Source organism: Lolium perenne, chromosome 4 (assembly GCF_019359855.2).
Source record: "Lolium perenne isolate Kyuss_39 chromosome 4, Kyuss_2.0, whole genome shotgun sequence".
Lineage (NCBI taxonomy): Eukaryota > Viridiplantae > Streptophyta > Magnoliopsida > Poales > Poaceae > Lolium > Lolium perenne.
The window spans coordinates 338,786,437-338,858,525 of NC_067247.2; the positions used below are offsets into that span (position 1 = coordinate 338,786,437).

The following is a 72,089-nucleotide window of genomic DNA, read 5'->3' on the forward strand; positions in this document are numbered from 1 at the left end:
TGAAACCCAAAACCACTTCTCTTCATGCTTGACTTCTTAAGACATAGTTTAGGGGTTAGCGGGTAGATACATGATTTGTATGGTTTGAATATGTCTAGACCTTGTTTATCAACTTTAATGCTTACTATATGACATAAGAAGACTATGTGCTTTGGTTTTTCATTTTTCTGTTTTTTTTTTCTGAATTTTCTGCCAATTTTGTTTGACCAAGATTTAGACAAGTTTTACACGTCAAAACGAATAAGTAAGCCTGGATCCTTCTTAGTCACTCCAAAATGTACCAATTGATAGGTGCGTTAACTTTGCTTCATGGAAAAAATAATGTCATGTAAATGAGTTAACTTGGATTTCCTACCCTTGAATCCATAGGAAACTTTGTTCTAATGCACTATAATAATCAACCGAGCTTTTACACCAGCAGGTCTGTCACTTACGTGTGATGCCCATGTGTGAGGTCCCACACTTCAGTGAGCACAAGTCACGTGCAATAGGTACGCAAACTCCCAGCCATCTTCTTTGTCAAGAGAAGACGCATCAGGATGCGTATTGGAAGTCTGTGGGTCCTTCTGGATCCTTCGGTTGTCCCTCTCACAAAAAAAAACAAATCTCTCTCATTCTCGGCCTCGCTCGACTCGCTCGCTCGCTCGCTCGCTCGCACCTCCTGCTCACTGACAAACCCTGCACAAAAGTCAACATCATCACCCGAAAAAGGGGAGACACCATAATTCTCTCCCTTCTTCTCTCCTTCCGAGTGATCCCTCTTCCTCCGAGTTTCACTCGACGGGCAAACACACATGTGCTGCATAGTAGAAAAATCGACCTACGAATCTATAATTAAATAGGTTAAACTAGGGTTTTGCCCAGTACTACAGATCAAGGTTCAAAAAATCCAACTACGGGGTTCGAACAACCCCATTTCTAATCCAAGATTTTTTTCGACCTCATCCAATGGCCTCAAACTATAGGCCGGGTTAGCATCTAGTGCAGTATGTGTGAGAATGTATGCACTATGTGTGCTATAACTTGTGTGTCTTTCAAATTTGAACCAAATTTGAATAAGTTTGAAATATTTGAAATGGGGCTTTTGGCTTAAACGTTTGAAACCCAAAACGACTTCTCCTCATGCTAGACTTCATAAGACCGAGTTTAAGGTTAGTGGGTAGATACATGATTTGTCTGGTTTGAATATGTCTAAACCTTGTTTATCAACTTGAATGCTTACTATATGACATAAGAAGACCATGTGCTTTTGTTTTTCATTTTTCTATTTTTTTTAAGAATTTTATGCACATTTGATTCTGGTCAAATCCTAGGTTCAACCAAGATTTAAACAAGTTTCAAGCATGAAAATGAAAACGTAAGCCAAGATCCTTCTTAATTAGTCACTCTAAAATATATGAAGCTTTTGGGACGTACTTGAAATTTCCATGTTTGAAACCCAAAACCAATTCTCTTCATGATTGACTTCATAAGACAGAGTTTAGGGTTAGGGGTATATATACACATGATTTTTCTGGTTTGAATATGTCTAGACCTTGTTTATCAACTTGAGTGTTTACTATATGACATAATTAATTAAGAAGGCTATGTGCTTTGGTTTTTCATTCTTTAGATTTTTTGTCTGAATTTTTATGCCCATTTGAATCTTGGTCAAATCCTAGGTTTGACCAAGATTTAAATAAGTTTAAAACATGGAAATGAAAAGGTAAGCATCGATCCTTCTTAGTCGCTCTAAAATGAAGCTGAATTTTGGGAGGTTTTTGAAATTTCCATGTTTGAAACCCAAAACCACTTCTCTTCATGCTTGACTTCATAAGACGAAGTTTAGGGTCGATAGGGGGTAGATACATGATTTGTCTTGTTTGAATATGTCTAGACCTTGTTTATCAACTTGAATGCTTACTATATGACATAAGAGGACTATGTGCATTGGTATTTCATTTTTTGATTTTTATGCCCATTTGAGAATCTTGGTAAAATCCTAGGTTTGTTGAGCAAGATTTAAACAAGTATAACATGTGAAAATGATAAGGTAATTAAGTCTGGATCTTTCTCTTAGTAACTCTAAAATGAAGCTTTTGGGAGGTTCTTGAATTTACCATGTTTGAAACCCAAAACCACCGTACTTCTGTTCATGCTTGACTTCATAAGATAGAGTTTAGGGTTAGGGGTAGATACATGATTTTTCTGGTTTGAATATGTCTAGACCATGTTTATCAATTTGAATGCTTACTATATATATGACATAAGAAGGCTATGTGCTTTGGTTTTTCATTCTTTCGATTTTTTTCTGAAATTTTATGCCCATTTGAATCTTGGTTAAATCCTAGGTTCGACCAAGATTTAAACAAGTTTAAAACATGACAATGAAAAGGTAATTAATCATGGATCCTTCTTAATTAACCAGCCAGTCTAATTAAAATGAAGCTTTTTGGGAGGTTTTTGAAATTTCCATGTTTGAAACCCAAAACCACACTTCTCTGCTTCATGCTTGACTTCATATATAATTAAGACAAAGTTTAGGGTTAGGGGGTACATGATTTGTCTGGTTTGAATATGTCTAGACCTTGTTTATGAACTTGAATGCTTACTATATGACATAAGAAGACTACGTGCTTTGGTTTTTTATTTTATTTATTTTTTATTTTATGCCCATTTGAATATTGGTCAAATCCTAGGTTTGACCAAGATTTAAACAAGTTTAAAACATGAAAATGAAAAGGTAAGCCTGGATCCTTCTTAACTAGTCACTCTAAAATGAAGATTTAATTTTGGGAGGTTTTTGAAATTTCCATGTTTGAAACCAAAAACCACTTCTCTTCATGCTTGACTTCATAAGACAGAGTTTATGGTTTTAGAGGGGTAGATACATGATTTGTCTTATTTGAATATGTCTAGCTAGACCTTGTTTATCAACTTTTGAATGCTTACTATATATATGTGACATAAGAAGACTATGTGCTTTTGTTTTTCATTTTTCCGATTTTTTTAATTTTATGCCCATTTAAATCTTGGTCAAATCCTAGGTTTGACAATGATTTAAACAAGTTTCAAATATGAAAATGAAAAGGTAAGCATGGATCCTTCTTAGTCACTCTAAAATGAAGCTTTTGATAGGTTTTTGAAATTTCCATATTTGAAACCCAAAACCACTTCTCTTCATGCTTGACTACATAAGACAAAGTTTAGGGTTAGGCGGTAGATACATGATTTTTCTTGTTTGAATATGTCTAGACCCTTGTTTATCAACTTTAATGCTTACTATATGACATAAGAAAACTATGTGCTTTGGTTTTTCATTTTTCTGATTTTTTGGAATTTTGATGCACATTTGAATCTTGGTCAAATCCTAGGTTTGACCAAGATTTAAACAAGTATAGAACATGAAAATGAAAAGGGAAGCCTGTATCCTTCTTAGTCACCCTAAAATGAAGTTTTTGGGAGGTTTTTGAAATTTCCATGTTTGAAACCCAAAACCACTTAATCTTCATGCTTGACTTCGTCATAAGACAGAGTTTAGGGGTTAGGGGGTAGATACATGATTTGTCTAGTTTGAATATGTCTAGACCTTGTTTACCAACTTTAATGCTTACTATATGACATATAAGAAGACTATGTGCGCTTTGGTTTTTCATTTTTTTATTTTTTTATTTTATGCCCATTTGAATCGTGGTCAAATCCTAGATTTGACCAAGATTTAAACAAGTTTAAAATATGAAAATGGAAAGGTAAGCCTGGATCCTTCTTAGTCGCTCTAAAATGAAGCTTTTGGGATGATTTTGAAATTTCCATGTTTGAAACCCAAAACCAATTCTCTTCATGCATGCTTGACTTCATAAGACAGAGTTTAGGGTTAGGGGGTTAGATACATTATTTGTCTAGTTTGAATATGTCTAGACTTTGTATATCAACTTGAATATATTATTGTACCATGTCTCCACACAGCCCAAAATGCACATATTTTCAAAAGTTTTCATGCATGAGTACTTGTAACTAGTAAAAATAGAAAGTAAAAATAGGAACCCCATGTATGAAGGATACTAAAAAGAACTCTTTCACATTTTTTTGGTATAGATTATGAGTTTGCTTGGCTTCATACACAAGTGAGTACATGTCATGCAAAAATTAACACGAAATTTAGTTATCATGACCCATTTTTGGCAGGCATTGTGCATATCGCCTTGAGAAACATCTTTGCGAGCTAGTGTATTAAACGTTTATTCACATATAATGGATTTTTTTTACTTTATTAGTGCACACAATGACAGAATCGGCCAAATGTGTATGATTTTTGTGAAGGTGCTAGAAAAACAAGATGCACTACGATGAAGCATGAAAGGAGGCAAGGGGAGGGATAGTGAAGAGGTGGGAGAGACCGAGAGATGAACCGCAAGGTAATTAAAAAATTGGGGCCAAAATGATTCCAACTTCCTAGGCATTGACCAACTTTGCCCCTCTTAACCCAACGTGGCAGTGAACCCGTATAAGCAACAACTTCCTCTTACTCCGCTTCTCCGAAATGGTAAGAGAACCTCTCCAGCTTAAGTGACCAATCGACATAGCTATGGCCTTCCGACTTGGCTCTAGTCGCCGCGCGCGTAGTCCTACCACCGACGAGGAAGCGGAGAATCAGCGCCGCCTTCGCTTCGTCCATCGCGCACCAAGGCATAACCCGCCCGCTCTGCACTGGCCGGTTGTTCAGCCCGCGGCGGCGGCGCTGGCCGTGGAGCCCCTCGCCAGCTGCTTCCCGTGCGGGCCGATGGATGCAGAGGCAGGGATCTCCCACGCAACCCCGCATGCGACGCCCGCTCGGCCCTGGCCGGCTTTTCCGCCCGTGCATGCCGCATGGTTTTCTTTGCCAGCAGGTGAGATCCCCTTCCCGGCCGGCGCGAACGATGCGGAGGCAGGGAGCTCCCGTGGCCAGCCGCCTAATCCGACCGCACTTCAGGCGGTGCCGGCCGTGGAGCCAGGCCGTTCTTTCGAAGCGCATCACGGCGACGCCCTTTGCAGGAGCAACACCGCCAAGGAGCTCGTATATAACGTGATGTTCCCGGCACTCTATAGATGCCGGGATGCTCTGCAAGCTTTCGTGCAGGCTAAGAATGCGGCGGCTGCAAATCCCAGGGACGCAGCATTGCAGCGGCGCGCCGATGAGGCTAAGGAGGCGCACACTTTCCACCAGGCGTGCCTCGACAGGCTTAACATCCAGCACGGCTTCGTGCAACCGCCAAACGCCGCTCCAGCTAAGATCCAAAAATACTCCGGTGAGCATATCACTCCGGAGTAGAACAATTCAATTTCTAGTACTGTAGGAGTACTTTATTAGTGCACAAACCTGGCGAAATTAAAGGTGTGTTCTTTGTGTGTGATGTAAATCTAAAAATTTGAAGGTTATAGCAAAAACATTTCTTCACAAATATTCGATGTGTTTGCTTGGCCTTATCTATATATCCGGTGAGCATATATGGATGCCAAATCCTTTACAAACTTAGGGCTCCTTTGATTCATAGGAATATGAAGAGTGTAGGAATAGGAAAGGTGTAGGATTGGAATGTCATGCCAAGTTGAATCCTATAGGAATATGGTGTGTCTTTGATTGTAGCAAAGGAATTTTTCCATGAGGTATGAGCTAATGCTTTTTTCCTACAGGATTTGTACTACAAGATTCCTGTAGGAATAATTCCTATAGGATATGTTCCTATGAATCAAATGACTTGTATAGAAATTTTCCTATAGGATCCAATTCCTACATAATTCCTATATCAATCCTATGAATCAAAGGAGCCCTTATATTTTTTAAGAGATCGATGTGCATGCATCTATCTCGCCATGGTAAATTAATGAAACAAGTTGCATATTTGCCAGAATTCCAAACTTTGTGAGCAGTATAGAGATCGAGACCTTAATTAATTATTATGGGTAGGATGCATGCATGCATGGCCATTTTCTAGGGTTTTAAAGGATACTAGAGCTTTTCTAGGTTAATTTGCAACTATATGTATATTTGTTTTCTAGTTCTGGGCTGATCATTAAACTCAACATTGAGTTGTAGATTATGTGAAATTAGTACATGCCATAAAATATAGTAATTTTTTATGTACCCTACGAGGCGATACGTGTGGTGTACCCTTAATTATTAATTGGTAGACATGTACCGTTGGCATGTTTGAAGAAAATTTGAATTTGGAAGAAGTTTTTTAAGTAAAATTAACGCAAGCACAAAATCATGTGTGATGGTGAAATTTCTAGAACAAATTAATACAAACCTAGTAATATGAGTTTGTTTGGCTTTACGCCCACAAGTGAGTATTGTGCGCATGTACTTTGATGCAAAATCCCGCCATACAAAACTTTTTAGTTATCATATGACCTCAAGTTTGGAAGAGATCGTATTTTAAGCAACTTCACAAACAAGAGATTCTAACAATTATATGCATGCATGAAAGAATGATTTCCCTTTTTTATTACTCTACAAAAATGGCTAGATGTGTGTTATTTGTGAAGGAGGGCTACCAAATTTTAACAGTTGCACATTATTGTCATAATTCCACCTTTTGGAAGCAGTAGGGTAGACATGCTTTCCGCTTGGTAGGATGTGTTAGTGCCATCAATTTTGTAGATATAGGTTCAAGGATTTGTTCATCTTAATCTGCAACTATATATGGATTTTTAAGCTTTTGCCTAGTAATTAAACTCATAATTGAAATAATGTAGGTTATTTAACTACATACATGCCATAAATTCGGACAGGAAATACTTGGACGTGCCTTGCGAGGGTGGTAACAAACAAGAACACAATGACCAAACTTCAAATGCCAATCCACCCACCAAGCTATACGATTGGCATGTACAATCGATCGACTCCTTCTAATCAAATTTGAATACAATAGAAGAAGTTTAAAAAAATTTCAAAATGAGATCAACTTGTGCATTGAGTCATCCTTTGTTATTTATTTGCTTGTAAAAATAGAAACATAGGCATATGAATGTATTCGAAACACTTCACTTTTCAACGGGAAGGGACCCGAAGGTCCCAGAAAAACAAAAAAAGATTACAATAGTAGTACTCCTTTGAGAAGGCAGTAGAAGAAGGATCCTCGAAGAGCCAAATGCTTTTATTATCCACAGTTGTTCGGCTCTTTTCCTTCTCGTGTAAGCTATCGCGCAATGATTATACTAATGGTCGGATGGTAGTACAACCATTTTCACAAACTTCTGCGCCCTTCGTCATGTCAGCATCGTATCCCAGTGTGCAAGCAGTCTGCTCGAATGAAATACTCCTAAGTACGTACGGTATTCCCTCCAAAGACACACCACACGGTATTCCCTCCAAAGACGCACCGTCGCCCCGATCTGCTCGAATGAAATACTCCAAAATACTTCGCGCCCTTCGTCATGTCAGCATCGTATCCCAGTGTGCAAGCAGTCTCCTATGAAATGGAGACGACATTTTGTTGAAAAGTGTCGGTGCATGCTATATACCACACTAGTATGAGAGTTTTTACAGCATTATTCCGATTTCCACAGAATGCATTAAATTTGGACGCGATGCCACACTGACAAGAGTGGTTTAAACAAGGCCATTATTTTTATTATGTTATATTACTACAATACTCCAAGGTAGCACTAGTAGCCTTCGGTTGTACTCTGCAGTCGCTGCCTCATTCGACCAGACTTTATTCTTCTTCTCATATATATATACAAAATATCGTCTCGCCGAGGTTCGATGACCGCACCGTCGCCCCTCTCCGCGCCGCCGTCTTGGGCCGCGCCACCATTCTCCCCGCCGAGTTCTCCCCCGTCCCCGACGCACCACCGTCAAGCACCACCGGACCGATCTTCGCAGGTATGTACATCTCCAACCTCCGGCGAGTACAGAGGTTCATCGGTCATTGTGTTCGATATAACCTTAATTTGGGGATTGCAATGTGAGTAACTTACTGGGTTTTCTAGGAAATGAAAACGGCATCGCTCGATGCCTACACTGCGTCGGCGGATACATGGAAAGCGGAGACGGATGCTCTGCATGCATCGGCGGAGACATGTAAAGCGGATGCGGATGCGGATGCGGAGGCAAAGGCGAAGGCGGTGGCTAGGACGGGCCCGGGCGCTGTGGCGCTGGCAAATGCTCGTATCGAAGCTGCATTTTGTTGGAAAGTCTTGGCGCGTGCTTCGAGAGTTTTGGCGGCGCAGCCGGGAGAACCGTCGGAGGCTTCGAAGCTGGCTGCTTTGAATGCGTCGAGAGCTTGGATGGTGACTTCATCTAAGGCAGCGCTTGTTGCATATGATCGTGACTCGTCAACCCCTTTGTAAGTTCTACCTTCCCCAACTGCAATGAGGTTAGATCTGGTGGATTGGGTTTTTTGCCCAAACCAGACGTGATGATGCATTGAGATGTTTTTGTATTTTTGATGATGCATTCTGCTTCTTTTGTAATTTGGGTGATTCATTATGCTTTTTAGGTAGTAATTTTTCTGATGCACTCACCTCTTCAGGAATTTTTCATGGTTTTTTTTTCTTTTTTTTTCTGTCAACCTAGCTAATACTCTCTGCTGTTTAGCCAGAAGTTGGATGATGCATTGTACTGTTTACATATATTTTACTCTGATGATGCATTTTGCTCTTTTAGCCTTTTAGGTAATTTTTCTGATTCCTTGAACAGTGTGGGAAATTTCGATGAAGAATTTTGCTGTCAACTTAGATGATGTATTGTGCTGTTTACATTTTATTACCTATATCAAAGCTAACCCCATCTGATGTTACCACAGCGTTTTGGGTCCTGTAGAGGTCTCTTTTTCCTCCAATCGTGTTGACACGTTAGCAATTATTACTGTATATGCGAGATTGCCTTCCGTTGGTGCGTCCTATTTTTGTGGTGTTTTTTTTTTTGCAAATTAAGGGCTTCATTGATTATGCAACAGGATTACAATTGCATTGTCCTGTTTACAATATTTTGATTTTGCTGATGCATTGTGCTGTTCACATTATTTTGATTTTGCTGATGCATTGTCCTGTTTACATTATTTTGATTTCTTGATGCATTGTCTTGTTTACACTATTTTGATTTCTTTGATGCACCGTGCAGTTTAGGAAACTTTGATGATGAATTAGATGATGCATTTTGCTGCTTAGTCAAATTAGATGTTGCATTTTGTTTTAAAAAATAGATGATGCAGTGTGCTGTTTACATAATTTTGACGATGCATCGTGCGATTTGCATAATCCTACCAGCTTCAGTCGAAGGACACCCACAACAATCAACGATCTGCCTGGAGATGTAGTCTCTCAGATTCTTGTCAGGCTTCCTCCCCATCCAACCTGCTTACTAGCTGCATCAGGCACCAAGAAAGCATGGAGGCAATGTATGGGAAGCAATTATTTCAGAAAGCTAACTGTGTCACACAACGGAGGAAACCCGTTGCTAGGGTTTTTCACCAACAACTCCGAGGACAATCGATTCATCACAGAGCATGATCTTCACCCGGCCATCTTGAAGATGCTGGCAATCCCGTCTCAGGTGAACGGTCCCAAAATCTATGTCCTGGGATGCCGCGATGGTATGGTGCTACTCCATTCTAATGTATCCAGTGGGTATATATCGATGCAGGATCCAATTAGGCAAGTTCTCACAGCGATACCAGAACCACCATTGTGGCACAATCACACAATTGAAAGCAGCGGCTCAATTCTCTGTTCGAGAAACAACTCTGAACCGTTTACACATTGTGGCAAGTTCTCGGTTGTTTGGATAACAACTAAACGTTACGATGCACAGGCTCATATCTACTCACCAGATTCAAAAGAATGGGAGTTTCTAGCTCGATCAACTCCGATGCTGTTAGAGATTGACCGTAGACCGGCAACTCTCATAGGGGGTATTTTGTACTGGCCAACGAAGTCTAGATATATCATTGAGCTTGACCATGAAAAGAAGGTTCTGAAATATATTCAGTGCCCTCATGAGACGCATGATATATTCATGCTTAACATTCACATCTTCAAGGGACATAATGGAGATGTTGCCCTTGCTGTTATAAGAGACTTCACCCTACAAACATGGGCCAGTACAAGATCATCAACAGGCGATCACGAGTCATGGACATGTCATATAAATTTTGAATTGGATACTTTTTTTGGCCTTGACACATCATTTCCATACAATTGGAAACATGCAGTAAGGTTACTCTGCGTATTTGAGGACAAAAATGAGCTGGTTGTACGGGCAAAGGAGGGAGTATTCCAATTAGATATGAGCAACTGGCAATGGAGAAAGTACAATTCTGCTAGACATTGGTGCACTTTACATCCCTACTCAGTTAGACCGGGTTAGTCATTCATATGTAACCTTTGCATTCATTTACATATGACTTTTGCTGATCAATTTGTTCATTTCCTGACATTAACCGACCTGATCCAGAGTGCAACATCAAGGACACGAAAAAGAACGCGCTGTCAGGAACCCATCTAATTCAAAGTTCAACATCCATAAGAGAAAAGGAAGTCGCATATGAAGGAGCAAGGCTTGTTTGGGCAAGAAGTGATAGCCCAGCTTTTGTTTGGTCTGATGTCTTTTAGTTTTCGTTCTGGTGGAAATGTCGCTGCACCATTTGTTTGTACTGCAGCTCCATAGTGCTAGCTGCTAGTACGTTGGCGCTGTCCTACGTCTGCTTGTTTTGGGGACATAAATATGCCACGAAACCTTTGTTTTATGTGATCAAATGGTCATCTCTGCATGTATATGTTCGGGTTCTGATGAAACCTTTTTTGTGATCTGTACATATATTTGAGTCAGTCTGTGTTTTGTTTTATGATGGGCAGGAGTATTTGTTTTACTACACCATTGTTTATCCGAATTGTATTACTCACTCTATTCAAAAAGTTAGCGGCTCACCTTTTTCCTTCAAGATACGGATGTATCTACACACTAAAAACATATATAGATGAAACCATCTTCAGAAAAAGTTTAGTCACTTATGTATGGACGGGGGTAGTATTATTTATGTTGTGCTCCCAAACAAGCAGACGTCGGACAGCGCCTGTTTAAAGTTCATATGTGTAATCTTATCCCCTTTGGAAGTTAAGCATTAAACTCTACTAGTACAACCGTGGTGGTCTTGTGATGTAGTACTCTTTAGATGCATTTGTGATGTAGTAGTACAGTACTTTTTTTTGAACTGGTATAGTACTATCTAAGAAGAGTACTCCCTCCGATTCACATTCATTTTACACCAAGAAATATGGATCGGAGCGAGGGAGTAAATTAAACATGGCATCTCGTGCATGAAGCTTGACAGATCGATCAGGTTGGCTAGAATGGCAATACAATGCTCCTCATTAGGCAAATGCATGCCATGTACGATAGTATACATCCAGTAAAGAAGCCTATACTGATATAAAAAAGACTACATTGGGGATGAGAGTCAATTGGGGAATCTACAATGCATAAAATCTTGCTCGTATCTGATTTTGGCTAAGAGGGTTTTACTCACATTACACGTGCCACTTTCCTTGTCTGCAAAACAAGTTCCAATAAAGGAAGAGGAAAGAAGAGGACATTGTGGGCGAGATTGAACACCTTTTTATGTGTTAAGCTGAGGCCTTGTTTAGCTAAGGATTTCGACTTAGGCCTAACAGCTCAGCACACCCAGAAATAAATTTCCTTGCGCGCACCACTGTCAGCAAAAATAACAAAATTAGCACGCAAGATTAAGAACGAAGTGAATTTAAGTAACTTGGTTAGCTTTTCAAGCAATATATTCAGAGAAAGAGCACACATGTCCGGCTAGAAATAATCGTAAGAGAAGAACAATAAATCTAAGACATCCCACTTCATATGCAGAAGGGACGCGACAGCGCATGGATTCATACCTTGAGTCGACTCTGGCTCGTAGAAGGGCGGTCGCGCCTCGAGGAAGCCGGCGACGTCTCCACCTCGATCTCACATGTGACTGCTTCTCGGTGGGCGGTGCGCCACGCCATGTAGAAGATCTATCAAAAGAGGAGAGCCCGATGACGCTACCGACGCCTCAACCTTGATAGCACCGGCTTGTTGCTCCGCACCGAGATGCGCCACGTGCAAGATTTAGCGGATGCGCCAATTTTAGAGATATGTCATGATCGTTGTAACAAATTTCAACATGATGATGATTTGATCCTGCACTCGGCCTTGAACATAAGTACTAGTACAGTCTCACAATTTTTTATCATTATACTTTGCGAGATTTAGCGGATGCGCCAAATTCAGAGATAGATCATGATCATGGTAACACAATTTTCAATGTAATGATGATTTGATGTTGCACTAGACCTTGAACATAAGTACTAGTACGGTCTCACAATTTTGTATCATTATACTTTGCAAGTTTTAGCGGATGCGCCCATTTTCAGAGGATCATGGTAACAAATTTTCAACGTGATGATGATTTGATGTTGCACTCGACCTTGAACAGAAGTACTACTACTGTCTTACAATTTCTTTATCATTATACTTTGCAAGATTTAGCAGATGCGCCAAATTCAGAGATAGATCATGATCATGGTAACAAATTTTCAACGCGATGATGATTTGATGTTGCACTCGAACTTGAACAGAAGTACTAGTACAGTCTCACAATTTTTTTATCATTATACTTTGCGAGATTTAGCGGATGCGCCAAATTCAGAGATAGATCGTGATCATGGTAACACACTTTTCAATGTAATGATGATTTGATGTTGCACTCGACCTTGAACATAAGTACTAGTACGGTCTCACAATTTTGTATCATTATACTTTGCAAGTTTTAGCGGATGCGCGCATTTTTGAGAGGTTGATCATGTTCATGGTAACAAATTTTCAACGTGATGATGATTTGATGTTGCACTCGAACTTGAACAGAAGTACTAGTATGGTCTCACAATTTTTATTATCATTATACTTTGAAAGATATAGCAGATGCGCCAATTTCAGAGATAGATCATGATCATGGTAACAAATTTTCAACGTGATGGTGATTTGATGTTGCACTCGGCCTAGAATAGAAGTACTAGTACGGTCTCACAATTTTTTTATCATTATACTTTGCAAGATATAGCGGATACGCTAATTTCAGAGATAGATCATGACCATGGTAGTGACCAATATTCAAGGTGACGATGATTTGATTTTGCACTCGGCCTTGAACAGAGGTACTAGTACGGTCTCACAATTTTTTATCATTATACTTGGACCTTAGCGAAATTCAAAATCTCATAGCGGCAAAACTTCCCGCCTACAAAATACAAAAAATTCACACGCTTCCAAATTCCCATTCTACCCCTGTGGAGATGACAGCAAAGTCGGTTGGTGGGGGGGTCTGCCCGTCATTTTTTGGATCACCACCTCCCTAGCCCGGAAACCCTCCCAAAAAAAATTCATTTCCCTCAGACCACCCACCGGAACTTCCCAAGTCCCTCTCTCCCACCTCCACGACCACCGCACCGGAACATCCCCGCCGGACTTCCCTGGCCTACCCGAGCCCTCGCGATCCTCGTCATCCGGCTGCCTGCCGGAGCCGCTTCATCGACGCCATCATCAACCGGATCGGATCATCCCCGCCGAACCTCGAAACCATATGCTCATCTAGCAGTCTACCGCAGTCGCTTCCGCTGCGGTATCGTCCACCCCACCGGAGCCGCTTCGCCGGATCCGTCGTCCACCGCATCGGATCTTGCTCACCGACACCGCTGTGCACGAACCGGATCTGCTTCACCGGCGCCGTGCATGATCTAAACTCTTCTACTATCGCTTTTCTATTGCTTGCCTGCAAGTTCTTGTTTAATCTTGGGGGAACCTGTTTGTGCTAACGACGCGCCGTTAAATTTTTTGCAGATGAGATGAGTAATCATGAAGTGTAATGGCCGTCTCTCCAACCCCAAGTAGCACATGTAGCGTACTTCATCACCGGATCTATCAACCCCAGGAAGATCTGCTGTGACTCCCACAGAGTGCTTCTCCTAATGTAAGTCCCTTGTTTTAGCGCCATGTTCTGGGTTCAGATGCTTGTTTGTCTGAAGCTCTTTTAGTTCATTCCTAGCTATGACCGTAACACGTTGCTATTTTCTACTTCATTGCTAACTTTAAGCGATTGAACATTTTGGTTTGCATTCCCTGCTCTGTAGATGTAGCCATCATAACTTCTATCTTGCTCAGTCGTTGTTACAAAAATTATAGGTATTATAGTAACATCCTGCTATTATTTAGTTCATGGCCAATTTTAAGTAATTGCACATGTTGGTTCGCATTCCCTGCTCTATAGCTTTTGGCATCGTAACTTCTATATTTGGTTTACATTCCCTGCTCTGTAGATCTAGCCATCATAACTTTATCTTGCTCAGTCGTTGTTACAAAAATTATGGCCTGCTACTATGTTGTTTGTGCCAATTTTTTACTCCATGAACATGTTGGCTTGCATTCCCTGTACTACAGGTGATGCCATTTTTGTATCTAGTTCATTGTAAGCTAACAAAGTAAGGACTTAGTTTGGCATGCTATCACTCTGCTATCTAGCCTGTAGTACAAATAAACTTGTCATACTACTAGATAATAATTTTGCGTGCCATCTTGTTCTTCAAAAGCTGCATTATTGACTTGTTTCTCTGACTTGGCATGACGCTCACATATGGAAAGCTGAACATATTGGTTTGCATTACCTCTTATACAAGTTCACAGGTGATCCCACTATATTATGTATCTGGTCCATCCTAAGCTCCAGCATTAACTATCCTCTATGTGTTGCTCATTACAAGTTTATATCCCGAAACATCTTGATTTGCATCCCATTCACTATAAGTTCAGGAGTATTATTTAGTTCACGGCCAAAATGAAGTAATTGCACTTGGCACATGTTGGTTCACATTCCCTCCTCTTTAGCTTTTGCCATCGTAACTTCTATTTTTGGTTTACATTCCCTGCTCTGTAGATGTAGCCATCATAACTTCATCTTGCTCAGTCGTTGTTACAAAATTTATAGCCTGCTACTATGTTGTTCATGCCAATTTTGTACTCCCTGAACATGTTGGTTTGCATGGGACTCGACAGTAGTAAGTCTACTGTTTCATTCTAACATGCTCTGTTATATTGGCTGTTGGTATGCGGCATGCACTCTTTGTTTGCTTATTGTGCGCATTACAATGATCTTGTTATAACGACGAAATGATGAGTTCCAAATTCTTTGGCAAACAATATTGTAGTGTCTTTGCCTTTCCATTGTTGCTTTGTCTTAACTTGTAATGTCTTTGTTTCGGATATAGGTGCTTTGCATGGACAACTTAAAAGATTGCCGGATCCCTTCATTGTATTGCTAGGTTTAATTACCATTCAATTTCTCTCGGGTTCTGTAATATTTTTTCAATGCCTTGCGGTGATGTAATATTTAGTTAGTTTTTATAGTTCTTTCGCACATTTTTTCTTTGGTGCTTGTGGTAAGTGAGGCTATCAGGCAAAAATCAATGCCGCGTAAATATTCTCGATATCTAAATCACGAATTCCCATCCCTTAAACGGCCCAATTAAGCGAAATCACATATGTGCTTGACCCGCAAAATCCTAAAGCGCCTATTACGCCGGCATATAAACGGCAACTAAACGGGCTGGCCCACTTACTTATTGGGCCAGCCCACTTGATTCTTGTGGACCCCACACTTTTATTGGGCCGGCCCACTTGCTTTAAGGTGGACCCCACCCTCTACCGGGGCCGGCCCACTAACTAGTTGGGCCAGCCCAATTGCTTTTGTGGTGGTCCCCACATACTAAACGGGCCGGCCCTTTAAGACGAAAGTGGGACCCACCTGTGTTTTTGGCCCGGCCCACTATCTTGTTGGGCCGGCCCACTTGCTATATGGTGGACCCCACATACTAAATGGGCTGGCCCTTTAACAGGAAAGTGGGACCCACCTGTGTTTTTGGCCGGCCCACTAGCGTGTTGGGCCGGCCCACTTGCTATACGGTGGACCCCACATATTAAATGGGCCGGCCCTTTAACAGGAAAGTGGGACCCACCAGTGTTTTGGCCCGGCCCACTATCTTGTTGGGCCGGCCCACTTGCTATATGGTGGACCCCACATACTAAATGGGCCAGCCCTTTAAGTGGAAAGTGGGACCCACCTGTGTTTTTGGCCCGGCCCACTATCTTGTTGGGCCGGCCCACTTGCTATATGGTGGACCCCACATACTGAATGGGCTGGCCCTTTAACAGGAAAATGGGACCCACCGGTGCTTTTGGCCCGGCCCACTGGCTTGTTGGGCCAGCCCATTTGATCAAATGTGGACCCCATGTACTAAATGGGCCGGCCCGATAGCAGGAAAGTGGGACCCACATGCTAATTGGGCCGGCCCAATAACTTCTTGGGCCGGCCCAGTTGCTTTAATGTGGACCCCACATTGTAAATGGGCCGGCCCGATACCAGGAAAGTGGGTCCCACATGTCTTGTGGGCCGGCCCTTTTGCCTGTTGACCGGTCAAACGAGTGCATTCGGCCCGGCCCACATACTTAGTGGGCCGGCCCATTAAAGTTTTGACCAGTCAACCTTAGAGGTTAGGCCCGGCCCACGTAACTAATTGACCAGCCCAGCCATATAGTTGACCGGTCAAACTAAGTCAGCTGGCCCGGCCCGCAAACTTAATGGGCCGGCCCGCTTAAGACGTGGCAGGCCTCGTGTGGGCCTACCATCTACCACGGGGTTTCAGCCGGTTAACGCCGTTAATCGCCGGATTAACGGCGTACGCACACGTGTCGGTTGCATGACGTCAGCAGTCAACGGGCTCCCGGAAACACTTGGGCAACGGTCCGATTTTCCGTGGCGGAAGGGCGCCCAAGCGCGACGGACCGAAAAAATCGTCGTAGGACTTTGCCTGACGCAGTTTCCACAACAGAACCCATATCGTCGGGTTAGGCCCATAGGCGACGAAAAATACCCCTTAGCGGACGATTTTGAGACGTTGTCTATCAGAACTTTTCTTGTAGTGATACTTATTCATACCACCTGTATTTCACTATCTCTTCGCCGAACTAGTGCACCTATTAGGTGTGTTGGGGACACAAGAGACTTCTTGCTTTGTGGTTGCAGGGTTGCTTGAGAGGGATATCTTTGACCTCTTCCTCCCTGAGTTCGATAAACCTTGGGTGATCCACTTAAGGGAAAACTTGCTGCTGTTCTACAAACCTCTGCTCTTGGAGGCCCAACACTGTCTACAGGAAAAGAAGCGTGAGTAGACATCAAGGCGTCAAGGATCTGATCTCGATGGCACGTTCAAGATCGTCGACTTCGTCAACAGCAAGCAACGCAATGGATCGAGGTAAACAGATCGCAACTGGTCCTGTCGATTTTGTTCCTCACCCGCCCTCCCGTTTGGATGCATATGCGTATCTGGAGGAGCCTATGGAGATGACGTTCGGAAGATTTCACTTTCGCGTCGAGAAAGAGGGAGCGTATCGTCTCGAAATTCCGATCTCGTCGGGATTGTCGGCGGTCGATTCCGATTTTTCGAGTTCAACATCGTCAATCGAGTCAGGCGAAGAGGAGACTTCATCGCCACGCTTCATCAGCACCAGGGCAAGCGAAAAGCTTGCCAAGATCTTCAACGACATGTCCTTCGAGTCATCCGCGGACTCCTATATAAGCGATGACTCGAGCAGTGTCGACAGCTTCAACTTCATCGACAAATCCACTACAGTGGGCAAGGTCTTCACCAATCTTTATGATGGTGTCACCAAACCCAGCACAGATCTGAATACAAAATACCATCAGATTTATGCCATCGGAGAGCCAAGCCGCGATCAGGAGGAAACATCTGAGGCTTTCGACGATTTGGGAAATCCATACGTCGATCCCTCTGATTTACGACAAGGTCTAGGCAACAAATATGTCGGACCTGCGCCTCGTGATAGAGTTCAACTCCCACAAGCAGCATGGGATAGAGCCGCAAGAGCTATGGATGGCTCAGAACCAATGGCCACAACAGCCACGCCAGAAGAGTTGCAAGCATATCAATATAGGCTCGCACGAGCTGCAAGGGAATTGGAAAAACAGACAGCTGCTCTGAACAGAAGAAAGGAGGCAGCCTCCGCATCAAGCAGGCGAAGAGCGGAGTTAAGTCGACAATCTGGAACTTCAGGAGATAGCCACAGGGAAGCTCGGAACAGAGCAAGATCAAGGATGCAAAACATACCTGAAGGAGAAAGAGAGCACTTGGTTCAAAACCTCGACATGTCTTTTATGTCGATAGACACGAGAGGGAACATCATCCCCAAGACACCAGAAGCTGGGTATATGGCGACACAGGCTTTTATCCTTGCATCCAGGCCACCTCCAGGAGATCCAAGGGAGGCATTGTACAACATGGCAATGGCAGGAGTTGGAGCCATGGGAACGGCGTTTGCATCAACACCTCCCGAAGGAACAGCAAGGCAAAATAGGCCACGACCTGCGGCAGCACCAGCAGCTCCCGAAGGAACAAGTGGAGCAAGAGACACGGCAGCGCAAGCAAGGGTGGACAGAGCACGGCAAAGTAAAAGGGAACATCGGATTCCCCAGAACTAAACGACGAGGATATGTGCGCTTTACCATGCTTCACGAGGAGAGTCCGAAAAACTTGAGTCCCTTCAGGATTTAAATTGCCTGATAATTTCAAGAAATTCGACGGCCTGCAAGATCCAGAGGATTGGCTAGTTGATTACCTCGAGACGGTGAAGCTTACAGGAGGAACCAGAGCAACAGCTATGCAAAGCATCCAAGTGCATTTAAGTGGAGCCGCGCGATCTTGGATAAAAAAGCTTCCTCCAGGATCTATCGACAGTTGGGATAGTTTCGAGGACGTGTTCGTCAAGAATTTCCGGTCCACCTGCAAAAAACCTGCATCGCTAGAGGAATTGAGGGCGTGTCGACAAAAGCCAGACAAATCAATGAGAAAATACATCCAAAGGTGGAATATCATTAAAAACTCGGTAGAGAATATATCTGACGAGAGAGCGATAGATGCATTTGTCGCAGGAATCAGGCGAGGAGATTTTGTCGAGGATTTGGGGAGAACCAATCCAAAGACAGTGTCCGCATTAATGGAGATAGCAAACAGATGGGCAGATGGAGAAGATGCTGTTCACAACAAACGACATAGGTCACCAGAGGAGGACCACGGCCGAAATTATCAAAATAGGCGATGATTTCCTCGGCAGTACTCGGGCTACGATGCTCCTGGGCAAATTTCGGCTGGCTTCCGAGCAAGCGCCGGAGGAAACAATAGAGATGATTACCAGAGGAGCAGCGAGGCGACAATAGAGATGACTCTCCAAACAACAGGCAAAATACCGGGTCAAGGTTTCAGAGGCCTTTCGTGTCTCCCGAGGAGATGATGAACGGGCCATGTCAGATGCATTTTTATCTTGACAATAACGGAAAAAGACAGTCAGGACACCTGCAGAAGGATTGTCGAAATTTCCAAGCAATGTTAAGGTGGGCAGGGCATGCTAATGCCCAGGCAGCACACAGAAATCCTCAAGGACCCAGGAGTGAGATTCACTTGCCACCTCCTCCCGCAATTACGGACGAAAATCGACATCAGCTTAGAATAACGGCAGCACCTGCACCACCGCCTTATGTTGATCCCAACTCTAACGGAGCGGTCTCGATGATTCAGAAAGGCAGACCATCCAATAGAGCTCAGAAAGTAATCTCGCGACAAGTGTTCATGGCAGAAAAGATGCCTCCACCAACAGTCGAGTATCTTAACTGGTCAGGGCAATATATTGGCTTCACAATAGCGGATCATCCACATCAAGTTCCTCGGCCAGGACAATCAGCACTTATCTTACCAGCAGTAATTGCAGGATTTGACGTATCTCGAGTGTTCATAGACGGCGGCAGCAGTTTACACCTTATGTATGCAGACACACTAAGGAAGATGAACATATCCCTAGCAAACCTGAAACCAACCGACACGCGATTCCACGGTATCACACCAGAGAAGCCAAGTTATCCGCTGGGAAATATTAATCTCGACGTTCAGTTTGGGACCCGAGAAAACTACAGAATAGAGAGGCTGGAATTTGAAGTTGTGGATTTCCCGTCACAATACCACGCTTTGTTGGGACGCCCAGCATATGCTGGGTTTATGGCGGTACCACATTATACGTACCTATTGTGGAGGATGCCTGGACCTAAGGGACCAATCACAGACAAAGGAAGCTTTGCGCTAGCCGATAAATGTGATAAGGATTTTCATCGACTGTCAGAAACCTTCGGGATGCAAGCAGAGTACATGGCGTCAAGGCTCACGACTGACTATGATGTGTTGCCAGATGTAGGAAGGCCCAACAAAGAATCAACTTTCAACACTGAGAAAAATTCTAAGGAGGTGCAGATTCACCCGACAGACCCGAAAAAGACGACGTCCATTGCGACAGACATGGACCTCGCATAGGAAAGCGCGCTCGTCGAGTTCCTCCGTGAGCACTGGAAAATCTTCGCATGGTGTCCAGCTGACATGCCAGGAGTACCCAGGGAACTTGCCGAGCACCACCTAAACTTAGATCCATTAGCGAGACCAATAAAACAACCTTTGCGGCGTTTTTCGGAACCAAATCGCAAAGCTATGCTGTCAGAAATCGATCGACTAGGAGAAGCTGGTTTTATCAAGGAGCTGCATACAGAGGCCACATGGGTAGCAAATCCAGTGTTGGTGCCGAAGAAAAACACTAAAGTCCTTCGCATGTGCGTCGATTTTACGTGTCTCAATAAACATTGTCCAAAGGATCACTTTCCCCTCCCGAGCATCGATCAAATTATCGACTCCACGGCAGGATGTGAACGTCTTTCCTTCCTGGATGCATATTCTGGTTATAACCAGATCAGATTGAAAGAAGAAGATGAGGTCAAAACAGCGTTCATCACACCTTATGGCGTGTTTTGCTATAGAACAATGCCTTTTGGTCTGAAAAACGCGGGAGCAACATACCAAAGGATGATGCAGAAGTGCTTAGCAACACAGATTGGGAAAAATGTACAAGTGTACATCGACAACGTCATCATAACATCAAAGAAGGGAACGACGCTACGAGGATCTAAAGGAAACCTTCGACAACCTCGACAAGTTCTGCCTCAAGTTGAACCCGACGAAGTGTTCCTTTGGTGTCCCCGCAGGAGAACTTCTTGGGTTTCTAGTCTCAGCAAGAGGGATTGAAGCAAATCCCGAAAAAATCCAAGCTATCGTAACAATGAGGAAGCCAACAAAGTTGAAGGAAATACAGCAGCTAACTGGGCGAGTCGCAGCTTTAAGCAGATTTGTCGCCAGGCTAGGAGAAAAAGCGCTACCGTTCTACGCTTTAATCAAGCAAGGGGAGAAATTCCAGTGGAATGAAGAGGCCGATAGAGCCTTCAAGGATTTAAAGCGCACAATTTCGACACCACCAATCTTGGTGGCGCCGAAAGAGAAGGAACCTCTCCTGCTATACATCGCAGCCACACCTAAGGTGGTTAGCACGGCGCTAGTTGTCGAAAGAGAAGAAGAAGGAAAACTCCATGGAGTGCAAAGGCCGGTATATTTCATCAGTGAAGTTTTATCGCCTTCCAAACAGCGGTACCCGCAGTATCAGAAGTTAGCATATGGAGTGATCACAACAGCAAGAAAATTGCGCCATCATTTTTCGGCACACCCTATAATAGTGGTCAACGAAGCACCTCTATCAAATATACTGAACAATCCAGACGCTACAGGGCGTGTCTCCCTTTGGGGAATAGAACTTTCCCCTCGGGACATCACGTATGAAAAAAGAAAGGCAATGAAGTCGCAAATTCTGCCAGATTTCATCGCAGAGTGGATGGAGCTGCAAAACACAGGACCCCCAGATTTGTCGAGAACTTGGACCATGAACTTCGATGGATCCAAGAGAGTAGAAGGAGCTGGTGCAGGGGTGATACTCATATCACCTGAAGGCGACAAACTGAAGTATGTCCTACGGATGACGTTCCCAAACGCATCTAACAATGAAGCAGAATATGAAGCTCTTATACACGGGATGAAGATGGCGAAAGCTTGTGGTGCAACTCGACTAAAAATCTTTGGCGACTCACAATTGGTAGCTCAGCAGGTTATGAACCAATGTGATGCAGTCAATGACAGCATGGTGGCATACAAGGAGGTGTACAACGAGCTTGAGAAGCTATTTGACGGATGCGAAGTAAATCACATCAGTAGGCTGAGCAATGACGAAGCCGATGTTCTCGCAAACATCGGGTCGCAGTGCCTTACAATCCCGCCAGGTGTGTTTTGGGAAGAGATATCTGAGAGATCCACAAAGCCAAATAAGGTGCAGAAGAAGACGAAGGAGGAGAAAACTTCGGTGCCTCTCAAAGAAGCTCCAGACGAAGAAGAGGACCAGGAGCTGTTGATGATGGTAGAAGTCCCATGCATGCAAGCGTACATATCATATATCCTAAGGAAAGAAATACCTGAAGATCCAGTTGAAGCAAGCCGAGTTATTCGACGATCCAAAGCTTTCACAGTGGTCAAAGGGGAGTTATACAAGCGAAGTATTTCGGGCGTGCTGCAAAGGTGCGTTACACCCGAAGAAGGAAGGAAAATCTTAAAGGATGTACACGAGGGAATGTGTGGTCACCACGCGAGCAGTCGAGCTATTGCGGCCAAGGTTTTTCGGGCTGGATTTTATTGGTTGACAACAATCGAGGATGCAAAAGAGATAGTACGAACCTGCGACGCGTGCCAGAGATTTGCCGCAAAACCACACTCCCCGGCAGCAGAGCTGATGCCAATACCATTGTCGTGGCCCTTTGCCCAATGGGGTCTAGATATGGTGGGAAAGTTACACAAGGCCTCGCCAGGAGGATACGAGTACATGCTCGTTGCTGTCGACAAATTCACCATGTGGATAGAAGCAAAGCCGATAAATTCACCAGATGCAGCGTCAGCAATAAAATTCGTGAAGGGCATCGTTTTTCGGTTTGGAGTACCTCACAACATCGTCACAGATAATGGTAGTAACTTCACGTCCAAGGAATTCAAGGCATACTGCGCAGAAGTAGGCATCAAATTGCACTTTGCGTCAGTTGGGCACCCGCAAACCAATGGTCAAGTCGAGAAAGCCAATGGTATCATCTGCAATGGTATTAAAAAGCGCTTGCTAGGACCGCTTGAAAAAGCTCGGCATACTTGGCCAGAAGAATTGCCAAGTGTTTTGTGGAGTATTCGAACAACACCAAATACGGCGACACAAGAAACTCCATTCTTCCTTGTCCACGGAGCTGAGGCAGTACTACCGATTGAAATAGAGCATGATTCCCCAAGAGTCACAGAGTATGACGAAGAAACTACCACATTCAACGATTGCGGCCAAGATCTTTCCAGGTCGGAGATTTGGTCCTACGGCTCAATCAACAAAGTACTGAAAAGCTCGAGTCACCATGGCTGGGCCCTTACGTCGTCACAGAAGTAATCGAAGGAGGAGCGTACAGGATCAAGGACAAGAAGACAGGGGTTCCCGAGAAAAACCCCTGGAACGTGGCGCAGCTCAGGCGTTTCTACGCTTAGAGCCGAAATATAGTCCTCCTTTGTAAAAATACAATGTACTGAAACGCCCGCGAGTTTTCAGACGCACTCTTTTCCTTTTCAGGGCACCGAGTGGGGCTGGAAAGGTTTTTAATGGGGCGGGCTCGCGGTGCTGCAATATAATAAAAGATAGTGATGATATACATCCTTTTTCTTCGACAGGCTCGGGGGCTCATAACCCACGACAACAAAATACATATATTCTCGCAAAACAGTAAATTCTTCGAGATGACAAAATAGTATAAACTCCAGCCAAAGGCTCGGGGGCTTCGCAATATAGATTACAGTTTACAATATAGACAACTTCATCAATACAAAGAATTCGACGAAAAATATAGACATAATTTTTCGCAATATAGTACAACTCAGTCAAGGCCTAATATACTATCTATTATTTGCAGCGGTTGTCTTATGCTCAGCATAGCTCCCCTTGATGAAGAATTCAGAATCCATCCGAAGAAGTTCATCCATCATCGCTTCGGCCACAGGAGTCACCATATCATTGATTTCATCGACGTTATTCTTTTGTCGCGATTTTTTGGCCAGGCAGTCAGAGACAATCTTCGTCAGATCTAATTTTGGATGGCAAATATGTATCATGATCATGGCGAATCTTGCTCCAGCAGTCAACTAAGCTCGTACAAAGTTATGAATACGAGGGGCATCTCAAAACTTTTCCATCAATCCAAGAAGAGTATCAGGAGCTTCGTCTCGAGGGAACATGGTTTTGTAAACAAGGGTCAAGGTTCTCGTGCAGAAGTTAAGGAATTCGCGAACCTGACAGGCGTGGTCTTGGAACCTGACAATCTGTTGGGTACGCTCGGGAGTGGCCCAGAACAAACAGCCATGGTTAAGAGAAAGGTTAACGAGGAGGTTCGTTCTTACATTCACCCTTTCATCTTCAGCAGCAGCATCAAGAACAGAACCTATCAGGCGAAAGAACAAGAAATTCACAAAAAAGGGGGGTACAACAAAAGACAGAAGAAGTTTTGGGCTGAAACAGCATACCTAACATATCTGCACTAGCTTCAGTCATTAGCTCGAGCATACTATTTTCTCGAGTAGTTGCTTTTTCAGCTTCCGAAATAGCGACTTCTTTGGCAGTTATGGCTTCTTTAGCTTGTTGAAGGGAAATTTTTTCTCTTTCGGATGCTTTGCGGGATTGCTCCATCATCGCAAGAGTTTGCTTTTTCATGGACTGAAGTTGTTGGCGAAGTTCTTGCAAATCTTGCGAGAAGTGTTTGCTTGAAGAACCTTCGATAAGGTCAGCATCAACAAGTGTCTTCTTCGAGAAGGAGGAAGCAGGAAAAGCATCGGCGGGATGAGGATTTGCGGAGTAGCTATCAAATATCAACTGGAAAAGAAAATTTCGGTATCAATGATCACGCAAAATAGAATTCCATTGATCTTCGGGAAATTTACACAGATTTTACAGAAGGGGTCTTCAAAAGGATTACTACGACAGTTGTCGCCAAAGCTACGGTGACGACAACATCAAAAGAAACAGTAAAAATAAAAACAGGAAAAGATAGGGCATTCAACTAGACCTCCGGACTCGATGAGCTAGGAGTAGAAGTTGGCTTGCATCCAAGATAGGAAAGGATCTTCTTTGAGTTGGGCTTTGAAGCCCTGATCAGCGATTGCCACTTCGTGGTCTCCATCTCCTGCGTGTCGCCAACTTTGGTCCAGTCGATACTTTGCTGGCTGTCAGCAACCAGAGCAATAGTGCTTTCCACGGCGACCTTCATATTTTCTTGGCGAAGCTTTAATCCAAGATCTTCGGCGGGGTTGAAGCACTTGGCAAGAGCAAGAAAGGTTGCGGGTTCCTTTTTCTTCGGGAAGAAGTAAGGGTGGAGCCGCGACAATTCTTCCTTGGCCTGATCAATGCCGTCGCGTGCTTCTTCTCCGTGAAACTCAAGGAAAGCAAGTGCGTCAAGAAGAGGATCATTGTCGGGATCTTCCAGTTCATATTCTTGAGATGTTTTACCTGTCGAGGCAAAAAAATTATTGGTCAACAAACAAGTAAATAAAAGCAAGTCCAAAGGATACAAAATAGCTCGGGCACTTACTAACAAAGCGGCGGCTTTGTGATTCCAAGCGCTTGGTAATCGCTTTTTCACGAGCAGATTGTGCAGTTTTATGCTTGCTCAAAGCAGTCTCGGCGTCATGAAGCCTCTTTTGAAGTTCTTCGACACCAGCAGCGTCGGCCTTGGCCTTGTCAGCCTCTGCCCTAGCCTTACTAGCATCTGATTCGGCCTTCAAACGAGCCTCCTCACTTTGCTCTAATTTCTGAGCAAGTGTGTCAGCACGTTTGTTGGCCTCCGCAAGTTTTTCTGCCAAAATAGTCAAAAATAGTCAAAATCGCGACAGAAAAGGAGCAAGAAGTCATGGGCAAAGAGAAGCAGGGAATCATTACCTTCAGCTTTGCTAGCATACTCGCGGTACCCAACAAATTGGGCACTGAAGCGAATGAATTCCTTAATCAAAGGCTGTCAAAGAAAGATAGAGAAAGAAAGTGTTGGTATGGGAAAAAGTGCGACAGCACAAAATGAAAAGAAGCAAACAGTGAAAACATCGACAGCGTCAGAAAGCATTCAAGTACTTACATCATCCAAAAGGGGAGTCTAGGAGCTACCCAATTGTAAGGTAGGCTCCGTGATTGTTTCAACCCTCGCCCTTTTTGGTGAAGGGATAAGGGGGCTTGCAGGAGGCGTAGGTGCGTCGGTGTTTTGTTGAGGAGGCGAAGATTCTTCTCCTTCAACTTGAAACAACTAGAGTATGCGACGTACTCGTTCGAGCAGTCGCATCAATAGCTGGCATTTCTTCCTCGTCACCACTACGATTAAAATGGCGAAAGTATAAGAAGCAAGATAGACACAAATCTTCAAGAGGCAAAGCAGTAAGAAACAAGGAGTGACTTACGAACTGACGAGGGTGTCAAGGTATGGATCGAAAGCTGCCTTTCAACGTGAAGGAGCAGTTTCTTCGGCTTTGGAGGTGCCGGAATCTTCGACATCCGTCCTCTTCCTTTTGTTCTTTGGAGAAACAGCAGGAGGAGGAGACTGTGCCGATGTGGTAGCTTCAGAGCCAGCCTCCTTTTCAGAGGATCCCGCAGATTTTCGAGAACCTGCGGGTTCACTATCAGGGCAAGGAGCATCTTGGTTGTCATCAGTGACAACGGCTCGTTCTTTGACTTCTCCACCTTCAGGAAGGGGATGAAGAGAGACAAGATCTGGATGGTTCTATAAGAAAACAAAGGGGGATGTCAATAAAAGAGTTATGCAAAGGATGTCAAACAAAAATAAGCAAGTCAACAAAGATTACCTTGGGAAGCGCATTGGTGGCGCTATATGGTTTTACGCGACAAGAAGAGGGGACAGCATCTTTTTTGCTGAGGGAGGAGATTTTCCGGACAAGTTTTTCTAAGTCCTTGACCGGCAAATCCACCGACAGCCGATCCACATCATTGTCGCCAGCATACTTCCAGAGAGGATTTTTGCGAGCCTGCAGAGGCTGCACTCTGATCCTAAGGAAATACGCCGTGATTTGGATACCCGACAGTTCTTTGCCACGGGTGCTCTGGAGCTCGTGGATGCGGGTCATTAGTGCCTCCGTCGCCGTTTTTTCCTCGTCGGTAGCCTCTGCATCCCAGGAGCGGCGGCGATAGATTTTCTCGGCACCATCAAAATGAGGGATGTTGTCTTCAGCACACCCATGATTCTCCTCATGGATGTACAGCCATTTTTTGCGCCACCCTTGAACTGAGTCAGGGAATTTGACATCGAAGTAATCGACATCAGGGCGAACGCAGATAACAACGCCACCTATGTTATAGGCGACATTGGGAGAGCCATTGCGGCGATAATAAAAGATGCGTTTCCACAGCGCCCAGTTAGGCTGGAAGCCGAGAAAGGACTCGCAAAGGGTGATGAAGATGGAAATATGAAGGATAGAGTTGGGAGTGAGGTGATGAAGTTGCAGGCCATAAACAAAAAGCAACCCTCGAAGCAAAGGGTGAATGGGGGCAGAGAGGCCGCGGATGAGATGATCGACGAAACTAACCCGATACTCCATTGGAGGGGTTGGGTAGCTCTCTTCGCTGGGGAAGCACAGCGCCTTTGGCTTCTTGCTGATCCCAGTTTCTTCAGGAGGTTGATGTCTTGGGCGGAGATTTTGGATCTCTCCCACTCAGCGCTCCCCAGATCTGCAGAATCCATCTTTGATTCAGGAGTGTTGTGCCTGATCAATCTGCGCGGTGGCATCAACAATGGCGCAGGAGTACAGTGTGGGAATAGTTGAGCTCAAGGAGCTATGGAGCGCAAGAGGGGATTTTTGCAGAGGAGAACAGAGAAGCGGTGCGAGCGAAAGTGCTGGAGGAAGAAGATGGAGACCTTAAATAGAGGTGCGGCGAAGCGGTGCACCGTTAGATGGAAAAAGTGTGAAGCAGATGGTGTACACGTGGAGCAAGGGTAAAAAAGTAATTTCGCCTTACAGGCGTTACAGTGCGTGCGCCAGGAAAAGCGGAGGACGTGTGTCCCCCACTTGCACGACGTGTCAATATGATGCGTAACTTGGGCCCGCAAGGCAGCGAGAGAGAACATCTCGCGATTTCCAGGAACAGCGTTCGTGGCTATCGTCAGCAATGATGTCACTTCAGCAAGAGAAAATTTCGACTTAACAGCTTCATAAAAAAGGCGACAGCAAAAGATATTGGAGAGCCTTTGATCAAATACAAGTTTTTGATCAAATGCTCGGGGGCTACTTCGGAAAAATGAAAAATTCGAGAAAGACAAAATAGAAATGGTGTGAGCCTATGATCAAATACAAATATTTGCTCATAGCCTCGGGGGCTACTCCCATCGGGAGCGCTGTTCGCGCACCCGAGAGATTTAAAAATTTCGGGAGAGAAAGAAAATATAGCGACATAAGGCGTGGATCCTACACCCAAGCACAAGTCCTTGGCTGTAGCCTCGGGGGCTACTCCCATCGGGAACGCTGTTCGCGTGCCCGATGAAATTATAAAGATAGAAGAACAAGAGAGTATATTTCGAGTTATGAGTAACTCTACATATACTCCCATCGGGAGAGCAATATAAGTCATCCGTTGACTCAATAAAATGTGCCATTCCAACAGCCAAATAAGCACTCCACAATATATTCTCAGAACGCCAAAGTTGCGAACAATTTCTGAATGCCGCAAAACTTTGCGAAGGTAAGACCCCAGATCCGTTCTGTGTGGCGTGGCGCCGTCTCTGACGTCGGTCTGCTACTTTTATCCGTATCAACAGATACGAAGAAAAATCCTAACGGACGCGTTAGGTACCCGATAAATATGACTGGGACTCGACAGAATGGTAAGACCTTAAGCGGCACCTGTCAAAGTTTACACCAGTATCCCGAGATCATGTCCAGGGACGTGATCTTGAAGTAGGTTTTTGCGGATTGCCACTAGAGCAGTTAACTAGTACCTGATCCGTCAGATGAACTAGCCCCAACTACCGTTATCCCTGTACAATATAGAAATTCATATGAAGAAATATAGAGAAGTTTAAAGTTGTCGAGTAAATATAAACAGTGGAGATTTTCCCTGACTCTACGATTCAAGCAAAATCTCGGGGGCTACTGACATAGGCATCCCCAGTGGGCCTGCCGAAGATAGTACCCGGAGTTTACTGAAGGCCCACGACTCGAAGAATAAGAAGAATCGGAAGCCCAAGCTGTTATTAAGGAAAGATAGAGTTGTATTAGAAGATGATATTTGTAATCTGGCGGGATGAGTTAGAAACCCTCCCGGACTCTGTAACTTGTACAATACGAATCCCTCGGCTCCACCTCCTATATAAGGGGGAGTCGAGGGACAAAGAAAGCATCGAATCATTCTCTCACAAACCCTAGTTTTCATATCGTCGAGTACTTTTCGGCTGAAACCTTCGAGATCTACTTGCCCTCTACTTCTAACTAAACCCTAGTCTACAACCCGTAGGCATTGACAAGTTAATCCCTTGTCACTGTGCCTCCACCGACCCTGCCCTTCCGCCTACTTATAGCCTTCGTCGCGAAAACCCTTTTACCGAGAGCCACGATACGGAAAACCTTCCAGAGACGCCGCCGCCAATCCCATCTCGGGGGATTCAGGATATCGCCTCTGGCACCCTGCCGGAGAGGGGAATCATCTCCCGGAGGTCTCTTCATCACCATGATCGCCTCCGGATTGATGTGTGAGTAGTTCATCCCTGGATTATGGGTCCATAGCAGTAGCTAGATGGTTGTCTTCTCCTCATTGTGCTATCATGTTAGATCTTGTGAGCTGCCTACCATGATCAAGATCATCTATTTGTAATGCTACATGTTGTGTTTGTTGGGATCCGATGAATATGGAATACTATGTCAAGTTGATTATCAATCTATCATATGTGTTGTTTATGATCTTGCATGCTCTCCGTTGCTAGTAGAGGCTCTGGCCAAGTTGATACTTGTAACTCCAAGAGGGAGTATTTATGCTCGATAGTGGGTTCATGCCTCCATTAAATGCAGGACAGTGTGAAAGTTCTAAGGTTGTGGATGTGATGTTGCCACTAGGGATAAAACATCAATGCTTTGTCTAAGGATATTTGTGTTGATTACATTACGCACCATACTTAATGCAGTTGTCTGTTGTTTGCAACTTAATACTGGAAGGGGTGCAGATGCTAACCCGAAGGTGGACTTTTTAGGCATAGATGCATGCTGGATAGCGGTCTATGTACTTTGTCGTAATGCCCAATTAAATCTCACACTACTCATCGTGATATGTATGTGCATTGTTATGCCCTCTTTATTTGTCAATTGCCCAACTGTAATTTGTTCACCCAACATGCTTTATCTTAGGGATTTCTATTTTCGTGCCCTCGGTTCCTTAGTTGTGCTCAGTTTTCCCCAGCTCCTTAGTTTTTCCTCAGTTTTCCCCAAGACCTTGTCTGAAACCATCACAAGTGCTGTAATGGCCGGTTGCCCGACGGTTGACCATTATCTTCTGACTAGTGGGGCCACATAGAGCCCGCAAAGACACGTCAGACCATCCATCTTTGTTTGACCGTAAGCATCGCTGTATCCCTGACCAAAACGCGCACGAGTGGGGCTTCGGTATATCGAATGACAAGTGGGCCATGGCGCTGATATAAGGGGCAATACACGGGTAGGAATAGATTTTTAAACGGAGCTCTACAGCGATGGCACGGAGGAGGTGGCCTGCGGGGTGCCGAGATGAGATCGATGTCCACAAAGAACTGCATGAGGCGAGACCAGACGCATTTGATAGATATGAACTAGACGCGTTTAACCATGCAAAGAAGAGAAGAAATGGTCGATGAAATCGACGACTACCTCAAAACTTTGACTGACCGTGTCCGACACGAACGCGAGCAATGTAGAGAAAACTAGTGTCTCTCCTTTCTGGCGTGTATAGATGGGTGCTAGAAGAGTGTGGTGGCGAAGGGAAAGACCTCGCGGTGGTCTGTGGCGTCCAGCATAGCGGGGCGGCGTGGTCGTGCCCACATCAGTGTGGATGCATGTTCGGCATTGGCATCAGCATGTACGTTCGGCATTGGCCTCGGCGGTATCTCTGATGTGTCAGTGATCGAATGAGGGGACGGGATTGAGGGTGCATCCCGACGGTGACCTAGCAGTGGCGGCGAACATAGCCATTCTGACCATGCCGATATCGGCATCGGCAAAGTTTGGAGGCTGTGGTGCTCGAATCAAGGAGGGATTTGTTTCTTGTACGCCAAAAGTGATTTGAAACAAGTTTCGTGTTGAAGGTTAGGTAACGAAAGTTTGTAACTAAGCCCAAAATTATACTAGCGCCATGGTGAGGTTCTTTTTGATAGAGCTATACGGTTGGGCAAACTTTTTTGACACTTTTTAGATAGGGTTCCTTGTTGTTACACGTATGGCATCATGTATGGCAAATTTGGGGTCATTTGGAGATGTTTGAAAAAATCACTTTGCTTAAACGCATGCCGTTTTGTCTCACTCAAACCAGCTTTTCTAACAAGGTGATTTATTATACCTTCTCTAAATGACCTCAAATTTCATACAGCTGATCTTCTATACATAGATAGATAGATTGTTTCGTTTTTATATTTTCGAACTTTTTATTTCCCTTTATAATAACCAATTGATTTTCAGGTCAAAACCTCAAAAAACAGCATCATGTATGGCATCATTTTCACCATAAATTTCAAATTTTGTGAAACTTTCCCTTGTTGTTATAGATATGGCATAATGTATGCCAAATTTGGTTAGGTCTCACTGAAACCAGCTTTTGTAACAAGTTAGGTTTTTTCGACCTTCTCAAAAGGGATTTTTTTCTACCTTCTCTAAATGACCTCAAAAATCATACAGACGATCTTCTATACAAAGATAGGTAGATTGTTTCGTTTTTACATTTTTTTGAACTTTTATTTCCCTTTATAATACCCATTTGTTTTCAGGTCAAAACCTCGAAAGTTAACATAACTAGATGGTGAACCCTTCCAAACTTCAAATACAGAGATAGATAGATTGGTTCGTTTATCATTTTTACCGTGAATAGTAATGGCTACAAGAAATCGGTGATGGTTTATCATTTTTTGCGTGAAAAGTAATGGATACAACAAATCGGTGATGGTTTATCATTTTTTGCGTGAAAATTAATGGCTACAACAAATCGGTGATGGTTTATCATTTTTTTCGTGAAAATTAATGGCTACAACAAATCGGTGATGGTTTATCATTTTTTGCGTCAAAATTTATGGCTACAACAAATCGGTGATGGTTTATCATTTTTTGCGTGAAAAGTAATGCCTAAAAGAGTTTATAATTTTTAGCGCGTGAAAATGAATACAGAAAACCGCCCTTTAGCATACTTAGAGAGTGGAAGGTAACCGCCGACAGAGAGAGAGGGGTTATCCTGCCCGTTAGATCATACGATCAACGGTCGGCGGGCACGATCCGCGTGACATGGGCTAGACCAATCAGGGCAATGTTGCACGTGTGAGAGAATTTGTGGAGGGAGAGGGAAAAACTAAGTAGTATCAAGAAACCAAGGGCACCTATGTAATAAACAAACTAAGGGATTCAAGTATGAGATTTAAAAAATGGAAAATGCATGTTTTGTACAATAAAACCCATCTTGGCCTATCTCAAACTATTTGCAATACAAATATACATGAGTGTGAGAATTGTGGCCTCATTTAGACAAAGTATGTTTTGGGGAAAGCTGTTTTGGGAAGGGCTTATTGTGGAAAACCATGCACCTTCATAGCTACTAGGTGATTTGAGAAGGCCTTTGAGAAGTGGCAATTTGTGGTAAAACTTGATTTATCTATGACTTATCTATGTTTTGAGAACTGGCAATTTGTGTAAGACTCCATGAGTATGTGCCACTATTTTTCGGATTTTTTTGCACATTAAATGACTCATTTAACTAGTTAATCCCATTTGTTGACTGTCTGTTGACCAGCTACTTGAGGGTAAAACTGAGCATATTGCACTAGCCAGTATTAGCACTCAAGGGGAAAACTGAGCACACAAAAAATGCTAGCATAATACTCGAGGTTATACCTGAGTATATCTAAATTTCCAGGGTTAGACACGAGGACGCGTGTTGCGGTGCATAAATGGAAGACGTGCAATTGTTGACGCGTAGACGCCGGTCGCGGTGCAGAAGTCGAAGACGTGCAATCGTGGACGCGTGTCGCATTGCAGAAATCCAAGACGTGCAGACGTGCAGCGGTGGACGCGTAGGACGCGGGTCGCATTAACCACCCCTTGCCTTTATAGACGCCTCCTCCCACTATCTCTGTCACTCTCACTCGCCTACGCAACGCCGCCTCTCTCACGTCCCATCATCTTCTCCAAAGCAAAAAACCCTCTCCCTCTCCCTCTCCTCTGCCGGCGAGATGGACAAGGAGAATGCCAATCCCATCGTCCACGGCGCCGTCGGCTCCAAGCGCGACGCCTCCCTCTTCGACGCCGTCCCCTCAACGGACGTCGCCGCCTCCTCCGCCGGTGCATCGGAGGCTGCTGCCGCCGGTCGCGGTCAGATCCCGCCGGGATATGACCCCTACGAGTATGTGCCGTACGTCCCGCCCCCGAACCCCTACGACACCTCCATGGAGGACCCATAGAACGAGGTAACTACGGTTTGCTTCCTTTTTTGTTCCCCATTCCTTTTTGAACCCTATTTTTGCCGGTGTAGATGGATCTGTGGATGGATGAGTATTGGGCTAATATTTGCGCCGATTTTATTCCATTTTGCTTTGATCCCTCCTTGATTTCGTTTAAGATTTGGGGTTCGGCCGTTCGGTTAATTTATGCAAGTAATAATGGGATCTCAATCAGTTAATTTATGCAAGTAATCATAGGATCTCAATCAGTTATTTTATGCACGAATCAAAAGATATCAACCGTTTAATTTTGCAAATAATCTGAAATGTGTTCAAGTTCAGATCTGGAATCTGTTTCTTTGCCTATGATGAATCGGTGGGCACAGATTTTTACAGGGAGGGTTCAGCGAACCATTTCTGTGTACAAATCTGTTGTGCATGAGCTTTGGTTCGCTTACACCATCCCTGTAGACATATAATCGTGTCCACTCTAACTGAGGCTGCCTCTGTTTTTCCTAACTTTGTTATCATGCACGTTAGTCATCGTTGCAACTCATTCACTAATAAATTCCCGTTTGATATGGATCAGCTGTCTGGCAGCGACGTCGGCAGCGACGACGAGCACCATGACATCAAGACTCGCCAGGTGTTGCGGAGGCTGCAGGTCGGCCAGTACGTCTCCTACCTCGCCATTGCCAAGGGTGTCTACAAGTGCCCCTTCTGCACTAGGAGGCTCGGCGGCACTGACTTCAACTGCCTCCTCACGCATGCCGAGAACATCGGCAACACCAACCCCAAGGTCGGCGCGTCGGTGAACCCCCACTCCTTCCGCGCCAAGCACTTGGCGCTCGGCATGCACCTCCGCAGCATCCAGCGGGTGGAGATCTCCAGCGGGCGCATGCCTCCGCTCAAGCCCAAGGCTCCCAAGGGGAGCAACAAGTGGAGGCAGAGGCAGATGGGGTAGGCGGAGTCCTGGACGTGTGTTGTTGCTGCCTCCTCCATTTTGTTGTTGGGATCCCTTTATTGTTAGCTAGGGATCCCTCGTTGTTATATTGTTAGTATGATGGTGATGTACTGCTGTGAAGAACCTCGAACCCTACTATGTTTGGCTGCTGAATGCAGCTTATTATCTATATTATCTATCCCTATTCTACTATATGACCTTGTGAATTTATCGTACATTCCCTGTAGATTTGCTTCTAGATTTAACTACATACATATGGACCAGATGGAGTACTAGATTGGGCTCCCTACTAGATTTGCTGCCATATTGGGCAAACAACGAGGGCCAAAAGGCACAAATAATAATTGAAGAAAGACATAAATGCAAGCTTCTCTAGATTTGATACTAATTAGGTGAAAAAAGGCAGAGAGAAGGAGGCAGAAAAGGTACTCTTAAAAGGGAAATGCCAATGGCCGAGAGAGACAAAACCCAGCTCCTGCTCACGTGCAAGCAAACGCTATCTCGTCTTGTCCCACGCGGTCCCTTTCTACCAGCCCCACGCGACGCGGGCCCACACGACGCGCCCCACACGTCAGCACGGAGCGGTCAACTTAACGGGAATCCTGCCGTCTGAGCTGCTTCTGCGGGTTTCAAACAAGCACTTGGGGAAAACTGAGGAAAAACTAAGGAGCTAGGGAAAACTGAGCACAACTAAGGAACTGAGGGCACGAAAATAGAAATCCCTTTATCTTATTGGAGAGACACCACTAGTGAACTGTGGACCCCGGTCCATTCTTTTACATCTGAATACAATCTACTGCAAACATTGTTCTTTACTGTTCTTCGCATACAAACATCATTTTCCACACCATATGTTTAATCCTTTGTTTACAGCAAGCCGGTGAGATTGACAACCTCACTGTTAAGTTGGGGCAAAGTATTTGGATTGTGTTGTGCAGGTTCCACGTTGGCGCCGGAATCCCTAGTGTTGCGCCGCACTACACTCCTCCACCAACAACCTTCACGTGTTCCTTGACTCCTACTGGTTCGATAAACCTTGGTTTCTTACTGAGGGAAACTTGCTGCTGTACGCATCACACCTTCCACTTGGGGTTCCCAACGGGCGTGTGCTTTACGCGTCAACACATGCTACCTTCAAAATTTCATTCCTTGTCTTTGCAATATATAGTTCATGGGAAAGTAGCTTAAAAACTATTGTGGTAAAGAATATGTCGCTTATGTATCTTATTTCTTATAAGTTGCTTGTTGAGCGGTAACCATGTTTCTGGGGATGCCATCAACTGTTACACTTTTGTTGAATATCATGTGAGTTGCTATGCATGTTCGTCTTGTCTGAAGTAAGGTTGATTTGCCATGAGTTGAATGGTTTGAGTATGCATATTGTTAGAGAAGAACATTGGGCCGCCAACCAAAGCCATGTATCATGGTGGAAGTTTCAGCTTGGACATTAATCCTCAAATCTCTTATGAGAATATTATCTGTTGTTGAATGCTTAAAGCATAAAAGAGGAGTCCATTATCTGTTTTCTATGTTGTCCCCATATGGATATCCTCAAGTTGAGATCTATCAAAAGCGAGAAATCAAATGTGATTTATCTCCTTGGACCTTTGTACAGGTGGCATAGAGGTACCCTTTTGTGACACTTGGTTGAAACATATGTAATGCAATGACAATCCATGGAAATCCGAGCTAATTAGGACAAGGTGCGAGCACTATTGGTATTCGATGCATGAGGCTTGCAACTTATAGGATGTTTTATGCATAACACATATGAATTATTACTACCGTTGACAAAATTGTTTCCATGTTTTCAAAATAAAAGCTCTAGCACATGAGTAATCCCTGCTTCCCTCTGCGAAGGGCCTTTCTTTTACTTTATGTTGAGTCAGTTTACCTACTTCTTTCCATCTTAGAAGTAAACACTTGTGTCAACTGTGTGCATTGATTCTTACATACTTGCTTATTTGCACTCATCATATTACTTTGTGTTGACAATTATCCATGAGATATACATGTTGAAGTTGAAAGCAACTGTTGAAACTTATATCTCCCTTTGTGTTGTTTCAAAACCTTCTATTAAGAATTTATTGCTTTATGAGTTAACTCTTATGCAAGACTTATTGATGCTTGTCTTGAAAGTACTATTCATGAAAAGTCTTTGCTATATGATTCAGTTGTTTAGTCATTATCTTTACCATTGCTTTGAATCACTTCATTCATCTCATATGCTTTACAATAGTATTGATCAAGATTATGATAGTAGCATGTCAGTTCAGAAATTATCCTTGTTATCGTTTACCTACTCGAGGGCGAGTAGGAACTAAGCTTGGGGATGCTTGATACGTCTCAAACGTATCTATAATTTCTTATGTTCCATGCTAGTTTTATGACAATACTCACATGTTTTATATACACTTTATATCATTTTGATGCATTTTCTGGCACTAACCTATTAACAAGGTGCCGAAGCGCCAGTTCCTGTTTTCTGCTGTTTTTTGTTTCAGAAATCCTACACAGGAAATATTCTCGGAATTGGACGAAACAAAAGCCCACGGTCTTATTTTCCACGGAGCCTTCCAGAAGTCCGAAGAGGAGACGAAGAGGGGCGACGAGGCGGCCACACCCTAGGGGGGCGCGGCCCCACCCCTGGCTGCGCCGCCCTATGGGGTGGGCCCCTCGAGCGTCCCCCGACTCTGCCCCTTCGCCTATTTATTCTCTCCGTCGCGAAAACCCTAGTACCGAGAGCCACGATACGAGAAAAGTTACTGTGACGCCGCCGTCGCCAATCCCATCTCGGGGGATTCAGGAGATCACCTCCGGCACCCTGCCGGAGAGGGAAATCATCACCGGAGGGCTCTACATGACCATGCCTGCCTCCGGACTGATGCGTGAGTAGTTCATCCTTGGACTATGGGTCCATAGCAGTAGCTAGATGGTTGTCTTCTCCTCTTGTGCTATCATGTTTAGATCTTGTGAGCTGCCTATCATGATCAAGATCATCTATTTGTAATGCTACATGTTGTATTTGTTGGGATCCGATGAATATGGAATACTATATCAAGTTGATTATTGATCTATCATATATGTGTTGTTTATGATCTTGCATGCTCTCCGTTGCTAGTAGAGGCTCTGGCCAAGTTAATACTTGTAACTCCAAGAGGGGGTATTTATGCTCGATAGTGGGTTCATGCCTCCATTGAATCTGGGATAGTGACAGAAAGTTCTAAGGTTATGTATGTGTTGTTGCCACTAGGGATAAAACATCAATGCTTTGTCTAAGGATATTTGTATTGTTTACATTACGCACAGTACTTAATGCAATTGTCTGTTGTTTGCAACTTAATACTGGAAGGGGTGCGGATACTAACCCGAAGGTGGACTTTTTAGGCATAGATGCATGCTGGATAGCGGTCAATGTTCTTTGTCGTAATGCCCTAAGTAAATCTCATATTAGTCATCATGATATGTATGTGCATTCTTATGCCCTCTCTATTTGTCAATTGCCCAACTGTAATTTGTTCACCCAACATGCTATTTATCTTATTGGAGAGACACCACTAGTGAACTGTGGACCCCGGTCCATTCTTTTACATCTGAAATACAATCTACTGCAATCACTCTGTTGTTCTTTGTAAACAAACATCATTCTCCACACCATACGTTTAATCCTTTGTTTACAGCAAGCCGGTGAGATTGACAACCTCACTGTTAAGTTGGGGCAAAGTATTTTGATTGTGTTGTACAGGTTCCACGTTGGCGCCGGAATCCCTGGTGTTGCGCCGCACTACACTCCTTCACCAACAACCTTCGCGTGGCCTTCATCTCGTATTGGTTCGATAACCTTGGTTTCTTACTGAGGGAAAACTTGCTGCTGTTTGGATCACACCTTCCTCTTGGGGTTCCCAACGGACGTGTGCTTTACCGTCACAAGCACTAGCCACATCATGCAACAAATGTTAATATGACAAAAATGTGAAGGCTAAATATTGGAATCATTATCATTGCAAACATGATTAATAACTTAAATGCATAAATATGACAAAGATAGGAGGAACAAATCTCGGCACTCATAACCAACAAATTATCCATACTTAGATATTACAACTTCATTGAACTCAAAAACCAACTTAAAACCATCTCGACATAAAGTTGATTCGCTGACGAGATTTTTATTGATAGAGAGAACATGTTGCACATTCTTCGGTTGTATAGTCTTCCACGGAGTGAACCTCAAATTTACCGTACCAACCCTGTGAACAGAAGCATATGAGTCGTTTTCCACCAGCACATGAAGAAGTCCTTTCGACTTGATAATAAAAAAACATGAAAAATATTAGAACATACATGTGTATTGGCTCCCATGTCAATCCACTATTCAGGAGAACGACATACCGAAAGCATGCATATGATTTGAGAATATCTTAATTGATCTCTAGCAATCTTTGATTCTTTTAAAGTAGCACATTTGAATCATAAGGTGTTAGAGAAAACTTGCAGTCGCTATACTCAAAATGATTTATTATCCTTTTCACAGAGTGAGACTAAAGCAGTCTAATTCTATCGTTATCATCCTTCAACAGCTTGATTTTGGGCCATACTACTGCTAGTGGCCATATCGTATGGGCCTACTCGAATTGGTGCTTTGGGCCAATGCCAGCCCAGTGAAACCCAGACCACTAAACCTCACTTAAGACAAAGAACGCAGAGCTAAAAATGACAAGATTGCAAAGATGTGCATCGCTAGCACAAGCTTCCAAAAATGTAGGACGCATCTCACTGCCAAAAACACCAAAAAGGAAGGCCTGGGCAAGTCGCGATAGAAGAAAAGGACGGCAGCAGCTAAGGGAAGAGCTAGCAGCCAACCGGCCGAGAGGTATGCGTACGATTTTCTCCCATCTTCTTTGTTTCCAGACAACGATTTTCTCCCATCTATCCACAGGGAGCCGCCGTGCTGGCTGTGTGGCTTCCAACCGCCGGCACAGGAGTACAGTCCATTGGCAGACGGGCTCAATCCGCGAGTGTCGCACCTGCTTCACTCGATGCGCTGTCCCCGATTTCCACCGGACGTGGACGTTGGAGGAGATAAAGATGAGGAGAAGGTAGAGAGAAGGAGTGACTAGGGAGGAGGGAGAGAGCGGTGAACCTTGCGAGGGAGCTTCAGGATGCAGACGGAGACTGCTCCCCAGTTCTCTTCAGCTGCGATGAAGAGAACCAGTGACTGGTAAGTACCTCCACTCTGCTCCATGCTAGTATCAGTGAGCTCATCTTTTGTTTGGCGCCATGAGAGTGTGTTTACATTTTCAGATCATCGTTGTTTTTGCTGCTCTTTTCTGTCTCGTTTATTTCCACTGCCCTTAGATTAGCCCAATCCACCGGTGCCTCCTAGTTTGAGTGTTTGCCACGGTATTGTCCATCTGTAATCTATCAGCCCACTTGCCTACGTCCAGGATTACTTAGTTGTTCACGAGCTTCCTTTCTTTCTTTCAACGTAAACAATCATCATGATACGCTAGTGTTTTCAACCAAGCAAAAACGTGCAACGAAACGCCTTTCTGATGTGAAGCTGAATTTCCACATATGGATTTAGTTAGTTGTTCACGAGAGCTCGAACAAATGGTTGATGCAGGATACGTTCACAAGAATTCCCGAGCGATATTACCATCCAAGTTGGGGAGAGCACCTTCAACCTGCACAAGGTAATCAACCAACCCCAACTTCAGTTCTCACCAAGTGTTCTAGAGATGGATCGCAAGAATCAGCAAAAACCCCGAGTTCTGATGACAGTATGCGTTGTTTTTCAGCTGCCATTGGCATCTAAATGCGGCTACATAAGGAAGCAGGTGTCAGGGGCCAACGGCTCCCGGGTCACCCACCTCGAGATCGCGGGCATGCCCGGCGACGCCAAGGCGTTCGACCTCGTCATCAAGTTCTGCTACGGCGTCAACTTCGAGATCACGGCCGACAACGTCGCCATGCTGCGCTGCGCCGCCGAGCACCTGGAGATGACCGAGGAGTGCAAGCCGGGGAACCTGATCGGCAGGGCGGAGGCCTACCTGGAGGAGGTGGCGCTGGCGAGCCTCGCGGGCGCGGTCACCGCGCTCCGCAGTGCCGAGGAGCTCCTCCCGGCGTCCGACAAGGTGCGGCTCATCGGCAGGTGCATCGACGCCGTCGCGACCATGACGTGCGGCGACGGGGTTGGCGACGATGGCGGACTGAAGCCCGTGGACGAGTACTGGTGGGTCGACGAGCTGACGGCGCTGCGGATCGACACGTTTCAGAGAGTCATGATCGCCATGAAGGCCAGAGGGTTCAAGGGCATCGCCATGGGGACTATGATCATGCTCTACGCTCAGAAGTCTCTTCGAAGACTGGTCAGATCAGTCGAACACATCACCACAGTATACAGTACATTAGCACTCTTGCCAGAGCCTGACATTGCCGACATGTTTGTTTGTTCCTTGCAGGACATGAACGGTAGAGACAGGAAGAAGATGGAGCCTCGGCAGGAGCACGAGAAGCGTGTGGTCCTCGAGACGATCGTGAGCCTGCTGCCGAGGGAGAAGAACACCATGTCGGTCAGCTTCCTGTCGATGCTGCTCCGGGCGGCGATCTACCTGGACACGTCGCTAGCGTGTCGGCTCGACCTGGAGGGGCGGATGGCCGGGCAGCTCGGCCAGGCCGTGCTCGACGACCTCCTCATCCCGTCCTCCTCTCCTGAAGGCGCTGGCGCGACGGCCTTCGATGTCGACGCTGTGCAGAGGATCATGGCCGGCTACCTGGAACACGAGGGCGAGGCGACTCGGCTAGACTACAACACCGACGACGACTTCGTCTCGGCAGCATCGCCGCCCAACGACGTCGGGCCGGTCGGCAGGCTCATGGAGAGCTACCTCGCCGAGATATCCTCGGACGTGAACCTGCCGGTCGACAAGTTCACTTGTCTCGCCGAGCTCATCCCGGAGCGCGCCAGGTTCAACGAGGACGGCATGTACCGCGCCATCGACATCTACCTGAAGGTTCGTTTGATCGGATTCGATCTTGATTCATTGACTTGTTTAAGTGCTTGATCTTGATTCATATACTAGCTTAAGTGCTGAAATGTGATGGTTTCGGCAGGCGCATCCGTCGCTGAGCGAGGGGGAGAGGAAGAAGGTGTGCAGCGTGATGGACTGCCAGAAGCTGTCGCGGGAGGCGTGCGCGCACGCGGCGCAGAACGACCGACTGCCGATGCAGACGGTCGTGCAGGTGCTGTACCACGAGCAGCGGCGCCTCCGCTTGCCGCCCTCGCAGCCTCCGAGCGGCGCACCATCTTACGCCGGAGGGGAGTCGCCGGCGCTATCGTACAGGCCAACGCCGAGCTTCAACGGGCGGGACCGGAGCGCGCCGTCAAGCGAGGTGTCGCGGCTGCAGCGAGAGAACGACGAGCTCAGGATGGAGCTGCTCCAGATGAAGATGCGGCTCAGGGACCCCTCGGCGGCGCCGCCGCCGCAGCCGCCGCTTGCGGCAGCGCCTAGCGGAGGCCGGAGCTTCCCACCGTCGGGGAAGCCGCCTCTGCCGAAGAAGCCGGGCGGCGGTGGCGGGTTCATGAAGAAGCTCGGACGGCTCAACCCGTTCGTCCGTGACCCTGTGGCCGCCGGCAAGGTCCGCACGAAGCCGGCCAAGGATCGGAGGCACTCCATTTCTTGATACTCTTTACTTAAGATCAATAAGCATGTTAGTGTAGTATGGATGTAGTGTACAGTTTGTAATTTGTGCCACCATTATGTGATCGACACGTATCATGTCAAGTTCCTATTGAAGAAACTCAAGCCATTGTAAAATTTTGGACAGTATACACTGTACAGAGTTGTCTTCCACCGCAAAGCTGGCTGGTTGGATTATTACGACGCGCTCTACTAACATGGAAGCATCTGACGTGATCGCGACCATTCTCTCCCGTCTCTACCGGTGAGATTACGATAACGTTGTTCTGGCTAGCAATGCACCTCCTACATGATCTGGAATTTGGCCCTTGTACATCAATACGCCATACGGACATGAGACAACATGGTACAGTACTTAGAACAAACCAAAATGTGAACGGAAGGAGATCACGGCATCATCTATCAGAAGGTGACCAAGTTGCAGCCACCTACCATGAAGTATTAGCCGGCACCTTTAGCTCTCTCTATATGGACAACACATGACTCGTTCAGGGCAAAACTCAACCAATTTGATTCAGGACATGACATCAAGCGTTTTACAGTGCCTGGGTCAAAACAATTCTAGAGTTCCAGTGCAACACATGTTCAAGACAAGCCATTACCTATTCCCTTTTTACAGACTTGTAATACTAGTAGATACGTGTGTTTTTAGAGGCATACATCAGCTTCGGATCTTGATACTAGCTGTGCCACTCTATCCCACTTGTCACTAAACCATGATTGCGTGTGCAAAACCGTTCAGAAGTCAGGCTATATCCTCCTCCTTGTTTTCATCGAGAAGCCATTGACCAGAAGTTCAGCAGAAAGGAAGGCGTAAGAGCAAACCAGCTCATGAATGCCATCGCCGTCGCGGTCTCGAAACTCCCACAGTGGTTTTCGCCACATATGTTCAGATCATTATCGATTAAGACGGTGATGCCTGCTGACGAGCATGCTGCACCGAAGGTCAGTGCTGCCGTGATCTACCAAGAAACAACCATGGTCACTATATTAGATTTCACGCAGGCAAAAACGATGTGTACACATTTTTCCAGAACAAATCTAAAATGCAGTAAAAATGCGATTTCATTCAATTGTCATAATCTAAGCATGCTTTTTTTTTATCTCACAGCAAGATTTCTTAGTCACAAAACTAATATAGCATCGATTTTACAAAAGATACCATGGACAAGTGCACTGCACTTAGTACATTTCATATATATCTCAACACCTATCTTTGGAATCATAATAAAAAGTGGATTTGCCAAGTGAATTTCAAAAGCACTAGAAACATGAACAAAAAGATGTATATTGACCTACCCCATCTCCGATAGCAAAAAGACAAACAGCACGACGGTTCCGTAAGCAACGCTTAACAAGCAATGCATAGACATCCACGATGGCAAGTGAAAAGCTCCACAGGCATTGAAGTATGGTTGCTGCAACAAGATAGCTGCCCAAAACAGCAACCCGTCAATTTGTTATCACGTTAAATGAACAAACATTTAAGATTATAAAAAAGCCTTGAGGTTCAAGGATGTCTAATATTGAGCAGAAAACTAAAAATACAGATAAGCAGTGTTGGAACAGAAACTTGACTGCAGCAGAAAAATATCGAAGAAACTAGACACAACATAGCTTCTTTTTATAAGTTCAAAGCATGAACACTATCTGTGTTGCTTGCTGTAAGATGGGCCCAACAAAGAAGTGCTCACCCCTGTCTCTTATTATAATACTCCCTCCCGCCCAAATTAATTGGAGCGGACGGCAGTTTTGGTATTGATTTAGTTTGTCATGGCCTGCGACAATTAATTTGGGCTGGAGGGAGTATATATTTTGGATCATCCACACATCACACTGATGCAAATGTTAAATTACAGACGTGAAATAGGCATGCCCACATAATAAGAAGTTACGAAACCACAGCAGTCTACATGCTTGAAAAGGCTTAGCTAAAACTTTAAAATATTAAAAGTAACATAATGCTACACTGAAGTACATAATATGATCAATATTCCATACTGTATGATCCAACTGGTAAATTTTCATCTAAGATCCTTCAGTAGTAACTACTCCCTCCGTCCCTAAACAAGTTGCTAAATTTGTTCAGATACGGACGTATATAAATATATCTTAGTTATAGATACATCCGTATCTAGAAAACGTTAAGAAGCTTTATTTGGGACACAGGGAGTTCATAATTAAATTGAAAGATTGGGACCCTATCGTTCTATGCAAACCCAGCATAGTAGTACCAGAAACTGTTTAGTAAGGTAAAGCAATGCCACAAGCCTTCCATTAAGGGTAAAGCTACTTTGAAGTATATCTGTTAGCAGGGTTTTCAGTTCAGTCCCCAGTCTGTTGTTTCTTAGCCTCTTTTTAATTTCCTGACTTGTGTTCTCTAGCTTTGGTTTTCGGCCTATTTTAACCCTGTTTGCAATATCTATAAGGTAGATTTTGCACTGCTACTCCTCAGTCTTTGCCAGAAAGAAAATTTTGCACTCCAAGTCTCCAACTCATAAAAAAAACCCAACAGTATGGATGATACATTTGTGGTCTCGGTTTTGCTATGGTAGATAACGTCACAATTAACTCTTCTGCCCATAGAAATTTCATGAATTGTGCACAGAAATGCAGTTTAGTAAACTGAAGATAAGTAATTAACGATAGAATGTGCTTATACTTATTAGCAAGGCTCTTGCGTTCTGGCATGTATAAAAAATAATTCCAGACATCTATAAGGCCATTAAGTACATGCATATTTATGTAGGTGGGCAAACTAAATCAAGTAAAACTAGTATTGTCACAAAGAGACAGGATAATATTCTTTTTGACAATTATGAATTATTGTTCAGTCAGTGTGTACTGAATATCTCAGCGGCACAATCCCCTGGCACAGACTACTAGTGAGCTAGAATAGGAAGGGAATGATGATGGCAGATAGATAGATAGATATCCTCTTTTGCACAGGGCAGTAGCGCGCTACAAACAAGCAGGTGCATTTCACAGCCCTGGTCTTCTCATCAGTGAGGCAATCAATTGCATTCAAGATGGAGAAAGTTGCCCAAAAAGGATGAGAAACAAAGAGTAACGAGCTTGCTACCCAGTCGCCTAGCGTTAGTTCAGTTTCAGGCGAGGCAGGGTTGACCCCAGCCCGCAGGGTTTCCAGAATTTGCATTGCAAACAGCACTCATCAGAAGCTATGGGAGCCTACTGCCGAATTGAGCTAAGTTCCAGCACAGGACTTGCACAGGGGAGCGGTGCCTAGCGTTAACTGCCCCAACAACAACAGCGAGGTCCCCAGCTCCAAAAGCGCGCGCGCACGCGCGGGCGGGCGGGCCAAGCAGATCGGAACGCGATTCCTTTCTTGAACAAGGTAGAGATGTAAAGGATCGACGCTGTTTAAGGCCTATAGTTTGGTAGGGGGGGTAGTACTCGGAATACGATCGAGGGGCTAGGTAGGGTGGTTACCAGAAGGCGGTGACGGAGGGGAAGTCGTTGGTGGAAGCCATGACGGCGAGCGCGACGGCGGCGAAGGCGAACTGCGCGACGCGGAGGCCGAGGCCCCCCGCGGTGCCGGGCATCCCCGGCAGGTCCTTCATGAGCACGCCCGTGGGCTGCCCCACCGGATCCGTCGGCGGCGGCGCCTCCACCGGGTGCACCGCCGGCCTGCTCGCGAACATCGCCGACGGAACGGGCTCGGCTCCCTCGCCTCCTCGTCCCTCGCCGGCGCGGGATCGGTGGGTGGGGCGGACGGCGGAGGGTTTCTTGGGTGCTGGGGGAGTGGATTCGGGTGGAGTCAGGGAGGGAGAAGGGGAGCGAGCGGGCCACAAGCGTCGGGCTCGATCGGGGAAAGGGAGGGAGGTGGTTCTGCTTTGCTTTTTTGGCCGGGGCGAAAAAGAGACGGCAGTCTTGTGGAGTGCTGGGCAGCTGCAGCCCCCGACGGCGTCTCCCCTTCCCGTGTCTTGGAGGGAAATGGGACCCCAGCGTGCTGACTTTGCTACTTTGCTTGCTTGGCCTTTTTTTCTTTTACTAATCTGAATGCGAAACTAATCTCTCCTGCCAAACTGTTTCGAAACCTATCCTAAGACCATCTCTAACACCCGTAAAAAGGCCGAAACCGAAAATTAACCGTCAGTTTACGGGTTGGGCTGAAAAATGGAGCCGATCAGTTACCGTAAACAAGGCAAAATCGAAATTTTTTTTGAGCTGAGACCGAAAATCCAAATCGTCCTGTATTTGTAGGGCCGCTCGAGCGAACCGAGCGGTTGATCCATATCTAGCGTAGGTCGACCCGCACCCCGTCCGCGGTTCCTCGCTCAGCTCCAGGTGCCGCCGTCGCGCCGTCTGAATCGAGTATGAGCTCGGGCGACGAGTTCGTCGATGTCGATCTGTCCGATTCATCGAGCTCGGACGATTCCGGCCTCGACGAGCTGCTCCAGGACGACGAGGTGGAGGCCACCATCCTCCTTCTCTCCGTCAAGGAGCTGGAGGACCGCACGAGGCTGCTGAATCGGAGGCGCGGGTCAGTGCTTGGCCGGAACCACATCCACCGGAATCGCCTCCTCGGCCACGAGCAGCTGATGGAGCACTACTTCGCCGAGGTACCTACCTATCGCCGCATCTACTCCATAGGAGGTATCGCATACGTCGTAGTTTGTTCGTCAAAATCGTCAAGGCCTGCGAAGCCAATTCAAATTACCTCAAGCAACGTAGAAATGCCGCCGGCGTGATGGGTTTCAGCCCGTTTCAAAAAATCTCGGCTGCCATGAGGGTGATTGCGTATGGCATCCCTACACCGACAAGTATCTTCGAATTGGTGAAGACTACCACGGAGTCGGTGCGTAGGTTTGCTCCTATGATTATCAAGTTGTTTGGCCCAACCTATCTCCGAGCTCCCAATGAGGATGACACGAAAAGATTGATGGACATCAATGAGAAAAGAGGTTGGCCTCGCATGCTTGGTAGTCTTGATTGTATTTATTGGACATGGAAGAATTGTCCCAAGGCATGGCATGGACAGTACTGTGGCAAGAGCAAAGATGCTACCATTGTACTTGAGACCGTTGCATCACAAGATTTGTGGATTTGGCATTGTTTTTTTGGTTTGCCGCGAACACTCAATGACATCAACGTGCTGCAAAGATCCCCTTTATTTGCGAAATTAGCAAATGGGGAAGCACCCACTAGCAACAAAAACAAGGTCATGAACAATGAGTATACAATGGGATATTACCTAGCCGATGACATCTATCCGAATTGAGCAACTTGTGTTAAGTCTGTGAAGGATCCCCGAGACAGAATAAAAGATGAATTTGCCAAAGCTCAAGAAGCAGCTCGCAAGGATATTGAGAGAGCTTTCGGAGTTTTACAAACAAGGTTTGCCATTATTCATGGCCCAGCCCGGTTTTGGGACAAAAAAAATCCTTGTGAACATAATGACATGTTGTGTGATTGTTCACAACATGATCACCGAGGATTAAAGAGAGTTAAGCTTGCCCTGCTTCTATGACAACGTTGGCACCCAAGTGGAACCCCAACGCAATCCGAATTGCATTGAAGCATTCCTTGAAATGCATCGGCAGATTGAGAATGCCAGTACCCATGCCCAACTCGTTTATGATTTGAAAATGCACCACTGGCAACGACATGGCCGTCGCCTTTGATCCTACCATTCCATTCCTTTATGTGTGACATGTATCATTGTTGAGACATTTGTTCATTTGTTCAATTTTCGAGAATTGTTGTAATTTGGTTGATTTGTTTATTTGTTCAATTTTCCCAAATTTGTTGTAATAATTTGGTACAAATATTTGTTTATGTGTTGTAATAATTTGGATAATTATTTGATTAATTATGATCGATTGTTGTATACCTTGCATATGAATTCTATGAAAAACTCTGTCTTTACGGTTTGGAAGCCGCTGGCGTAGAACAGAGCCCGTAAACAAAAACTGTAAAACAAAATATTCTATTTTACCGTTTTGGTTTACGGGCTCTGTTCTGCGCCAGCGATTTTTTGATCCGTAAACACGAGTTCGATGAACTGAACTCCGGGTTTTCAGTTTGCGTGTTTACGTGCTCTGCTAGAGATGCTCTTAGGCATTTCATCGAGCACCTCTTGTGCATAAGAAGAGAGAGCAAATCAAACACACCTCTCTTGTGCTAAGAAGTGGAAAAAGCTAAGTGTGACTTACACTTGGGCAGGGTAGATCGAAACTAGAGGGTGGCGTCGCCCCGCGCCGGTCGAACCGGGACCACTGCTCCCCACTGGTAAACCGGGACTAAAGCTCCCAGGAGCTTTGGACGAAAGCCCTATTTTCTACAAGTGAGACAGAGGTATCAGCCAAGTTGCATGCAGTATTACGAGAGCATATCTAGTGATATCCCCGACCCGGACATTTGGGATCCGACTACGCGCGAGGTCGAAATCTCTTACGTTAATGATTGCTATGTGATTAGCACCTAATATTGCGTCGAATTAATACACATGACTAGCACCTAAGGCTGCTCATAGTGGAGATTAACTAGTCTAGTAGTAACATATGTTATGTTATTAGTCTAAGTTACTAACTCCATAGTGTGTAGTAACTTAGATGTGGTTTCATGCAATGTGTCATTAATTATGTTGTACACTCATATTGTTTTGGGATGTGTGATGTTATGGTAACATAGCTAGTTAACACCTCACTCTTTTTTTCTTTTATTATCATGTCATGTCACCAAAATGTCTTGAGACGTATGATGTTACCACCTATGTTACCCCCACTATGAGCAGTTTAATACGTATTAGCACCTAATATTGCGTCGAATTGCTATGTGAGTAGTTGGATAGATATAGTGTTTTGATTGCAAATTCAGTACAGGGCCTAGCGAATTCAATGCGTTCCATTTAATGCAAGCAGCGATTAGCAGCCTTGCATATACTAAACCTTGATTATCATGGATAGTTATGGGCTGGTTCACACACATAATCATAGAACTAATTGAGGATGTACTCCCGGTGCAATTATTGACCATATTTGTCTCACGTTACTACTGAATTTAATGAATCGTTGGCTGGCAGTGGCAGTAGCATAATTAATTCTGGCGGGTGGATGAGCGTGTCAGACCTCTTAGCTTCTTGTCTATAGCTTCTTGTCTATGATAATACTCTCTTCATTAGTCTACATTCTAGTCCTAGAATTTATTCATAAATACTCTACATTCTAGCTTTTGATCAACAACAACACTGAAAACGAAGTGGTTTTGCTCTCTTTATTAGATGTTGTAATTTTCAATGTAGCTTGGATTAGTTGTTCACATATCTAAGTAGTACTAATAAATGCATACTAGTTTGTTTTATTTTTTTAAATGTAGACTAAATCAGAATGAAGAAGTATCTTTATAGTGGATGATATTAGACTAGTCACAATGGAAAGTATCATACACTAGTATCATGCACATGATACTAGTTTATGATACTAACCCCACAATGCATAGTATCATAAGATAGTATCATAGTATCATCATATTTAATATTTTGTAGAATCTCAATGCAAATTGGTGTACATGATGTGTTTGCCATTAAGTTTTCTAGTTTTACATGCTATGATACGGTATCATATTATAATACCACTCTCATCTCTCACCTCATTAATTGATGCGCCACATCATATTTTTGCCAACATGGCATGCATGATACTACTTATGATACACTCATTGTGGCTAGTCTTATAGAGTAGTATCATAATCTTCTAAATTTATTGTTACGTAGAATCTCAATACAAATCTGTGTATAAGATATATATTTAACATTAACTTTTCTCGTAATATGCGCTATTATACAGTGTGTACAAGATTTGTTTGGCATTAATTTTTCTAGCTATACAGTGCAATACATTAGTACTTCCTAACCTCCAATCATTGCACGGGCATGATTTCATCCTCGCCCGTTGCCGGGTTCCGTTGAGCATTTCCGGTGATATCCCATGTTATATAACGTTATGATACCACTTTTTAAAATTTAAATTGTAAGTGTAAAAAAAATTCTAAATAAATTTGTACGTCTTCATGAGAAGTGTGTTTAAATTTTCTTTAACTAGAAGAACCAAATTTAAAATACCACAGAAAAAAAAGATCCAACACGAATACAATCATGTTGCTACCACGAAACAAGCTTTAACTTTGATTAAGAATTTGTTAAACTAGAAGATGATTATTGGTAGAAACTTGGTATCACTAGGAAATGTTTTTCGATAAGTAACAATATCAACTTTGTGTGACACAATACAGATATGGTTGCTTAAATGTTTGGTCAAACCAACCTTGAAAACATCTCGTGTGGCTTATTTATTGGAAGTACTAAACATATGTACAGTTGCTACGCAGTTTCCGTAGATCTAGTGCAGACACTCTCCTTCAGCTCGCCCCTTGCTTTCCACAGTCTCATCAGTCATCACTCCATTACAGCTGAGAAGAATGCTGAAACCGAGCGTAGACGAGCCACTGCTCGTTGCCACCGGACCCGAGAAGGGCAATGAGAGTGCCACGGCAGCGGAGGCGAAGCGCCTGTTGCGGCTAGCGGGGCCGCTGGTGACGAGCAACGTCCTCCAGTTCGCGCTACAGTTGGTGTCCGTGATGTTCGTCGGCCATCTCGGCGAGCTTCCACTCGCCGGCGCATCGCTTGCCACCTCCCTCGCAAACGTCACTGGCTTCAGCTTGTTCGTGAGCATCTGTACATTTCATTACTGCTAGCCTACAAGCACAAGTATTTGGCAAGTTTATATTCATTATTTGCATGATCAAATCGAGCTGCAGGTTGGCATGGCGAGCGCGCTGGACACGCTGTGCGGGCAGGCGTTCGGCTCGCGGCAGTACCACCTCCTGGGCATCTACAAGCAGCGGGCAATGCTGGTGTTCACGCTGGTCTGCGTCCCCGTCGTTGCCATCTGGGCCAACACCACCCGGATCCTCATCTTCCTCGGCCAGGACCGGTCCATCGCCGCCGAGGCCGGCACCTACGCGCGGTGGCTCATCCCGTCCCTCGTTCCATACGTACCTCTCGTGTGCCACATCCGGTTCTTGCAAACGCAGAGCATCGTCGTGCCGGTGATGGCCAGCTCCGCCGTCACGGTACTGGCCCACGTTCTCGTGTGCTGGGCACTCGTGCACAAGGCTGGCATGGGGAGCAAAGGCGCGGCGCTGAGCGGCGCCATCTCCTACTCCTCTAATCTGGCCATGTTGACCCTGTACACGAGACTGTCGGGAGCTTGTAAGAGGACGTGGACTGGGTTCTCCATGGAGGCATTCAAGGAGCTGCGCCAGTTCGGGGCGCTCGCCTTCCCCTCCGCGACGATGGTTTGGTGAGACGAATCAAACTTGTTTCTCAGCTAGTCTTCTTGCTCGTCACCACACGCATATACCATCTCTTGAACTAATCTATGTAAAATTACTTGCACACATGTGCAGCTTGCAGTGGTGGTCGTTTGAGATACTTGTGCTGCTCTCTGGTCTTCTGCCTAATCCTATGCTTGAAACCTCAGTATTGTCGATATGGTAATGAAGATAACCTTTCCTTTTTTGCATGTACACCATTGGCCCTCCATCCTAAAAAAAAACGTCGCAGATTTGTCTATTTTTTAGCAAAGTTTTAATTAACCCGGCTATAGACTTTCGAGAGGTCTCGGGCTACAACTAAGGTCTTTAAAGGCTAAAACGGAAATAGCCTAGCCCGGCTATGACAATTTAGCTCCAGTTTAGTCTTGTAGCTAGCCAATAACTTCATGCTTAGCTAGCTCAAAAAATTTGGTCCCAAAATTTTCCGACGGCCCAATTTCTAGCCAATTTTTTTGTCCCATAACTAGTTTCTACATGCTTTTGTAGTTTTGGTGGTCATGTAATATTTGACATAACTATATCCTAACTTGCAGCTACTTAATGATGTAAATATGGATGTAACTATATCCTGGTTATTCATATCTCTTATGTGATCATGTTAATACGTAATGCACATGGAAATATGGATGTAACTATATACACAAATATTGCTGTCAAAATTTTGATTTATTCATTATTTAGCAAAACTGCTATATGGCTTTAGTTGCGCTATAGCCCGACTATAACTTTCGTAGCTTCTGAGATTGCTGACGCTATAGGTTATAACCTGCTGTTTTAAACTTTGAATTTTAGATGTATCTGAACATAATTTAGTGTATAGATAAATTTAAATTTTGACAAATCTCCAACATCCATTTTTGCGATAGAGGGTGTGTACTATAATTCAACCTTGTCCTTGTTTCTAAGCTATGCATTATTGAGTTCTGCAGTCTTAATACCGATGCTCTCATGTTCATGGTGCCATCTGGTCTCTACGCAGCCATAAGGTACCGTCAGATTCACAAACACAATGTGAGATGCTTTCTCCATCGATATGCTCACTGGTATTTTCCTGCATAAATAAATAGCACACGCGTTTCCAATGAACTTGGTGCCGGTAAGCCTCAGGCAGCAAAGCTAGCAACCAGAATAGTCATATGCATGGCCTTGTCTGAAGGATTAGTGATCTCCATTACAATGATTCTGCTACGTGAATTCTGGGGTTATTTGTACATCAATGAGGAGGAAGTTGTCACATACATCGGCCGGATGATGCCGGTTCTCGCGATATCCTTCTTCATAGATGGAATGCATACTTCGCTTTCAGGTACTTATGAGCATAACTAAAGTACCGTGTGTTTCAAAACTAGAGAATAATCTTAAACATGATGACATGAGCATTATCTGTACTTTTCCAGGTGTGCTAACTGGATGTGGTAAGCAGAAGATCGGCGCACGTGTCAATCTTGCCGCGTACTACTTGGCAGGCATCCCCTTGGCAGTGTTATTTGCGTTCTTCCTGCATCTGAATGGAATGGTATGTAGGATACTAGCATGTTTAATCAAGTACCACTCTAGCATCTCATTTCAATGACAACATGAATATGTCTGAAAGACCTGACTTGTTATGATTTCACTAGGGGCTTTGGCTCGGCATCTTTTGTGGCAGCCTAACAAAGCTTATGTTTCTTATGGGGATCGTACTTTCAATAAACTGGGAAGAAGAAGTAAGAACTTGCAATTCGTATATCACCAGATATTATCCACTGTATAGCGATATCTGATGGGTTTTCTTATTTTCTATTTTGGTTTAGGCAATCAAGGCACAAGACATGGTGTTAAGATCTTCTCTTCTAGTTGCATGAAGAAAATATCATGCAGCAAAATCCCAATTGGTGATGCCATCAAACATGGAAGCAACTGGTAATTGATTTATACGTAGAGAGAAAATGTAAACATTGTTACCTAAGATTATCAAGTAATAATCATGCTCCCTATTTTTGTGGTTGCACCGGGATCCTGAACTTGACCTCCTAGTTTCCGCATGTGGGAAAAAGGTAACCAGTATGTTGGATATTTTCGATACATTTGCAAGCACTATTTATTTTAATCTGTATATTTATAGTGTATTTCTAGGACTCAGTCTACTGACTTAGTGCTCAGTAGAATAATGGCAATGCCTTTTTTAAGTTGTTTCTTTAACTTTTTTGTTATTTATAATCTAAATGCTTTTCCAAAAACACACAAGTTAATTTCTCTCCCTCTCATAATCGGAAAAATAAAATTATGCAACAAAAAAAGTCGGTGTTCCACTCGGTGCACAACCAAAAAGATTTCGTAGTTGCAACCTCGCTTGCAACGGGAAAATCTCAGTTGCAACCACACTTGCAAGTAGGAAAAATCTTAGTTGCAACTACTCTTGGAACCGGAAAAAAATCTCACTTGCAGCCATGCAACTGGAAATATCTAAGTTGCAACTGGAGAACATCTCGGTTGCAATCCCTCTTGCAACTGCAAAAAATCTCGGTTTCAACCACACTTGAAACTAGAGAAAATCTCGGTTGCAACCACACTTGCAACTGTAAAAAATATCAGTTGCAAAAAAGCTCAGTTCTAAGGGCATGTACAATGCGGTGACGCCATCCTTCACTTAGAGCTGCCACGTATGATATTAGCTGAGTTGGAGGAGAGAGAATAGAGAAAGAGAAGGTTGTCTTCCCTTAGCTAAGGGATGATCCCTTATAAAATAAGAGAAGACCATTTGCTCCATTGTACCACATGTCTTCTCTTAGCAACCTAATTTCCTACCAAATTTAATTGATTCCTATTAATTGCAAGGGGTAGGACTAAGAGACGATGCATTGTACATGTTATAGTTATTATTTTATCTACATGACGTGGAGGACTAAGAGAAGACGTGCCTTCTCTACCATTGTACATGCGCTAACTAGAAAAATACTAGTTGCAACTCCACTTGCAACTAAAAAAAATCAGTTGCAACCACACTTGCATTTGAAAAAATAATCTTAGTTGCAACTCCATTTGCAGCAACAAAAAGTTTCACTGCTCTACGTCGCAACAAACTTCTATAGTTAGTTATGCACAAAATGAAAAGAAACGAAAAAGCAAAAACATAGAAAAAAAAGATATATGGCCTGGAGGCATGAGTAATCAGGACGTACCATGGAAGTCGCAGGATGGACACTTACCTAAGGCATTTCCATTTCTACGTTTGCCTCTTATTTCACTGGGCTGGCCACAAGGAAAACGAAGGCCGAATTCCACACTAATGTGGAGAAGGCGACGAAGGCTGCACATAAGGGGACGATGAAGTGGGTCCCTTTCATGCCCAGCTTTGTCTAAAGAAGATTTGCGCACTTACTCCCTTTGTCCTCTAATAAGAGGACATCTAGCTCTAAAATTTGTCTACAAAAGAGTATACTTCTATCTTCCCAATGCATTTTAATTGTTTCTCTCTCATCGCACGGAAATCAAACCCAATAATATTAAACACATATTTTTCTTGTTTTCTACATGCACTTAGCTTATTAGAGGTGAAAGAATTAAAGAGGGAAGATGCATGTTCTCAATGTATTTTTCTACATGCACTTAGTATCAAGTAAAAAACCCGCTAATCTCTTTCAACTCATTACAAATGTTGGCGATGATCTCGTATGTTTCTCTTTTTAACCTGTCATACATCAGGGATTTTACCGGAGTGATTCTATCATGAGTGGTCCAACGGCAGACCATCGCGCAGGGATCACGAGCACGGTGCCCGGGTTTGGCAAGCACGGCCCAGACCGCCATTGTTGGTTTTTTTACATGGAACACGACATTCCATTAAACCATATGCAGAGCTAGGTCGATAGCCACAAACACATGTACATCATCTGGCCACAGCAGGCATGTACCATGCTCACTCGATGCACTGAGCGCCGCCATGGCATGCGCTACTTTATTACAAACACGATCACTATAGCTAAAGGAAATAGAAGTAAAATCCAGCCTTGCAAACATCTTAGCATCCCGTACAAGAACACCGATCTGGGATCGATCATAGTCTGTATTATTCAGAGCATTCATGAGCACCTAGTAGTCAGACTCAATCATGATTCTTGTCATGCCCCAGTTCATTGATGCAGCTAGTGCCTGGAGACATGCCTCTGCATCAGTATGGATGACACTTTGTGGAAACAGCAGTTGTCCCGCCCCAGATCCTACAACGGTCCCTGCAACATATCTTATGACAAAGCCCTAGCCGTCGTTGCGAGGATTTTCCATGAAGGATCCGTCAATATTCACGTTCAGCTCATTTTCTGTTGGTGGAATCCATCTTGCTGCAGTCGGTGTCTAACTTTTTGTTTCATGTTTCTTCAGATAAAAATGAGATAACTCAAGTGCCCATCTCCTGGACTGGAAAGCCACTTCCTGTACTGATCGGATCCCATCCCCAACATTCTTTTTGTTTCTAGTTGTCCACCATTGCCACAACAATGCAATGATCAATAAGCGTTTTTGCTCTTCAACCTGGAAAATATCCATGAGCATGTCCTTAGCATTCAGACATAAGCATAACTTCTCCCTCTCCTCCTCTAGGTTCAGCATCCGCCATAGCAGCTTAACTTGCTTGCAATGTAAAAATATATGCCCTCCATCTTCATCCAGTCGATTACACATCGGGCATATGGTATCTATCTCCATTCCTCTCCTCTTGAAGTTGTTCTTCCACGGCAAACTATTATGGGAAAGGCGCCACATAAATTGTAGTGTTTTAGGTGCACACGCTTGCGACCACATTAGTTTCCAATCGAACTCCCTCTTTGACTTTACCATTCCAAAGCTAGACGCACCATCAGGCAAAGGCCTGTTTTTCTTTGCTAGCAATTTTTATGCAGAGCGCACTGATAGTGCTTCTATTCTTGTAGACAGTGTTGGGCCTCCAAGAGCAGAGGTTTGTAGAACAGCATCAAGTTTCCCTTAAGTGGATCACCCAAGGTTTATCGAACTCAGAGAGGAAGAGGTCAAAGATATCCCTCTCAAGTAACCCTGCAATCACGATACAAGAAGTCTCTTGTGTCCCCAACACACCTAATACACTTGTCAGATGTATAGGTGCACTAGTTCGGCGAAGAGATAGTGAAATACAAGTAGTATGGATGTGTATGAGTGGTAATAGCAATCTGAATAAAATATGGCAGCGAGTAAACATGCAACAGAACAGTAAATAAATGGAGATTCGATGTTTGGAAACAAGGCCTAGGGATCATACTTTCACTAGTGGACACTCTCAACATTGATCACATAACTGAATAAACAAATATTACTTTCTCTACACTCTCTTGTTGGATGAAAAACACCATTCATTGTGTAGGGCTACAAGAGCACCTCAATGCCGGAGTTAACAAGCTCCACAACACACTATGAAAGGGGGAATAGATCGCATCAATACTATCATAGTAATAGTTAACTCCATAATCTACAAGAGATTACAATCATAACCTACGCCAAGAACTACATGATGCACACACTGTCACCATTACATCATGAAGGAGGAATAGAGTACTTTAATAACATCACCAGAGTAACACATAGATGAATAGTGATACAAAAGCTCATATGAATCTCAATCATGTAAGGCAGCTCATGAGATCATTGTATTGAAGTACATAGGAGAGAGATTAACCACATAGCTACCGGTACAACCCTTAGCCTCGGGGGAGAACTACTCCCTCCTCATGGGAGACAGCAGCGGTGATGAAGATGGCGGTGGTGTCGATGGAGATGCCTTCCGAGGGCACTTCCCCGTCCCGGCAGCGTGCCGGAACAGAGACTCCTGTCCCCCAGATCTTGGCTTCGCGATGGCGGCGGTCTCGTACCGTGGCTTTTTCATATCGAAGATTTAGGTCAGGGGCTTCTTATAGGCGAAGAGTCGGAGTTGGAGGGCTGACGAGGCCGCCAGACAATAGGGGGGCGCCCCCCCCTTGGGCCACGCCGGCCACATGTGTGGGCCCCCCAGGGCTCCCCTCTGGTGCCTCTCCGGTGTTCTGGAAGCTTCGTGCAATTATAAGATGCTGGGCGTTGATTTCGTCCAATTCCGAGAATATTTCCTTACTAGGATTTCTGAAACCAAAAACAGCAGAAAACAGGAACTGGCACTTCGGCATCTCGTCAATAGGTTAGTTCCGGAAAATGCATAAATATGACATAAAGTGTGAACAAAACATGTAGGTATTGTCATAAAACTAGCATGGAACATAAGAAATTATAGATACGTTTGAGACGTATCAAGATCCCCAAGCTTAGTTCCTACTCGCCCTCGAGTAGGTAAACGATAACAATGATAATTTCTTAAGTGACATGCTACCAACATGATCTTGATCAATACTATTGTAAAACATATGAGATGAATGAAGTGATTCAAAGCAATGGTAAAGACAATGAGTAAACAACTGAACCATATAACAAAGACTTTTCATGAATAGTACTTTCAAGACAAGCATCAATAAGTCTTGCATAAGAGTTAACTCATGAAGCAATAGATTCAAAGTATAAGGCATTGAAGCAACACAAAGGATGATTAAGTTTCAGCAATTGCTTTCAACTTGTAACATGTATATCTCATGGATAGTTGTCAACATAAAGCAATATAACAAGTGCAATAGGTAAACATGTAAGAATCAACGCACACAGTTGACACAAGTGTTTGCTTCTAAGATAGAAAGAAGTAGGTAAACTGACTCAACATAAAGTAGAAGAATGGCCCTTCGCAGAGGGAAGCAGGGATTAAATCATGTGCTAGAGCTTTTTAAGTTTTAAAATCATATAGAGAGCATAAAAGTAAAGTTTTGAGAGGTGTTTGTTGTTGTCAACGAATGGTAGCGGGTACTCTAACTACCTTATCAACCAGACTTTCAAGAGCGGTCCCATGAAGGACGTTATCTCTACCAGCAAGGTAGATCATCCCTCTTCTCTTTTGTTTACACATGTACTTTAGTTTCATTATTTATGGATGACACTCCTCCCAACCTTTTGCTTACACAAGCTATGGCTAACCGAATCCTCGGGTGCCTTCCAACATTCACATACCATGAAGGAGTGTCTATTTGCAAAATTAAGTTGCTTACTGATAGATCAGGGCAAAGCATGTGAAGAGAATTATTAATGCAAGTTGTAATTAATTGGGGCTGGGAACCCCATTCACTACAAGAAAAGTTGCCATGGCCGACGAAGTTGAAGTCGCGCCGTGGTTGCTGGTGTACCATGGCCGACGATTTTTTGTCCCTCCGTGGTGCATGTCAAAACTTTTTTTTTCTCGTTTTTGAGGCCACCTAGCCCGACAAAAGCGGCCAAAACGTCGCGTATGGTGGCCCGGGACGTGGTGCATCTCGAAATCTCGGGTTCGCCGGCCGAGTCAACGCAAATCCGCACCGCCGAGGGATGTAGGGCCCAGATGGCAGCCTCTCTGGCATTGTTTTTTTTCTAGATCGCGCCATCTCGTTCAACGTTCTCCGATCGAGCCGTTTACGATGCAGGATCATGGGTCCCGCATGTCATCCTCTATGAACCAAAATTCTTTCTATTCTTGGATTTTTTTTGACCCCCTGATTTCTGGCTACTTCCTTTTTCTTTTGATCCCTTGCCGCCTTGGAAACGTTGAGACCGTTGCTGCTAAATGGGACCCGCATGTCATCCTCTATGTGCAATCAACTTTCTTTTCTTGGAGTTTTTTTTTGCACCTCAAATTTGGTCACTTGCCTTTTTCTTTCGATCCCCTGCCGCCTCTCAAACGGTGATACCGCTGCTGCTAACTGGGACCCGCATGTCATCCTCTATGTACTATAAAACTTTCTTTTCTTGAATTATTTTTGGCACCTCATATTTGGTCACTTACCTTTTTCTTTCGATCCCCTGCCGCCTCTCAAACGGTGATACCGCTGTTGCTAAATGGGACCCGCATGTCATCCTCTATGTACTATAAAACTTTCTTTTCTTGAATTATTTTTGGCTCCTCATATTTTTTCACTTGCCTTTTTCTTTCGATCCCCTGCCGCCTCTCAAACGGTGATACCGCTGATGCTAACTGGGACCCGCATGTCACCCTCTATGTACTATAAAACTTTCTTTTCTTGAATTATTTTTGGCACCTCATATTTGGTCACTTACCTTTTTCTTTCGATCCCCTGCCGCCTCTCAAACGGTGATACTGCTGCTGCTAAATGGGACCCGCATGTCATCCTCTATGTACTATAAAACTTTCTTTTCTTGAATTATTTTTGGCTCCTCATATTTGGTCACTTGCCTTTTTCTTTCGATCCCCTGCCGCCTCTCAAACGGTGATACCGCTGCTGCTAAATGGGACCCGCATGTCATCCTCTATGTACTATAAAACTTTCTTTTCTTGAATTATTTTTGGCTCCTGATATTTTTTCACTTGCCTTTTTCTTTCGATCTCATGCCACGTTTGAAACGTTGAGGAACCTGCAGGCTCATGGGACCCGCATGTCATCCTCTATGTACTATAAAAGTTCATTTTCTTGGTTTTTTTTCACCCTCTGATTTTTGGCAATTTCTTTTTTCTTTTGATCCCCTGCCGCCTCTCAAACGGTGATACCGCTGCTGCTAAATGGGACCCGCATGTCATCCTCTATGTACTATAAAACTTTCTTTTCTTGAATTATTTTTGGCTCGTCATATTTGGTCACTTGCCTTTTTCTTTCGATCTCATGCCACGTTTGAAACGTTGAGGAATGTGCTGGCTCATGGGACCCGCATGTCATCCTCTATGTGCTATAAAAGTTTATTTTCTTTAATTTTTTTTCACCCTCTGATTTTTGGCTATTTCCTTTTTCTTTTGATCCCCTGCCGCCTTGGAAACGTTGGGTAAGCTGCTGACTCATGGGACCCGCATGTCATCCTCTATGTACAATCAACTTTCTTTTTCTTTTGATCTTAAGCCGCATTTGAAACGTTGAGGGACCCGCATGTCATCCTCTATGTACAATAAAATTTCTTTTCTTGGATTATCTTTGGCTCCTGATATTTTGTCACTTGCCTTTTTCTTTCGATCTCATGCCGCCTTTGAAATGTTGAGTAAGGCTTTGGCTCATGGGTCCCGCATGTCATCCTCTACGAACAATAAAAGTTTGCTTTCTTGGAGTTATTTTTGACCCCTAATTTCTGGCTATTTGCCTTTTTCTTTTGATCTCCTGCCCCCTTTGAAACGATGAGGACGCTGTTGGCAGGTCGGTCCCACATGTTATCCTCTGTGAACAATAAAAGTTTCCTTTGATGGATTTATTTTGAACCCCTAATTAATTTCGGGATATTTTCTTTTTTTCCTTTGATCCCCTGCCGCCTTGGAATCGTTGAGGATGCTGCTGCCTCATGGGTCCCGCATGTCATTCTCTCAGAACGGTAAATGTTTTTTTCTTGGATTTTGTTTACCAAATGATTTTTGGCTTATTTTTTCTTTCGATCTCCTGCCGCCTTTAAAACGTTGAGGACGCTGCTGGCTCACGGGTCCCACATGTCAGCCTCTATGAACAATAAACGCTGACGATGCTGCTGCCTCATGGGTCCCGCATGTCATCCTCTTAGAACGAAAATGTTTCTTTTCTTGGATTTTGTACCAACAGATTTTTGGTTTATTTTTTCTTTCCATCCCCTGCCGCCTTTAAAGCGTTGACGACGCCGTCGGCTCATGGGTCCCCGATGTCGACCTCCCCGTACAAGAAACATGTGATATCTTGATTATTTTGCAGACAATAAACATTGTATTTCGCTCTGAGCTATTGCAAACGGATAAATTAAATCTTTATTTTTACATAAACAAACTTATATGTTGAATCTCCTTGTTTTGTGTTTTTGCGAAGCATAGGACTTTCCTGTTTTTTTAGAAAAATCCGAACTTTCCTGTTTTGGAGTGGGCTGAAATTGTACGAGTCAAAAGGCCCAGCAGGATAGTTCGAAGGCCCAGATGTCCAGATGCAGCCCAATTGAAATCTTTCTTTTCTTGGATTTTTTCACCCCCTGATTTCTGGCTACTTCATTTTTCTTTTGGTCCTGTGCCGCCTTGGAAATGTTGAGACCGCTGCTGCAAAATGGGACCCGCATGTCATCCTCTATGTACAATAAAATTTCTTTTCTTGGATTATTTTTGGCTCCTGATATTTGGTCACTTGCCTTTTTCTTTCGATCCCGCGCAGCCTCTCAAACGGTGAGACCGCTGCTGCTAAATGGGACCCGCATGTCATCCTCTATGTACAATCAAGTTTCTTTTCTTGAATTATTTTTGGCTCCTGATATTTGGGCACTTGCCTTTTTCTTTCGATCTCATGCCACGTTTGAAATGTTGAGGAACCTGCTGGCTCATGGGACCCGCATGTCATCCTCTATGTACTATAAAACTTTCTTTTCTTGAATTATTTTTGGCTCCTCATATTTGGTCACTTGCCTTTTTCTTTCGATCTCATGCCACGTTTGAAACGTTGAGGAACCTGCTAGCTCATGGGACCCGCATGTCATCCTCTATGTCCATCAACTTTATTTTCTTGGATTTTTTTACCCCCTAATTTCTGGCTACTTTCTTTTTCTTTTGATCTCAAGCCGCATTTGAAACGTTGGGACCGCTGCTGCAAAATGGGACCCGCATGTCATCCTCTATGTAAATAAAGTTTCTTTTCTTGGGTTATCTTTGGCTCCTGATATTTTGTCACTTGCCTTTTTTTTCGATCTCATGCCGCCTTTGAAACTTTAAGTAAGCTGCTGGCTCATGGGTCCCGCATGTCATTATCTACGAACAATAAAAGTTTCCTTTCTTGGAGTTATTTTTTACCCCTAATTTCTGGCAACTTGCCTTTTTCTTTTGATCTCCTGCCCCTTTGAAACGATGAGAACGCTGTTGGCAGGTTGGTCCCACATGTCATCCTCTATGAACAATAAAACTTTCCTTTGATGGATTTATTTTGAACCCCTAATTAATTTCTGGATATTTCCTTTTTTTCTTTTGATCCCCTGCCGCCTTGGAATCGTTGAGGATGCTGCTGCCTCATGGGTCCCGCATGTCATCCTCTCAGAACGATAAATGTTTATTTTTTTATTTTTTTACCAACTGATTTTTGGTTTCTTTTTTCTTTCGATCCTCTGCCGTCTTTAAAACGTTGACGACGCTGCTGGCTCATGGGTCCCCGATGTCAGCCTCCCCGTACAAAAACATGTGATATCTTGATTATTTTGCAGACAATAAACAGTGTATTTCGCTCTGAGCTATTGCAAACGGAAAAAAAAATCTTTATTTTTAAATAAACAAACTTATATGTGAATCTCCTTGTTTTTTGTTTTTGCGAAGTATAGGACTTTCCTGTTTTGGAGTGGGCTGAAACTGTACGAGTCCAAAGGCGTCAGCAGGATAGTTCGAAGGCCCAGACGGCCAGATGCAGCCCAATTGAAACCTTTCTTTTCTTGGATTTTTTGACCCCCTGATTTCTGGCTACTTCCTTTTTTTTTGGTCCTGTGCCGCATTGGAAACGTTGAGAACTCTGCTGCTAAATGGGACCCACATGTCATCCTCTATGTACAATAATTTCTTTTCTTGGATTATTTTTGGCTCCTGATATTTGTCACTTCCCTTTTTCTTTCCATCTTATGCCGACTTCGAAACACTGAGACCGCTGTGGCAAAATGGGACCCACATGTCATCCTCTGTGTACAATAAAAATTACTTTTCTTGGATTATTATTTTTGGCTCCTGATATTTGGTCACTTGCCTTTTTCTTTCGATCTCATGCCACCTTTGAAACGTTGAGGAACCTGCTGGCTCATGGGACCCGCATGTCATCCTCTATGTACTATAAAAGTTTCTTTTCTTGGATTTTTTTCACCCTATGATTTTCTTTTGATCCCCTGCTGCCTTGGAAACGTTGAGTAAGCTGCTGACTCATGGGACCCGCATGTCATCCTCTATGTACAATCAACTTTCTTTTTTTGGAGTTTATTTTTGACCCCCTAATTTCTGCCTACTTCCTTTTTCTTTTGGTCCTATGCCGCCTTGGCAACGTCGAGACCGCTGCTGCATGATGGGACCCGCATGTCATCCTCTATGCACAATAAAAGTTTCTTTCGTGGATTATTTTTGGCTCCTGATATTTGTCACTTGCATTTTTCTTTCGATCTCATGCCAACTTTGAAACGTTGAGAACGCTGCTGCAAAATGGGACCCGCATGTCATCCTCTATGTACAATAAACGTTTTTTCTTTGATTATTTTTTGGACCGGATATTTGTCACTTGCCTTTTTCTTTTGGTATCATGCCGCTTCGAAACATTGAGGAAGGCTGCTGGCTCGTGGGTCCCGCAAGTCATCCTCTATGTAGAATAAAAGTTTCCTTTCTTGGAATTATTTTTACCCACTGATTTACGGCTACTTCCTTTTTCTTTTGATCCCATGCCGCCTTGGAAACGTTGAGACCGCTGCTGCAAAATGGGACCCGCATGTCATCCTCTATGTACAATAAAGTTTCTTTTCTTGGATTATTTTTGGCTCCTGATATTTGGTCACTTCCTTTTTATTTCGATCCCGTGCCCCTTGGAAACGTTCAGACCACTGCTACAAAATGGGACCCGCATGTCATACTCTATGTACAATAAAGTTTCTTTTCTTGGATTATTTTTTGCTACGATGTTTTGGCACTTGCATTTTTCTTTCGATCTCATGCCGCCTTTGAAACGTTGAGACCGTTCTTGCAAAATGGGACTCACATGTCATCCTCTATGTACAATAAAAGTTTCTTTTCTTGGATTATTTTTTGCTCCTGATATTTGGTCACTTTCCTTTTTCTTTCGATCTCATGCCGCCTCTGAAACGTTGAGTAAGTAGCTGCCACATGGGACCCGCATTTCATCCTCTATGTACAATAAAGTTTCTTTTCTTGGATTTTTTTTACCCCCTGATTTTTGGTCACTTGCCTTTTTCTTTCGATCTCATGCCACCTTTGAAACGTTGAGGAACCTGCTGGCTCATGGGACCCGCATGTCATCCTCTATGTACTATAAAACTTTCTTTTCTTGGATTTTTTTGGCACCTCGTATTTGGTCACTTGCCTTTTTCTTTCGATCCCGTGCAGCCTCTCAAACGGTGATACCGTCTTGCTAAATGGGACCCGCATGTCATCCTCTATGTACACTCAAGTTTCTTTTCTTGAATTATTTTTGGCTCTGATATTTGATCACTTTAAAAACAACTTGTACGTAGAATGTCCCTGTTTTTTGTGGTGAATCATAGTATCCGTGTTGTATTAGAAAAGGGGCCGAAAGTGTTTGAGTTGCCCGTTTGTAGTTATTGGGCATTATAGTCCTAGTAAGTAGGCCCACATCAATTACCATGTAGACGGCAACCCAAAAGGGGAAATTTTGGCCCAAGCGGGGGAAGTTGTACTTTTTTTTCTATTGGTAAGGTTAGCCTCACACACAAAAAATGTCTGGTTACATGGGGCGATCTGAAGCCTGATCGTTACTGAAGGTTGCACATTTGCGCCTAATATGCTTGTCAGCAGGAGGTTTGCTATTTGTTGGAAAACTATGGAAGGGGAGTTTGTTGGTGCATGCATACGATTTGCGAGGAACCAAATGCAGCATTTTGACTTCACCAGACAACTGAACAACATGTGTTCTTCACAATACAGCCAACACAAGCATTAACTAATGTAACTAGAGACATTGAGTACAGATTGAGCCTTCATGTTTAACATAACATTGTGTGTGGAGGAGCCACGCACATAGTATATAAGAGTACCATCATGTTGACCACAAATGCATCATCGAAGAGAGTGGTAAATATACTTATTGACCACCTCTCTACAAAAAAGTGGTAATTAGAACCGAACATGCACCACCTTATTTGAGCTGTGATCCATATTGTTCCTCCAGTGGTGCATGATTGCCTTTACACTTGATGACCTTCTCGCAGTTTTCGTGATCAAATACGAGCACCTTCAAGGATCTGGTGTCAATCCTCTTGAATACTGTGAAGTATCCTATCTTCAAGTCATGTGCTTTGACAAATGCTGACCAGCGTGCGTCCATAACAATCTTGCCATCTTCCTCCTTCAGGCCGACCTCCCAGATGCAATCGGTGGAGATCTTCAGCTTGATGGTCTCTGGCCACAAACCTTCAAACCAGGGCTTAAAAGCACTGGGGATGAGCCCATCTAGTAACTTGCAGAAGCTGCCAGGGCGGGTCTGCTCACTGGCGTTTGGTGGCCTGATCATCAGGGCAGCTCCCTTTTTTTCGAAGATGAGGTCTCTACAAGCTTGATCTTGTTGCCTGAATAATGCAACAACAAAAATGGACCCAAATGGTATACTTATGAAGCCCACAATCTGAACATTATGCCTCTGGATCTAGTTTGGCTATTTCGTAGGAACGGTATATCAGCTTCAACTCATAAAACTGGGAAAAAACTAAGCAACGGGAATAGAACTATAGATAGCATGGCATGGTGGATGCATAGCCCGTGTTTGCAAATAGTTTGTGGGTAGCCCACACTTGCAAGTTCATATCAACATATATTTTCCCCGGAAATTATTGTATTGCAATTTCGACGATTCGCACTTGATCATACTTTTCATCGGCTGCCCAGTTTGGCTGACCGGTTTGTTTATTCGCTAGTGTCCTCCTTCCTATTCCTAGACACCCAAGTCCATCATCATGGGCACTGACAAGGTGTAATATAAGATATATGCCACAAAAATAATACGTAGGATTGATAATGAAAATAAGTTTCCAATGGTCCGTGTCCAACAAGGGACGAGTAGTTTCTCTCCACTTCATCCTGACGTGTGTGGTGAGCAAGCCCTCCCATCAGTATCAGAGGAATTTAATTTGACAAGGGCTACAGGAAGACATCACCAAGAAAGGGTGATGCATGTCTCCTTCAACAAACACAGCAGTACATGTCTGAAGCAAGTACATGAACACAAGTACACCACCATAATAATACTACATGAACACAAGTGATGCCGTCGGTTGGGGAGGCCTAAATAAAACTTAAACTTAATCCTAATCTAATGGACGTCGGTTGGGGCGCGCGACGGGTCTGCCTCGTCCTCGTTCTTCGCCTATGCCGCCTACGTCCGTGCCCGCTTCTGGTCCCATGCTTCGCGATAGGGGCGGCCCCAGGGGTATTCTTGCGTATGCAGCTGAATACCCAAGATTTTGACAAAACCTTAGAATTTCCTCATAAATCAGGGAAAAATTTGGCAAATACATGAGGATTTTGGCAAAATGAATACACAGGTTGAAAATGAATACCCAGCACTTCATCACTGGCGCAGCCACTGTTCGCGCTCCAGGCGGTCGAGCATGGCGGACGCCGTCAAAAGACCTTGCCGGCGGCGCTGTCCCAGCGGTTCAGTCCTTAGCCGAGAAATCTCCTTCCGGAAGAAGAGTATCGCTTGCTGGCGGGCGAACGCCTCATAATGGCGATGAGCCCTGTCCTCTCAGAACTTCCGTTGGGATGCCTCCATGATCCGGAGGTCGTGCTCGCTGTACTCCTACTTCAACCGTGGGTCCTCGTCGTTATCGGAGCTGTACTCCGCGTCGGACTGCGGCTCCGGCTCCGGCTCCGGCTGCGATGGTGGTGGAGGCTGCGCCCGGACTTTGAGGCCAAGCCTACAGAACCTCGTTTTCCGATGGCGCGGCATTTTTGAGGTGGAGAGGAGAGAATGGAGCGTAAGCGGTGGTGGAAATGAGAGGATAGCACCGCGGGGGTGGACGGCGTAGTAGGTACTTTATGCTGGTGGTAGGCAACTACCCTCATTTACGGCGGGGTAGGCGACTGGACGCCGCGTGTCCGGCCGCTGCCCTCGTGGCCGCCTAGGTTTAGGCGCGAGAGACCATTAAACGCCGGGGACTACCAACCTTCCCGCGTCGCCTTTGATGCGAACAGTCGCGTCCTCCCGCTGACAAGGCGGCCCCACACGCGAAAACCGTCGTGCCGCGAGGCGCCGACGCGCCCGATTCGCGCCCTTCGCCGGTGTGAGCCCAAAAAATGCAACTACTACTACTGTACTAGCGTATAGGGTGAGCAGGCCCTCCCATCAGTATCAGAGGAATTTGACAAGGGCTACAGGACGACTAGTTACATCACCAAAAAAGGTGATGCATGTCTCCTTCACATGGTCTTCTTATGTCATATAGTAAGGCACTAGCAATGATCGGCGCGGCGTGTCTAACTAATATACTCCCTCTATCTCAGAGCTTAAGGCGTAAAAATAAATTCGATTTTTGATCAAAGCATAAGGCGTAGGGTGAACTCTATCCTATTTCTACCGAAGATGCCCCTCTCAGCCGTTTCTCGTTTGCTAAAAACAGGGAGACGATTGACCCAGCTATGGCATGCACACGGTATTCACGCTGAATTAATCTGCTCCTCCAGTCAATCTCCTCTAAAACCGGTGCCTCATTGGTTGTATACGGTGCATGCATGAGATGGTAGTTAACGAGGAGTCTGATGCGGCTACTTTAGGGAAGAGAGAGAAATACGGAGTAAAAGGAGTGAGTTATTAGAGATTTATGAGGGGCAAGTATGGAAGCTAATTTCCACGCCAACCCTACTTAATCCTAGCGCCAATTTATTTACACCTTAAGCTGTGAGATGGAGTAAATGTTTAGCGATTGTAAATATTTATGGGCTTTTCATCAGCAATGATGATGGCACAACATGAAGTGAAGTTTAGCAGTTGTAGCATGATTTTTTTTTGAATAAATGATGCTCAAACTCACCGATTCTCAAACTGCCCTTACAACGTTAAGGGAGCTGATATTAGGCACATACCAACTTTCCCTAAGCCCTGAGACAACGCAATCAAACATCATGCTATCCGAAGTCCGAAACAATCTCAATCGTGAAGAGATCAACATTTAATTTAACAAAACTGTCTGATCCTGATGTGTAGAGAACGAATCCGTTGCACATATTGCTGCAACTCATAAATAGATCACAACACAACTTCAGGATTATTTTTTACAGAACACAATTTTGTGATGCCATTTGTTATCACTCCTTGGTGTGTATCTTGTGCGATGTCGGTTAAATTGCTAGGCCATCTACTAATACCGATGGTTCATGTCTCCGATTGTGAAAGTAAGAGTTCATATACTTAGCCAAATGCTCAGCTAGCTACCCCATGTAGGAAACTGACCGTGGGAAGGTAATTGCATCCTTCTCAGAATTTGATCTATTAAAAGACATCTGAAAACAAAAGACGGCTACCCTGAAGTAATTGAGTGTAAGATGAAATACTAAAATTGCTACACCAGCAAAAGTGGACAATTGCCTCATCTAAGCTGGTCTAGTGTACATCCATGTTTAACATGTGAAGATGTGAGCGTATGAATTAGTAGCCAAAAACAACAGACTATTTTCAGGGAAAGCACGGCAAAGTAAATGCAGATAATTCTACTTTAGCAATCGTCTCACCTTGACACATGTAATATGAACAATAGTTTCATGAACAGTAATTAGTAAGAACAGAGAAAAGTAACAGCTGCCTTAGTTGATATAATCTAAAAATAGTAGCTGCCCATTTCAGCTAATGATTTGTCCAGATGAAAAGCCCAACAGGAAACTAAGCATCAGAAACGTCTCAATAATATATAGAAAATAACTCTACATCAGGATAAGAATGAATTCAGTAGCTAACTCTATTTGAGTCTTTCTGTTACTTCGACTGATGTTTACATACTAAAGTGGTACTGCAATAATGTTTCTGTGACTGACATCGAGCATTCTTGCAGTTTTAGCATTTGTGTCATCTAGGTTATTATTGATGCCAAAACTAGACACTAGTTAGTGTATACACAGTTATATACTACCTCTGTCCCACCGAAAGTGTATGAGATTTGTCCAAATTCAGATGTATCTAGACAGTGAAAGCATATAGATAGATTCAAATTTTGACAAATATATATCATCTTAAGTTTAAGTCATGTGCTGTAGTTAATTCCCTTTGTCTTAAGTGATCTATTAGAGAGCTTCCCTGTGACCACCCGAAGGGTAAGAAATGTTTAACTGTATAAGTGGATTGCCTAGACCTTTCCATCAGTTCGGACTTTTGGTTGCGTTGGCTAGTCGATGAAGCTTGACATGGTGTCAGAGCCAGGGTCTCGAGTTCGAGTCCTGGCTTTCGCAATTTATCCTAAAATTGCCGCCATTGCGATCAGTTCTGACTTTTGGTTGTGTTGGTAGTGCATTAAGCTTGACAAGAAAGAAATGCCTTTTTATAGCTAACCCCAAGTCTGGTAACATTTGCAAAATAGGTATCAGATGCAGCTATCCATTCAGTAGAAGAATTTGCATTTTAGAGTTGAAGGTTCATAATCTCTTCTCTACTATTGATAGTTAAGGGTACACAGGTATTTCTTTACCTCATTTTCGCGTTCTAAAAAAGGTACGCCATATGGTTGTGCTAAGTTAAACTGATTTAAGTCTGTTCAAGTTTATCGAAAGTTATACTACCAACATCTAAAACATCAATATAGGCTCATATATTACAAAAGATATTTAGATTTTCTTTTCTCGAACACATGCCTAGTCGTGCATCATTATATATTAGAGCATACAGGGTTGTAGCAAGGCTACGAAAAACTGAGAAAGCAAAAAGAAAGAACTATACAGGGGACTACAGGCAGCTAACTTTGCTAGGCCTGCAGGTGCTAAATCTTATATATATATGAGGTTGTAGATATTAGTCGTAAACTTACTCAAACTTAAATAACACTTGATTAGGAAAAAGATAACCTGAGTTATTTTGAATGAGGGGACGTCACAATCACTAATTGTTGGGGGGATAACCCCCGGTATGCCAAAGGCATGCCAAACCGGAGGGTTTGAGCCATCAAGATACCGGTTTAATGTTCTTACCGGAAGCCTAGTAGGAATCCGGGAGAGCAAGGCTAAGCCGGTATCCCCAAAGGGGTATGCCGGAACCCGGTAAAGAAGATACCGGAAAGGAGAGCCTGTCGGCAGGTCTGGTCAAAGATTCTCTTCAGAGCAAGAAGACAAGGATGAGCCAAGCAAAGTAACTTTATTCAGAGCCCTGGCGCCAAAGAGAGAGGTGACGTCCAAAGAAGCCGGAGGACATCAGCAGCCCTGATAAAAGAAGGCCCCGGTGTCATCTATGATTAAAGTAGCTTTGTACAGTAGCCTGTTAAAGTAGCTTTGTACAGTAGCTCTGTAAAGTAGTTTGTCCAGTCAAAGATGCCATTAGGGTTTCTTGCAGTGTAAGCCACCCTCTCCCCTATATAAGGAGAGGGGGCAGCCCTTCTTCACGGGCAAGCAAGTATGTACGCGTGTATGTAGGAAGGCGAGCACAGAACTTGTGTGAATCTATGAACATGGTGATCTAGAGGGAGTTCTTCCTTGTGTCTTTCTTCTTCAACTTCTGGCCTTGGCCAAGTTCTTGAGGAAACCATCCGGAATCTCTTCCCACCTGATCGCAAACCCTCCCCCGAATCCTCTTGCGTCCATTCGGCCCCAATCTAAGCCATCCTATGGCATCTGCTCGTTCACCACGACGACAGTTGGCGCCCACCGTGGGGCATGAAGTGGCGCTTGATGGAGTTCACATTCGGGCGGGCGTTCTCGAGATCTCCGGCGAGCGTACGGTGTCCGCGTTGGTGCAGAGCATCTACGCCATGGACTTCATCAACGACAACGCGGGCTGCTTCGCCAACGGCGGCGTCTTCCCAAGAACGGCCGCATCATCGAGTTCGGCAGCCATCGCGTCTACTTCGGCACCGTCCCCGTGCGCCAGCGCCTCTCGCCGGTGCTGGTGGCACCGGACCCGCCAAGATGGCTCTGTGCTGGCCGCGCCGCCGGCAGCGTCGAGGTAATGATGACCGGTGTGGCTGGTGCAGGAAAGGAGGTTGCGGCTGAAGGTGCCGGTCGCGCGGTTTCGACCCGTGCGGCTAAGCCACCGGCTGGAGCGCGGCGCAGCGCAGCGGAGCATCATCCGCGCCACCGGAGACACCGCTCCAGGCGGCGATGAACGTCCTCGCCACCCCCATCGCGCGTAACATCGATCCGGCAGCGGCTCGGGCGAGCTGGAGGCGCAGCGCCGGAAGATGCTAGAGAGCGGCAAGGACATCGTCGGGCGCGGCGCGAGCTGAACCTAACCGTACGTGAGTATAACGCTGCCCATGGCTTTGCTTCGTTAGCGCGCATGCTGCTAGGATGCCGGAAAACCGGCTAAAAGCTCGCAACCTAGATCAAGATTTGCGCAAAGAGATTCTTACCGGCAAGAGCGCCTCGCATCTGTTAGCATCGTGGAAAAGCCTAAGTATAGCAGCCCGGATAAAACTATAAAAGCTGCTAAGGCCGGCTGT

At 44.4% G+C, this 72,089-nt stretch overlaps 3 protein-coding genes across 3 annotated transcripts; 2 read left to right on the forward strand and 1 right to left on the reverse strand.

Moving 5' to 3' along the window:
- The first annotated feature begins 39,585 nt into the window (after window positions 1–39,585).
- LOC127296597 (BTB/POZ domain-containing protein SR1IP1) lies at window positions 39,586–42,548 on the forward strand. The gene is made up of 5 exons (XM_051326758.2): window positions 39,586–39,886; window positions 40,292–40,361; window positions 40,467–41,036; window positions 41,130–41,681; window positions 41,782–42,548. Exons 1-5 carry the CDS (start codon window positions 39,828–39,830, stop codon window positions 42,349–42,351), a joined length of 1,821 nt encoding a protein of 606 aa, XP_051182718.1. The 5' UTR covers window positions 39,586–39,827; the 3' UTR covers window positions 42,352–42,548.
- Window positions 42,549–42,855: 307 nt separating this feature from the next.
- On the reverse strand, window positions 42,856–46,252 carry LOC127296598 (CASP-like protein 5A1). The gene is made up of 3 exons (XM_051326759.2): window positions 45,819–46,252; window positions 43,668–43,800; window positions 42,856–43,330 (listed from the first exon to the last, which is right to left on the reverse strand). Exons 1-3 carry the CDS (start codon window positions 46,028–46,030, stop codon window positions 43,139–43,141), a joined length of 537 nt encoding a protein of 178 aa, XP_051182719.1. The 5' UTR covers window positions 46,031–46,252; the 3' UTR covers window positions 42,856–43,138.
- A 4,475-nt stretch (window positions 46,253–50,727) lies between these two features.
- On the forward strand, window positions 50,728–53,820 carry LOC127296599 (protein DETOXIFICATION 16-like). Its single transcript, XM_051326760.2, has 8 exons — window positions 50,728–51,053; window positions 51,147–51,691; window positions 51,798–51,884; window positions 52,655–52,711; window positions 52,793–53,031; window positions 53,123–53,241; window positions 53,345–53,431; window positions 53,519–53,820. Exons 1-8 carry the CDS (start codon window positions 50,808–50,810, stop codon window positions 53,567–53,569), a joined length of 1,431 nt encoding a protein of 476 aa, XP_051182720.1. The 5' UTR covers window positions 50,728–50,807; the 3' UTR covers window positions 53,570–53,820.
- Window positions 53,821–72,089: the final 18,269 nt, after the last annotated feature.

Excerpts from the sequence above, each read along its gene's own strand:
- LOC127296598 (XM_051326759.2), bottom strand. The coding sequence starts at position 46,030 with ATGTTCGCGAGCAGGCCGGCGGTGCACCCGGTGGAGGCGCCGCCGCCG. Across the intron at positions 43,801-45,818 it reads CCCTCCGTCACCGCCTTCTG|CTATCTTGTTGCAGCAACCA; the intron begins GTAACCACCCTA and ends TGTTTTGGGCAG. Across the intron at positions 43,331-43,667 it reads TTTTTGCTATCGGAGATGGG|ATCACGGCAGCACTGACCTT; the intron begins GTAGGTCAATAT and ends GTTTCTTGGTAG.
- LOC127296599 (XM_051326760.2), top strand. The coding sequence starts at position 50,808 with ATGCTGAAACCGAGCGTAGACGAGCCACTGCTCGTTGCCACCGGACCC. Across the intron at positions 51,054-51,146 it reads TCACTGGCTTCAGCTTGTTC|GTTGGCATGGCGAGCGCGCT; the intron begins GTGAGCATCTGT and ends ATCGAGCTGCAG. Across the intron at positions 53,242-53,344 it reads TCCTGCATCTGAATGGAATG|GGGCTTTGGCTCGGCATCTT; the intron begins GTATGTAGGATA and ends TGATTTCACTAG.
- LOC127296597 (XM_051326758.2), top strand. The coding sequence starts at position 39,828 with ATGCAGACGGAGACTGCTCCCCAGTTCTCTTCAGCTGCGATGAAGAGA. Across the intron at positions 39,887-40,291 it reads ATGAAGAGAACCAGTGACTG|GATACGTTCACAAGAATTCC; the intron begins GTAAGTACCTCC and ends TGGTTGATGCAG. Across the intron at positions 41,682-41,781 it reads CCATCGACATCTACCTGAAG|GCGCATCCGTCGCTGAGCGA; the intron begins GTTCGTTTGATC and ends TGGTTTCGGCAG.